The following is a 72,089-nucleotide window of genomic DNA, read 5'->3' on the forward strand; positions in this document are numbered from 1 at the left end:
CAGAGTTGGCACTAGTGGAATCTACATAACAAACTTTGCTAAAAGAACTTCTTCCATTAGTTTCCTCATATATTTGAGACAGGAAGGAAGTGGGCCAGGCACAGCTGTTAAAAGAATGGGAGGTGGCAGCATTTGAGAAAAACATGATACAACAAAAACTGGCCCAAACCAGCTAGAACCAAGATGGCATAAAGCATGGTTTGAACATAGTATGGTCATAGTGTCTTCATTAGAATCCTAAAGAAACACCCCCATTCACACCATGACAGTTCCAGGGCTGACCATAAAAGGCCAAAAAGTGGACAGTGATCTAAACCCTAGAAGTCCCTTCACCTCAGCAAAAATATTCCTCCCACTCATTAGCATATGAAATGACCCAGTCCATAGAAATCAACAACCCCACACCCCAGGTCTGCTCTTGCCTTCTGAGATGAACTATGTTCTGTCTATGGAGTGTATGCCTCCCTGAGTAAACCTGCTCTCACTCTACTTCTGCTCACTCTTGAATTCCTACCTCTGTGAAGCCAGGGACCCTCAAATAGCCATTCATCCTATGGACTCTGGTGTGTCTGAGGATGTTATATTTCCTTCTCCTGCATTATCTTTACCTTCCTACAACTTCAACCTTAAAGCTCAAAGTCCTTTTCCATTGTCTTATCAATACTTCACAAATTTATTATTCTTTGCTATTGCCGGGAGAAATATCAATAACCTCAGATATGCAGATAACACCACCCTTATGGCAGAAAGTGAAGAGGAACTAAAAAGCCTCTTGATGAAAGTGAAAGAGGAGAGTGAAAAAGTTGGCTTAAAGCTCAACATTCAGAAAACTAAGATCATGGCATCTGGTCCCATCACCTCATGGGAAATAGATGGGGAAACAGTGGAAACAGTGGCAGACTATTTTTTTGGGCTCCAAAATCACTGCAGATGGTGATTGCAGCCATGAAATTAAAAGATGCTTATTCCTTGGAAGGAAATTTATGACAAACCTAGATAGCATATTAAAAAGCAGAGACATTACTTTGCCAACAAAGGTCCATCTAGTCAAGGCTATGGTTTTTCCAGTGGTCTTGTATGGATGTAAGAGTTGGACTGTGAAGAAAGCTGAGCGCCGAAAAAATGATGCTTTTGAACTATGGTGTTGGAGAAGACTCTTGAGAGTCCCTTGGACTGCAAGGAGATCCAACCAGTCCATCTTAAAGGAGATCAGTCCTGGGTGTTCATTGGAAGGGCTGGTGTTGAAACTGAAACTCCAATACTTTGGCCACCTCATGGGAAGAGTTGACTCATTGGAAAAGACCCTGATGCTGGGAAGGATTGGGGGCAGGAGGAGAAGAGGACGACAGAGGATGAGATGGCTGGATGGAATCACCAACTCGATGGACATGAGTTTGAGTAAACTCTGGGAGTTTGTGATGGACAGGGAGGCATGGTGTGCTGTGATTCATGGGGTCGCAAAGAGTCGGACACGACTGAGCGACTGAACTGAACTGAATTGAACTGAAGATATCGTATAAGTTATAATCACTTTGAGTTCCTCATCACTGAGTTCTCCCATATGTATGTGCCATGCAGGTGTTAATTTCTGTTTATTTTTCTCTTGCTAATTCTCGTTTTGTTCATCCAATTTATAAGCCCCAAACCAGAGGAAAAATTCTTTTTTCCTCCCACATAACCCCAACGCAGGACTGAGACTAGACTTCATACACAAGTGGTTTATTTGAATGATTCATAGAAACCATGGCAAGGGGAGGAGTGAGGCAGGAAGAGCAGGAGACCAACAATGGTGTATTCATGGGGCAGGTAAGCATGGGGACAACTGGGCTCAGTCCCTGCCACTTTGTTTGAGAATCCTCCAACAAACACTCTGGAGAACTCAGTCCTCGCAAAGTTCAAGAGTCCAGGAAACCTTACCCCATGTTAGCTGAATGGTGGCTCTTGGGGACATCAACATCCTGGCACTTCCTGCTACTACTTGTGAGTCAGGCATCCTTCTAGAACCAAAGGCAGCCTTCAGGCAGAGAGAAGCAAGCATTTAATGGAAGACAAAAACACTGGCATGTATGGGAATTGTTTGATTTCAAGGAGCTCTAGAGGGTCGAGGAACATGGGATATGAGGCAATTAGTAATATCTTTCCTATCCAGTAGTATTTGAAAGTCAACAGAGAAATTTTCTTTTCATCAGCTATTTGTACTTGTAGAAATACTTCGTGGCTAGAGAAGGAAATAACTGAAAGTTATGTGTGAATATTCAGAAGGAAACTTCTATATCATTCTCTATATAAATTCTATATCGATACTGTTTTCCAAAGTAATAAAAATAGATGTGGGAATTTTTTTGCATCAATCTGCTTCTGCAAACCTTCTTTTTGCTTTCCATTAGTTTAATAATATTCCTGTAAAATGTTAATTAATTAAGAATTAGGAAATGTTTCAATTGTACAAAAAAATATCAGGACAAATAATAAATATGTTATTGTCACTCAGATTTGATGTTTTGTAATGTTTCCAAAGACCCTAATGCTGGGAAGGATTGAAGGCAGGAGGAGAAGGGGATGACAGAGGATGAGATGGTTGAATGGCATCACTGACTCAGTGAACATGAGTTTGAGCAAACTGCAGGAGATGGTGAAGAACAGGGAAGCCTGGCATGCTGCAGTCCATGGGATTGCAAAGAGTTGGACACGGCTGAGCGACTGAACAATGTTTCCAAAGATACCTGATAACAACATGTGGAATATTGCATTATTGCATAGGGTAACAATATGTGGAGAATCTGAAACTTCTATACATTGCTTGTAAGAAAGTGAATTTGTAATTTTTAGAGAAAACTTTGTAAAGATCTAGAGAAGTGGAACATGCCTATGAAACTACTACCCAGAAAATTCATCTCCAGCTGTCTACCTTAGAGAAACTTGTACAAATGACTTTATGGAAACATTTGTAACCACTATTTGCAACAGCAATAAAGTAAAAAAACAATACAGCTGTCTCTTTATTGGTTAATCGATAATAAGTAATCTTATTCATATAGTGGAAGTTAAATAGCACTTAAAAAGGCTTCCTGTAGCATGTGGTGTTCTTTTCAAATTTTTTCTGTCCCTTTGTGTAGGAGGATCAAACTTCCTTATCTGGTAGCTGATGCTAGTATCTACTTGAGGCCTATTATTTTGAGGTACATTTTCCCGTGGGGAGATTTCAAGGGCCCGTCCCACCAAAGTCGGGTTTGGTAACAAGACTTGCTTTGACCAATGAAATGAGGGCAAAAATTATTATACTACACTGAAAGAGGGGTAAGGAGTCATTTGTGTGTCTGTTATATGTACCCTTGACCATGAGCATGACAATGTCCTGGATAGAAGCTGATCTTTCTTTCTAGGTCTAAGATAATGAGAAATGAAAGATCCAGAGCTCATATGGCCCATGAGTAAGACTTAAACTCATTAATTTGGGAGAACTGAGATCCTCCAATTGTTTGAAGCATAATTCAAGGAATAATGGTTTCAAAAAAAAAAAAAAACTGGATACTTAGCATTACTGTTCTTGTTGTTCAGTTGCTAAATCATGTCTGACTTTGCAACCCCAAGGACTGCAGCACGCCAGGCTCCTTTATTCTCCACTGTCTTCTAGAGTTTGCTCAAATTCATGTTCATTGAGTCAGTGATGCTATTTAACCATCTCATCCTCTGTTGTCCCCGTCTCCTGTCCCCTCCTGTTGCTCTCAATCTTTCCTAGCATCAGGGTCTTTTCCAATCATCTGACTCACCACATCATGTAGCCAAAGGACTGGAGCTTCAACTTCAGTAGCAGTCCTTCCAATGAATATTCAGGGCTGATTTCCTTTAGGAATGATTGATTTGATCTCCTTGCAGTCTAAGGGACTCTCAAGAGTCTTCTCCAGCACCACAATTCAAAACCATCAATTCTTTGGGCTCATTCTACTTTATGGTCCAACTCTCACAACAGTACATGACTACTGGAAAAACCATAGCTTTGACTTTACAGACCTTTGTTGGCAAAGTAACGTCTCTGCTTTTTAATATACTGTCTAGGTTGGTCAGAGCTTTTTTTCCAAAGAGTAAGCATCTGTTAATTTCATGGCTACAGTCACTGTTTGCAGTAATTTTGGAGCCCAAGGGAATAAAATCTGTCACTGCTTCAAATGTTTACCTTTCTATTTGTCATGAAGTGATGGGACTAAATGCCATGATCTTAGTGTTTTGGGTTTTTTTTTTTTTTTTTTTTTAATGCTGAATTTTAAACCAGTTCTTTCACTCTCCTCTTTCACTTTCATCAAGAGGCTCTTTAGTTTCTCTTCACTTACTTGCATTAGGGTAATATCACCTGCATATCTGAGGTTGATATTTCTCCCGGAAAGCTTGACTGCAGCTTGTGATTCATCCAGGCTGACATTTCATATGATATACTCTGCATATACGTTAAATAAGTTAAATAAGACAATGTACAACTTTGTACTCCTTCCCCAACTTGGAACCAGTCAGTTAGTAATAAGGAGGAAAAAGATATATTTTAAATTTTGTCAGAGGCTAATTGAGATATCAGCAACTATAGTAATGCTGGTCACCTCCAGTTGTTGGAAAATTAAATATCTTCATAAACAAGAAAAAACTGTTTCTTCTAGAAAATCAATGTAGGTGATCTATAGAAGTTGTTTCGTATGATATGGGCCTTGGAATCAGATCTAGGTGTGGATGTTAGGCCTGCTATTCAAGGCTCTTTATCCTTTGACTTAATCTCACTGATTCTGAAGTAGTCCTTACATAGAGGATGCTCTTAGTGCTCTGTAGCTGTCATTAGACAAAAGATATAAAACCATCAAGTCCTTGGTGTGTGTGTTAATTTACTGAGCTTAAAAAAATAAAAATATGTTGTTGTACAATGTGTGTAATACTAAGAACCACAGATATATATGATCTTAAACTAGGTTCTGGATTATATAAGTGTGCATCCCTCCATAGGTACACTTTATGCTTTTCACTGCATTAGGATGTACATACAGTAAAGAATATACTTGAGTTTGATGATTTTTTTTTAAAAAACTGAACCAGTATCTATAGCAGAAAAACAAAACATTACCAAATACTAGAAGTCCTCCTTGTGCATCCAACTGACAGTATGCTTGACCCAAGTTCAATAATTATCTGGACTTCAATCACTTAAATTAGTTTTGTCCATTCTTGTTCAGTTTGGTTCAGTTCAGTCACTCAGTCCTGTCTGACTCTTTGTGATCCTGTGGACTGCAGGAAGCCAGTCTTCCCTGTCCATCACCAACTGCCGGAGCCTGCTCAAACTCATGTCCAACAAGCCGGTGCTGCCATCCAACCATCTGATACTCTGTCATCCCCCTCTCCTCCTGCCTTCAATCTTTCCCAGCATCAGGGTCTTTTCTAGTTAGTCAGTTCTTTGCATCAGGTGGCCAGAGTATTGGAGTTTCAGCTTCAGTATCAGTACTTCCAATGAATATTCAGGACTGATTTCCCTTAGGATTGACTGATTTCATCTCCTTGCAGTCCAAGGGACTCACAAGAGTCTTCAACAACACAGTTCTAAAGCATCAATTCTTTGGTGCTCAGCTTTCTTTACAGTCCTCTCTCACATCTATGCATGACTACTGGAAAACCATAGTTTTGACTAGACAGACTTTTATTGGCAAAGTAATGTCTCTGATTTTTAACAGACTGTCTAGGTTTGTCATAAATTTTCTTCCAAGGAGCAAGAATCTTTGAAATTCATGGCTGCAGTCACTATCTTCAGTGATGGTAGAGCTCAAGAAAATAAAGTCTGTTACTGTTTTGCACTGTCTCCCAATCTATTTGCCATGAAGTGATGGGACTGGATACCATGATCTTCATTTCTTAAATGTTGAGTTTTAAGTCAGCTTTTTCACTCTCCTCTTTCACTTTCATCAAGAGGCTCTTTAGATTCTCTTCATTTTATTCCATAAGGGTGGTGTCATCTACATATCTGAGGTTATTTATGTTTCTCCCAGCAATCTTGATTCCAGCTTGTGCTTTGTCCAGCCCGGCATGTCACATATTGTATGCTGCATATAAGTTAAATAAGCAGGTTGACAATATACAGCCTTTACTTACTCCTTTCCCAATTTGGAACCAGTCTGTTATTCCATGTGCAGTTTTAACTGTTGCTTCTTGACCTGCATACAGATTTCTCAGGAGGCAGGTGAGGTGGTATGTTATTCTCATCTCTTAAAGCATTTTCCACAGTTGTTGTGATCCACACAGTCAAAGGCTTCAGTGTAGTCAATGAAGCAGAAGCAGATGTTTTTCTGGAATTCTCTTGCTTTTTATATGATCCAACAGATGTTGGCAATTTGATCTCTGGTTCCTCTGCCTTTTCTAAATCCAGCTTGAACATCTGGGAGTTCTTGGTTAATGGACTGTTGAAGCCTAGCTTGGAGAATTTTGAGGGTTATTTTGCTAGCATGTGAGATGAGTGCAATTGTATGGTAATTTGAACATACCTTGCCATTGCCTTTCTTTGTGATTGGAAAGAAAACTGACCTTTTCCAGTCCTGTGTCCAGTGCTGAATTTTCCAAATTTGCTGGCATATTGAGTGCAGCATTCTAACAGCATCATCTTTTAGGATTTGAAATTGCTCAACTGGAATTCAATCACCTCCTCTAGCTTTTTTCGTCGTGACGCTTCCTAAGGACCACTTGACTTCATATTCCAAGATGTCTCGAGGTGAGTGATCACACCATTGTGGCTATCTGGGTTATTAAGACCTTTTTTGTATAGTTCTTTTTTGTACTTTTGTCACCTCTTAATATCTTTGGCTTCAATGAGGTCCATAACCTTTCTGTCCTTTATTGTGCCCATCTTTGCATGAAATGTTCCCTTGGTATCTCTAATTTTCTTGAAGAGATCTCTAGTTGTTCCCATTCTATTGTTTTTCTCTATTTCTTTGCATTGTTCACTTAGGAAGGCTTTCTTATCTCTCCTTGATATTCTTTGGAACTCTGCATTCAAATGGATATATCTTTGCTTTTCTCCTTTGCCTTTTGTTTTTCTTCTTTTCTCAGCTATTTGTAAGGCCTCCTCAGACAATCTTTTTGAATTTCTTTTTCTTGAGGATGGTTTTGATCACTGCCTCCTGACAATGTCACAAACTTATGCCCATAGTTCTTCAGGCACTCTATCAGATCTAATCCCTTGAATATCTTTGTAACTTCCACTGTATAACCATAAGGGATTTGATTTAGGTCAAACCTGAATGCTTAAACTACCACACAATTGCACTCATCAGACACGCTAGTAAGGTAATGCTCAAAATTCTCCAAGCCAGGCTTCAGCAATATGTGAATCGTGAACTTCCAGACATTCAAGCTGGTTTTAGAAAAGACAGAGGAACTAGAAATCAAATTGCCAACATCCGCTGGATCATCAAAAAAGCAAGAGAATTCCAGAAAAACATCTATTTCTGCTTTATTGACTATGCCAAAGCCTTTGACTGTATGGATCACAACAAACTGTGGAAAATTCTGAAAGAGATGGGAATACCAGGCCACCTGACCTCTCTCCTGAGAAATCTGTTTGCAGATCAGGAAGCAACAGTTAGAAGTGGACATGTAACAACCAACTGGTTCCAAGTAGGAAAAGGAGTACATCAAGGCTGTATATTTTCACCCTGCTTAATTAACTTATATGGAGAGAAACATGAGAAATGCTGGGCTGAATGAAGCACAGATTGTAATTAATATTGCTGGGAGAAATATCAATAAATTCAGATATGCAAATGATACCACCATTATGGCAGAAAATGGAAAAGAACTAAAGAGCCTCTTGATGAAGGTGAAAGAGGAGAGTGAAAAGTTGGCTTAAAGCTCGACATTCAGAAAACTAAGATCATGGCATCTGGTCCCATCACTTCATGACAAATAGATGGAGAAACAGTGGAAACAGTGGTTGACTTTATTTTTCTGGGCTCCAAAATCAGCCTTCTTTATGGTCCAACTCTCACAATCCATACATGACTATTGGAAAAACCATAGCTTAGACTGTAAGGACCTTTGTTGTCAAAGTAATGTCTCTGCTTTTTAACAGACTGCCTAGATTGGTCATAACTTTCCTTTCAAGGAGCAAGCATCTTTTAATTTCATGGCTAGAGTCACCATCTGCAGTGATTTTGGAGCCCAGGGGAAAAAGTCTATCACTGTTTCCTTTGTTATCCTATCTATTTGCCATGAAGTGATGGGACCACATGCCATGATCTTCATTTTTTTGAATGTTGAATTTTAAACCAGCTTTTTTATTCTCCTCTTTCACCTTCATCAAGAGGCTCTTTAGTTCCTCTTTGCTTTCTGCCATAAGAGTGGTATTATCTGCATATCTGAGATTATTTGATAAACTCAGAGTATAGTTAACAGATAAAGTGTTAAAAAAAAAAAACCACATAATTCAACTAAGTAAACTTTAAAGGTCTTATTGGCTTTATTCAGTGATTCATGAATCAGGTTTCATCCAATCTAGCAGGTAGAAAGGAGTACCCAGGAGCTGTACAAAGTGCAACCTTATTGGTAGAAGGGAATGTGAAGAAAGAGATTTTTTAAAAGTGGATCAAAAAATTGGATTGGTCATAGCAGGGTCAATATTTTCGGGGATTGTACAGATCTATCAGGCAGAGCACCCCACTAGTGCTGATCAGGTTTGACTCATTTAAGATTGTATTTCTGATTAACTTGTTTAAGATTGTATTTCTGGGAAAGCAGAAACAGAAATTAGATCTTGGATATGTGACATGAGGCTTTTCATAAGTAACTCCATTTTAAGCCTGTGGTATTGGATTTTAACACAAGCGAAGCTTAACCAAGTGCCTTAGTCAGTTGGGGTTGCTATAACAAAGAGGCATAGACTGAGTGGTTAAACAACACACATTTATGACCTACAGTTCTCGAGGATGGGAAGTTCAAGATCAAGGTGATGGTTAATACCATCTGGTGCAAGCCCTCATCTGGGTTTGCAGATGGTTGTCTTCTCTTCTTATTCTGTCACAGCAGAGAGTAGAGAGAGTGGAACAAGAACTCTCATGTCTCATAAGGACACAAATCTCATCATGAGGACTTCACACTCATGACCTAATTACTCCCTCAAAAGCCCCATCTCCAAATGCCACCATACTAGAGATGAGATTTTAGCCTCCCCATCTCCAAATACCATTAAATTGAAGATTAGATTTCAGCTGATGAATTTGAAGGGGGTACTAATATTCAGTCCATAGCACCAAACAAGGGTAAATGCTAAAATAAAATTATTTAAGTGTTCTCTAAGAGCACTCAGAAGGAACTTTTTATCAGACACCAATGGATAAAAAGCCATTCTGAATGCTGAAACAGGAGTATAATTTCCTATGCAGAAAATTGCAGGTAATTCCACCCCCCCCCCCCCCCCAGGAAGAACAAACAGTACATACACCAAGAATAGGCTAGAAAAGAGGGAAATTTCTCAGGAGTAAATAGTTTGGCTTTGCTAGAGCACAAGGTGTCCATGTGGGAATCATAGAAAATGTAACTATGGAAACAGCATTTTTGTTGTTCAGTCACTAAGTCACATCCAACTATTTGCAACCCCATGGACTGCAACATGTAAGGCTTCCCTGTCCCTCACTATCTCCCAGAGTTTGCTCAAATTCATGTCCACTGAGTCAGTGATATTATCTAACCATCTTATCCTCTGCTGCCCTCTTCTTTTGACCTCAGTCTTTCCCAGTATCAGAGTCTTTACCAATGAGTTGTCTCTTAGCATCAAGTGGTCAAATGATTTGGGTTTCAGATTCAGCATCAGTCCTCCCAATGAATATTCAGGATTGGATATCCATCCGTTAGGATTGACTGGTCTGATCTACTTCTTGTCCAAGGTACTGTCAAGAGTCCTCTCAAATTACCACAGTTCAAAACCATCAGTTCTTCAGTGCTCAGCTTTCTTTATGATCTAAATCTGACAACCATACATGACTATTGGAAAAACCATAGCTTTGACTATATGGATCTTTGTTGGCAAAGTGATGGCTCTGCTTTTTAATATACTGTCTAGGTTTGTTAAAGCTTTCCTTTCAAGGAATAAGCGTCTTTTAATTTCATGGCTGCAGTCACCATCCACAGTGATTTTGGAGCACAAGAAAATAAGATCTGTCACAATATCAAGGTTTCCCCCCTCTATTTGCCATGAAGTGATAAGACTGGATGCCAGGATCTTAGTTTTTTTAATGTTAAGTTTTGAGCCAGCTTTTTCACTCTCCTCTTTCACTTTCATCAACAGGTGCTTTAGTTTCTCTTCACTTTCTGCCATTAGAGTGGTACCATCTATATATCTGAGATTAATATTTCTCCCAGGAAACTTGATTCTAGCTTGTGATTCATCCAGCCCAGCATTTCACATGATGTACTCTGAATATAAGTTAAATAAACAGGGTGACAATATACAGCCTTTTTTAATTCTTTTCCCAATTTTGGACATCAGTTGTTCTATGTTTTGTTTTAACTGTTACCCCATGTGTGTTTTAACTGTTGCTTCTTGACCTGCATACAGGTTTCTCAGGAGATAGGTGAGGTGGTGTAATATTTCCATCCTTTTAAGAATTTTCCACAGTTTGTTGTGATCTACACAGTTAAAGTCTTTAGTATAGTCAATGAAGCAGAAGTAGATGTTTTTCTGGAATTTCTTTGCGTTCCCTATGATCCAGTATGTGTTGGCAATTTGATATCTGGTTTCTCTGCCTTTTCTAAACTCAGCTTGTACATCTGTAAATTCTCAGTTCATGTACTATTGAAGCCTAGCTTGAAGGATTTTGAGCATAAACTTACTAGGATGGGAAATGAGTACAATTGTTGGGTATCTTGAACATTCTTTGGTTCTGCCCTTTTTGGGGATTGGAATGAAAGCTAACCTTTTCCAGTTCCGTGGCCACTGCTGAGTTTTCCAAATTTGCTGACATATTGAGTGCAGCACTTTAACTGCCTCTTTTGGGGGGAATTTTAAATAGCTCAGACATTTCTCTAAAATGAGTGATGTTGAGCATCTTTTCATGTGTTTGTTAGCCATCTGTATGTCTTCTCACCATGCCTGTCAAGAGGATTTTCAAGTTATAGGGTAGACACACTGAACCACACAGGAAACAATGGCCTTTAAGAAAATCTTTTACTCAAAACCCATAACTGTATTATCAGGCCATTATTTACATCTCAAAAAAAGAAAGCAATCCATTCAACATAGATTTGTCACAGATTCCATTAAAAAGTAAACCTCTTAATGCCCTTAAGGTGAGAATTTTTCATGTAATTTATCAGGAAATTCTATTTTACATTACTATTACTTTTGAAACATATGTCTACAGGTTAAAAAGTATCTCTCCCTTTATATCTCAGATTGGATAATATTTAATTCAATTACAGAGTTACAGTAACATGTGCAACTGGTAAAATTGGGTTTGGGAACAGACTTTACAGCCTTTTTGTAAGACTGAGTCCAACTGGTGGGGCTCAGTCAATGGTGGAAAATGGTAGAATGTTAGTCTAACAACTTGATGAGTCAATGCAAGAAGAAGCTCACTTTAAGAAAACTTCAAATGTGCTACCTTTTCTTGGTTTATCTACTATACCCTTTAGCTGTAGTTTCTCCCCAGTAAAGTGTCATGATTTCATTTACATATCTTTTCTCTCCCAACTCTTTCTCCTAACTTTTTGTTTGCTTTTTAAAAATTGTTGGTTATCAGGTCTAAGAATTACTGCACCTGGCGGGGGAGGGGGGGGGGAAACACAGATGAGCAGCTTTACCTTTATGGTCAATTTATTTTTCCAAATCTCTTTAGTAATTTTTGAAAATTTTAATTGGAGGATAGTTGCTTTACAATATTCTGTTAGCTTCTGTTATACATCAATATGAATCAGCCATAGGTATACATATGTCCCCTTCCTCTTGAACATTCCTCTCCACTCGCACTCGCCCCCCACCCCAATAGTTTGTCAATGAGCACTGGGTTGGGTTTGAGCTTCCTGTATCAAACGCAGATTCCCACTGGCTGTCTATTTTGCATATGGTAATGTATATATTTCAATGTCAATTGAAATATACTCCAGTACTTTTGCCTGGAAAAATCCCATGGACTGAGAAGCCTGGTAGACTACAGTCCATGGGGTTGCAAGGAGTCAGACATGACTGAGCGACTTCACTTTCTCCTTCCCCAACTGTATCTACAACCCTGATCTCTATATCTATATCTCCATTACTGTCCTGCAAATAAATAGATTCACCACTACCATCTTTCTAGATTCCATATATATGCTTTAATTAATATGATATTTATTTTTCTCTCTTGCTTCACTCTGTATAATAGGCTCTAGGTTCATCCACCTCATTAGAATGAACTCAAACGCACTCTTCTTATGGCTGAGCAACATTCCATTATATACATGTACCGCAACTTCTTTATCCATTCATCTGTCGATGGACATGTAGGTGGCTTCCATGTCCTAGCTATTGTAAATAGTGCTGCATGGAACATTGGGGTACATATGTCTTGTCCAATTCTGGTTTCCTCAGAGTATATGCCCAGTAGTGGGATTGCTGAGTCATACTGTTCTCCATAGTGGCTGTATCAATTTACATTCCCTCCAACAGTGTAAGTGGTTTACCTTTTCTCCACACCCTCTGCAGTATTTATTGTTTGCAGATTTTTTGATGATGGCCATTCTGACTGGTGTGAGGTAATACCTCACTGTAGTTTTGGTTTGCATTTCTCTAATAATGAGTGATGTTGAGCATTGTTTCATGTGTTTATTAGCAATCTGTATGTCTTCTTTGGATAAATGTCTGGTTAGGCTGCCTGCCCACTTTTTTATTTTTTATTTTTTTCCAGTATTGAGCTGCTTTTATATTTTGGAGATCAATCCTTTGTCAATTGTTTCATTTGCTACTATTTTCTTCCATTCTGAGGGTTGTCTTTTCAGCTCACTTATAGTTTCTTTTGCTGTGCAGAAGCTTTTAAGTTGAATTAGGCCCCACTTGTTTATTTTTGTTTTTATTTATATTATTCTAGGATGTCGCTCAAAGACAATCTCACTCTGATTTATGTTAAGGAGGGTGCTGCCTATGTTTTCCTCTAGGGTTTTATAGTTTCTGTCCTTACGTTTAAGTCTTTAAAACATTTTGAGTTTGCTTGTATGGTGTTAAGAATTGTTCTAGTTTCACTCTTTTACATGTACCTGTCTTTTCTCCATTTCTTTGTCAAAGGTAAAGTGCCCATAGGTGCATGGGTTTATCTCTGGGCTTTCTATCTTGTTCCATTGGTCTATATTTCTGTTTTGGGGCCAGTACTATACTGACACATACTATAGTACAAAACTATACTTACTGTACTATACTGTACTGTAGTACTATATAGTACTACACTGTAGCTTTGTAAAATAGTCTGAAGTCAGGAAAATTGATTTCTCCAGGTCTGTTTTTCTTTCTCAAGATTGCTTTGGCTACTGGGGATCCTTTGTGTTTCCATACAAATTGTGAATATTTTTTTTTGCTCTAGTTCTATGAAAAAAGCCATTGGTAGTTTGTTAGAGATTGCATTGAATCTGTAGATTACTCTAGGTAGTATAGTTATTTTCACAATTCTGATTTTCCAATCCAAGAATATGGTTTATCTCTCCATCTGCTTGTATAGTCTTTGATTTCTTTCATCAATGTCTTACAGTTTTCTGCATATAGAGCTCTTTGTCTCTTAGGTAGGCTTATTCCTAAGTATTTATTCTTTTTGTCACAATGGTGAATGGTATTGTTTTCTTAATTTCTCTTTCTGATTTTTAATGTTAGTGTGTAGGAATTCAAGGGATTTCTGTGTATTAATTTTATATCCTGCAAATTTACTATATTCATTGATTAGCTCTAGTAATTTTCTGCTAATATCTTTAGGATTTTCTATGTATAGTATCATGTCATCTGCAAACAGTAAGATTTTTGCTTCTTCTTTCCAATCTGGATTCCTTTTACTTCTTTTTCTTCTCTGATTGCTGTGGCTGAGACTTCCAAAACTATGTTGAATAATAATAGTGAGAGTGTGCACTCTTGTCTTGTTCCTGATCTTAGAGGAAATGCTTTCAATTTTTCACCATTGAGAATAATGTTTGCTGTGGGTTTGTCATATATGGCCTTTATTATGTTGAGGTATGATCTTTCTATGCCTACTTTCTGGAGAGTTTTTATCATAAATAAATGTTTCATTTTGTCAAAGACTTTCTCTGCATCTATTAAGATGATCATATGGTTTATATCTTTCAGTTTGTTATTATAGTGTATCACATTTATTGATTTGTATATATTGAAGAATACTTGCATCCCTTGAATAAAGTCCACTTGATCATGATGTATTATCCTTTTAATAATTTGGATTGGGCTATTAATAATAATAATATGTTATTGGATTCTCTTTGCTATCATATTGTTGAGGATTTTGGTATCTATATTCATCACCATGATATTGGCCTCTAATTTTCTTTTTTTGTGACATCTCTGACTCGTTTTGGTATGGTGGCCTCATAGAATGTGTTTGAGAGTTTTCTTTCTCTGCAATTTTCTGGAAGAATTTGAGCAGTAGAAGTGTTAGCTCTTCTCTAAATTTTTGGTAGAATTTTCCTGTGAAGCCATCTGGCCCTGGGTATTTGTTTATTGGAATGGTTTCTGTCCTTGTGATTGCTCTGTTCATATTTTCTATTTCTTCCTGGTTCAGTTTTTAATGTTATACTTTTCTAAGAATTTGTCCATTTCTTCAAGGTTGTCCATTTTATTGGAATATAATTGGTCATAGTAGCCTCTTACAATCCTTTGTATTTTTTATGCATTGTCTATTGTAACTTCTCCTTTTTCACTTCTAATTTTATTGATTTGAGTCTTCTCCCTTTTCTCTTAATGAGTCTAGCTAACAATTTGTCAATTTTGTGTATTTTCTCAAAGAAACAGCTCTTTTTCCAAGTGTTAGTGATGTCTATACAATTTGTTGAGGATATTCCTTTCTATAATTGGTATATTTGAAGTAAATCTTTTCCATTATAAGAAAGTGACCTAGTTTGCTTTATCATTTTCTACTTCACTTCTCAAAGCGTTTCTTATTTATTTTTGTGAAAGGCAAACAATATTTCTTTTTTAAAATAAATTAATGTATTTATTTTAATTGGAGGTTAATTAAAATATTGTGGTGGTTTTTGCCATACATTGATATGAATCAGCCACAGGTGTACATGTGTCCCTCCATCCTGAACACCGCCCCCCCCACCTTCCTCCCCACCTCATCCCAGAGCACTGGCTTTGAGTGCCCTGCTTCATTCATTAAACTTGCACTGGTCATCTATTTTACACATGGTAATATACATGTTTCAATATTATTCTCTCAAATCACCCCACCCTCAGCTTCTCCCACATAGACCAAAAGTCTGTTCTTTACATCTGTGTCTCTTTTGCTGTTTTGCATATAGAGTCATCATCACCATCTTTCTAAATTCCACATGTATGCATTAATTAATATACTATATTGGTACTTCTCTTTCTGACTTACCTCACTCTGTATAATAGGCTCCAGTTTCATCCACATCATTAGAACTGACTCAAAAGCACTCTATCTTTATAGTTGAGTAATTTTCCATTGTGTATATGTACCACAACTTCCTTGTCCATTCGTTTGCTGATGGGCATCTAGGTTGCTTCCATGTCCTAGCTATTATAAACAGTGCTGCAATGTACATTGGGGTACATATATCTCCTTCAATTCAGGTTTACTTGGTGTATATGCCCAGCAGCGGGATTGCTATATCATATGGCAGTTCTATTTTCTGTTTCTTAAGGAATCTCTACACTGTTCTCCATAGTGGCTGTAGCAGTTTGCATTCCTACCAACAGTGTAAGAGGGTTCCCTTTTCTCCACACCCTCTCCAGCATTTATTGTTTGTAGACTTTTTGATGGCAGCCACTCTGACTGGCGTGAGATGGTACCTCATTGTGGTTTTGATTTGCATTTCTCTGATAATGAGTGATGTTGAGCATCTTTTCATGTGTTTGCTAGCCATCTGTATGTCTTCTCTGGAGAAATGTCTGTTTAGGTCTTTTTCCCACTTTTTTATAGGGCTTTTGTTTTTCTGGTATTGAGCTGCACTAGCTGCTTGTATATTTTGGAGATTATTTCTTTCTCAGTTGTTTCATTTGCTATTATTCTCTCCCATTCTGAAGGCTGCCTTTTTACCTCACTTATAGTTTCCTTAGTTGTGCAAAACATTTTAAGTTTAATTAAGTCCCATTTGTTATTTTTGTTTTTACTTCCATTACTCTGAGGTAAGTCATAGGAGATCTTGTTGTGATTTATGTCAGAGAGTGTTCTGCCTATGTTTTCCTCTTAGAGTTTTATAGTTTCTGGTCTTACATTTAGGTCTTTAACCCATTTTGAGTTTATTTTTGTGTATGGTGTTAGAAAGTTTTATTATTTTATAAGTGATTGACCAGTTTTCATGATCTTACCCATTGTGTATTTTTGCCTCCTTTATCAAAGATAAAGTTATATTTCTTCTTAAAGTTGTTCATCATATATCATAGAATAATGAAAACTACTCTATTTTCCATTTCACTCGACTAATAAATTTGTTAACCACTTACAGTGAAATATGCAAAAAATACTGTAATAAATTAAGCTTTTAAAAACACAACTATAGCCTATTTTGATATAGTGACAATGCCCTAAGTACAAAGAAAAATTCAAGAATGAGGATGTTATGTGAATCAGAAGAATATGTGAAGAATTTTTCTAAAGAACAAAGTCAAGAAGTCAAGCGTTCACAAAAAGGTTAGCTTTTGTGAACTGTATCATTTGTCAAATAAACTAAGGAGAATGAAGGTAGGTTCTCCCAGGCAGGAAAAGCAGCAAGAGAAATGTAAAGTTTACATATGATTGTAACATAAGGCAATAGTAATGAGCCCAGCACATGATATTCTAAGGGAGCTAGAAAATTCTAGCAGGATGTTGGGAATATGGTCATCATATAAAGGCATTCATTATTGGACCTCTAAGAAATTAATGCCTCTTATTATAGGCAAAGAGAAATTCTTAAAGATTTTAAACAAGGGATTTGTAATAGAAAAATATCTATTTTAGAATGATAGCTTTGGTCACTATATAAGGGATAGAAAGCATACAGGAAAAATTGCAGGTTTTCCCTCCTATATAGAAGTAAACCCAGGTCTCCTATGCTGTTTTTCTTTCACCTGAGTGTCTCCTTTATTACTCACACAAAATACTTACACACTTTTGACACTTCTGGTCACCACATGTGAGGATTTTTTCCCCTACAACAAGCAATTCTTTGAGACACCATTTGGACATCCCATAACTTAATTTTAACACTATCTACCTGGAGGCATTGTCAAATCCCATAGGTGAAGGGCTCAGTCCCACAACACTACTCCCTACCCTATCACTCAAAAAACCATTCCAGATTGTCACTGTACTTCTGACTAACCGGCTATAAGTCAGATATTTCAACAACCCCCCACCCCCCTCCTTGTATTTTATTTATTTGCTACAGCAGCTCACAGAACCCAAGGAAATACTTACATTTATGATTATTACTAAAGGATATGATAGAGGATACAATGAACAACCAGAAAAAGAGATATGTAAGGCAAGTCCTATGAGGGTCCTGAGCACATGAACTTCTGTCCATGTGGAGATTGCCAACTAAAAATTTTCACTTGCCATTTGCCTCTACATGAATTAGGTCACTAGCTACTGAAGCCACTGACCTTCAACACATTCTGAAAGGAGCTCAGGGTATAGATCATGAATGAGACACTGTGCCCTGGAAAATACTGGCATAACAAGCCTTCAGAAAGGAAGATATTTTCAGAAGACAATTTTAAGAGCCCAATTTCTGGATCTTCTCATATCTAGAAAGGCACTACACTATAATTATTAACAGTGACATCTGCTCCTCATGACTAGCAGCAAATCTCTGTCAAAATGTGTGCTTGACTGCATGTATCTCCCTTCACTAAAATCATATGTACTAATGATCTCCTCCTACCTCTTTGGAGCAGTTTCTCAGAGTTGTCTGAAAGTTGTCTCCCAGGCTATAGTCCTCATTTTGCCTCAGACAAAACTTAACTCACAATTTCATGTTATGTTTTATTTTCAGTTGACAAGGTGGGGTGCATCACCCTCCTAGTTTGAACATGCTCACCAACGTGGAAGCTCTCTGAAACCCATACTATTGGAATTTTATGGAGGCTTCATCACATGGGGATGATCAACTCTACTCTTTATTCCCAACCCCTCTCCTCTCTCTAGAAGATGGAGGTATGGAGCTAAAAATTCCATGCCTCTAATCATTACTTGTTTTTTGTTATTGTTGTTGAAAAGCCCTCATTTAGGAGCCATCCAGGAGCCCAACCAGAGTGACCTCATTAGAACAAAAGATGATCCTAATACTCTTACCACTCAGGAAACTACCAGGGTTTTAGAAACTCTGTGCCAGGAACCAGAGACAGCACCAACATATATGTGTGGGTAAAAGTATATAATATATATATATATATATATATATATCACATATATCACATATGTGTAATCTCACAGAAAGGAAGATAAGGGTTAACTACAAGAGTGAAAGCAATTATAGTCGAAGATCTGTAAAAAGGACATTGTGAAATGTGAGGGAAATCTAAATGTGAGGGAAATCTTAGTATCCTAAAGTAGCACTCACCACTCATGATTTCTTTCTTTTTTGTCCTATTGGGTATGCAGGTAGAAAGTCACAACTAACTCCCATTATGCATTTATGAAGAAACAATAAAGATGAAAGTAATTATTAAGGATAAGCATAAAGATGACAGAAACTGAGACATTTGTGTTATAACAGAATTACTCATCTCTGGACTCCCAAGAAAATTTAACTATGATAGCTGATGCTTGTTCTGTGTAGCCAAATGCAGTCCCTAAGGATTACAACATGAAAGCCTCTTTTCAAGAAATCTTGCTTTAAAAAATGACAAAAGAATTACATCAAGGTCCAGACACAACAAATGGGACATGAGACTGAATCAAATCAGCAAATTAAGAGAGCAGTTGAATGCAGTCAAGTGATAAAGGTAACTTGCAGCAACCTGAGAGATAAAAAAGTGAGTTAAGGTGTACAATTAAATATATGCAAGTCATGAGGGTCAAATACAATCCCAGTGGAGGCACATGGACCCTTGAACCATTTTCATGGTAGCAAAAGGAAGTTAACCAGAAGAAAGGGGACTGTGTGTGTTTGTCTGTGACTCTTATTGATTCATTCTGAGAGTGTGTGATTCCTGGGTCCTATCCTGGTCTGCAATCTCTTCAATTAGCTATTATCTCACCATTCAAGTATTTTAATCAGAAAACTCAAAAATGGTAAAATTATGCTCCTTAATTATTTGAGTAAGTCACTTTATAATTATCTGAATTGTTTAAAATTAAATAATGAGATGATGAAATTAATCAGATGCTTATATTAATTTTTTTAAATTTAGGGATGACCTAGGTGTTCATCATAAAGGGGTTTGCAATTTTAAGAGAATCCAGCATATTAGAACATCTATCAAGTTAACTTTATGATTTCAATTCAAAATGAATAATTGATACTAGGACTGTGAATTTTATCTAAGGGTATAGTAAAATGTAATTGTTTTTAAACAATAATAGAATCCTTAAAAGAACTTAATTTACTGTATTTATAAGTTTGAGCTCATAAACTTCAAAGAACTACTTCATAAATAAATTTACTGTAGGGCTGATTATAGCTTAAAATGTTTAGGGGTTTTTAATTTTGAAAATTTTTTTAATAATGATAGTAACATTTATTGAGAGTTTGCTATCTGCATGACACTGCTACTATTTTACAGATATTATTTCATTTAATCCTCACAGCAGTGTTGTGAGGTAAATATTCTTTTTAAAAAATTTTATTGGAGTATAGTTGATTTACAATACAGTGTTACTTTAGAGTGTACAGTAAATTAATTATACATACACATATATCCATACTTTTTTAGATTATTTTCCCATATAGGCGATCATAAATACTAAGTAGAAATAGTAAGTCTTTGTTAGTTATCTATTTTATATAGCAGTGTGAATATGGCAATCTGAATATCCCAATCAATTAATCGCTCCTTCCTTATCCCCTTCTAAGGATAGATTTGTTTTCTATATCTGCACTTCTTTTCCTGTTTTGTAGATAAGATCATTTGTACCCTTTTCTTAGATTCCACAAATAATTGATATCATATGATATTTGTCTTTGTCTGACTTACTTCACTCAGTATGACAATCTTTAGATCCATCCATGTTGGTAAAAATGGCATTATTTTATTCATTTTTATGGCTGAGTAATATTCCATTGTATATATGTACCACATTTTTCCAACCCATTTCTCTTAGGTTGCTTCCATGTCCTGGCTATAGTAAATAGTGCTGCAATTTACACTGGTGTTCGTGTATCTTTCAAATTATGATGTTCTCCAGATTTATGTCCAAGATTGGAATTGCTGGATCATATGCTAGCTCTAGTTTCAGGTTTCTTTAAGTAACATTCATAGTGTTCTGCATAATTGCTGTAACAATTTAAATTCTCACCAAGAGTGTAGGAGTGTTCTTTTTTCTCCACACCTTCTCTAACATTGATTATAGATTTTTTAGATGAAGATCATTCTGACTGGTGTGAAGAATGGCCTTCAATAACTACATTGCTGTAGTTTTTATTTACATTTCTCTAATAATTAGTGATGCTGAGCATCTTTTCATGTGCTTTTTAGCCATCTATGGGCATTTAATTAAATTACTAATTTATTAAGAAAATTTATCAGTCAATTTACTAATTATATTAATTACAATGATAATTATAAAAATTAAATTACTTAAAGAGTTATAATAAATTAATAAATTATTAATTTATTTAAGGGTATTAAATTAAATTATTTTAAATATTTATTATGATAAACTTTAGTTAATTGAATATTTGTGAATTAACAAGTGCAGGTGATTAAATTTTTCACAAAAAAGCTTTATTGAGTTAAAAGCAAGCTTTCAAAGTTGAAGTTGACAGTTTGAAAATAATGCAGCTTGTAAATCTGCAACATTAATTACTGGAATGTTATTTAGAATCAAAAAATTATAAGATGCTATTTCCGCACAAAGGGCTTCCTTCTTCAAACTTAAAATAACTTGAAGACTTTTCAATGAAGATGCAGAGACAGATGTCTCAGAACAGAGTTCAAGAGAGAAAAATCTTATTTTATCTCATTCTATCTTATTTTAATAGAGTAAAGGCAGCATAAATATGTTTAAAGGAAGAAAGGAAAGACAGGGATGACAGAGTAAAAGATACTGAATGCAAAAACACAGCTGTTTTTCTTGCCTATATGGTAAGAACATAAATATTTTGAACTAAAAGTCGTGAGTGAAAGTCTCTCAGTCATATGCATCTCTTGGGACCTCATGGACTATACAGTCCATGGATTTCTCCAGGCCAGAATACTGGAGTGGGTAGCTCTTCCCTTTCCCAGGGCATCTTCCCAATCCAGGGATTGAACCCAGGTCTCCTGCATTGCAGGCAGATTCTTTTATCAACTGAGCTATCAGGGAAGCCCATAAGTCATTGCACCAACTTTGAAAAAAGTATTGACATATTTTTAACAGAAACTGGCAACTTACAAGTGCAAATTCTGTTTATTGTACTTTTAATAGCTGTAGCTTACTATTTTGGATGCTGAAATAGTTGTGATCCTCAAAGTTGTAGTAACTCAGTTTGATCATTCTTAGAGTCATTTATATTCTTATATATCCTAGAAGTATAGAAGCACTCAGACAAGTGATTTGTCATTTCTAGACCAAGAATATAACTCCTAACAAAAATAAAAGAAAATCTCTAGTATCATCTTAATTATCAATATCTCCTATACAGAATATGCACAAAGCAAAGCAAAATTTATTTTACTCATTTTTGCCTATGTAAAGCTATATGACTCCCTACATGATATAACCGTTAAAAATAAAAAGATATTAAATTAGATAGGCTATACAATCTAATATTATCCTAAGACACGTTCAGGCCATATCTAAAAGTTTTTTGCTTTCTATACTTCTTCTTTATTGACGTTTCTCCCCTTCTTAGTCAGATGAAACCACATTATCTAAAAGGAAATTAGGATTGTTAAAAAACTGAACAAAGAGAATGACTCAATTGTTCTTACTTCCAATCTTGGATTTTAAGTTTAGGACTGAGTATGCCAGACACAGAGAAAGAAAAGCTGATGAACCTGCTCCTAGTACACTCATGTGTGTTCAGTCACATCCTACTCTTTGTGACTCCACAGACTGTAGCTTGCCAGGCTCCTCTGTCCATGGGATTATGCTGGCAAGAATACTGAAGTGAGTTGCATTTCCTCCTCCAGGGAATCTTCCCAACCCAGAAATCAACCTGCATCTCCCAAGGCCCCTGCATTTCAGGTGGGTTCTTTATTACTGAGCCACCAGGGAAGCCCACCTGCCCCTAGTCTGTCCCCTAAAACCAATCCATGAGTTACCTGGGCTGGTGTAAGGTCACGCATGACCTTAAGATGGTGATACTTTAAAATGTGCTAGAATTGCTTGGATGACTTGTTAAACATAGACTACTTGAGCCCACCCATAGGGTTTCTGAGGTAAATCTCAGATAAGGCTTGTCAAGAATTTGCATTTCTAATTTCCAGCTACTGATCTGCAGAACGAGTGAATAAGGAGACAGGGAAATGGCCTAGAGACAATAATTTCAGTAAATCAGCTTCTAGATAAAATGTTTCTTCTGGATAGTTCTGGAAAATCAGAAATGCAGCTAATGCATGCAGATAACCCCATAGCCAATCAAATAAGAATTGACTTCATTGGCCAGTGAAGATAGGTCCCTGGAGGGTAGGGTCAATCTAAGTTGCCAACTGCTTGCCTATACTTTTTTTTTAGCAAAAATACTTGGACCTGTTCTAAAATTTTGCTGAATCCTATGCAAACAGCTTCCTGAAGCCCACTGTTTTTAAGAGCCCAGGTATCTGCAAATACTGCAAAGCAGAGCATCTTAAAGAAAAAAAGAGCTGATAGGTATGTAAAAACAAAGTCTTAGCACCATACCTTGGATGGGTCCACATGTAGCAAATCCTTTCCCATTATAGTCCCAGACACCTTCCATATTTAGTTATTATGATTCTATGGGACACTTATAAATGCTTCAATTTTCCTCTTTGCCTTATTTATGTTCTTCCTTAAAGTTTCACCTGGTGCTTTTATGAGAACCACTCCCCTCTGACATTAGTCAGAACCATCCAAATGTCTAGAACCATCCAAATTTTAGCAGTGAATTTTGAAACACTATTACCATTGTTTCTCAAACACATTTATAAGTTTCTCTGTATCCTACTGCATCTTCTTCATCGATGATTGTGTTAGCCCAGAGAAGATGCCCCTAAACAATTTTTCAAGGTTTCCAAAATAGTCCTTTGATTTTTATCCAGACATCTTCGCCAGCCTCGATCTCTGGGGAAGAGATAATCTGTGCACTGCTGCCCCACAGATGTGAAAAAACAAGTCCTGCCAGAGAAATCTCCATGCTGATCTATAAGGAGCTAAATGTAAACACAAAAATCAATGTTTTATAATAGCTCCTTCCAATCACACGACAATTTGGGTCTGTCTATAACATGTGAACATCAGGCATTGAATAAATACTGATGGCCTATTTGGCAGTCGTTCTCCTGGATAAAGACTATGAGGGAAAACAGGCCATGAAGACACTGTACTCTAACAGAGCTTAGCCCACCCACCCCTTAGCCAAGGCCATGTCTACATTCACAGAGAGAAAGTCTGGTTCTGCTTGGAATCTGAAATATCTTGATTTGTAAATGCATTCAATCTGTACTGGTAGCTTATTATCAGTAAAACCACATCGGAGGTGAGATAAATCCTAAGATTCATGGTTGTCAAACAGCTTTTGGGGGCCTCTGACTGCAGTAACTGTGTTATCTGATCAGACTACACAATTAATAGTCAAAAAATGAGGTAACATATCATCTCTGAACTACTAATAGTCCCAGAAAGAATGAAGTGACTGGGCCAAAGCAGAAATGATGCTGAATTGCAGATATGTCTGGTGATGAAAATAAAATCCAATGCTGCAAAGAATAGTATTGCATAGGAACATGGAATGTTAGGTCCATGAATCGAAGTAAGTTGGATGTGGAGCAGGAGATGTAAGAATAAATATTGGCATCTTAGGAATCCATGAACCAAAATGGATGGGAATGGGCAAATTTAATTCATATGACCACTGTATCTACTACCATGGGCAAGAATCCCAGAGAAGAAATGGAATAGCCCTCATAATCAACAAAAGAGTCCAAAGTGCAGTAGTTGAGTGCAACCTCAAAAATGACAGAATGATCTTAGTTCATTTCCAAGACAATCCATTCAACATCACAGTAATCCAAATCTATGTTCCAACCACTGAAGAAGCTGAAGTTGATCAGTCCTTTGAAGACCTCAAAGACCTCCTAGAGCTAACCCCAAGAGAAGATGTTCTATTCATCACTGGGGATTGGGATGTAAAAGTAGAAATTAAAGAGAAACCTGGAGTGACAGGCAAGTTTGGCTTTGTAGAACAAAATGAAGCAGGGAAAAAGCTAAATGAATTCTGCCAAGAGAATGCATTGGTCATAGCAAATACCCTTTTCAACAACACAAGAGACAACTTTACACATGGACATCACCAAATGACCAATACTGAAATCAAATTGATTACATTCTTTGTAGCAGAAGATGGAGAAACTGTATACAGTCAGTAAAACAAGACTTGGAGCTGACTGTGGCCCAGATCATCAGCTTCTCACAGCAAAAGTCAGGCTTAAACTAAAGAAAGTGGGGAAAATCACTAGACCAGCCAGGTATGACTTCAATCAAATCCTCTATGAATATGAAGTGGAGGTAATGAATAGATTCAAGGGGTTGGAACTTGTAAACAGTTTATGTGAAGAACTATGGATGGAGTTCCATAGTATTGTACAGAAGGCAGTGAACAAAAGTATCCCAAAGGCAGGGAAAAAAAGCAAGAATACAAAGTGGTTGTCTGAGGAGGTCTTACAAATAGCTAAAGAAAGAAGAGAAGAAAAAAGCAAGGGAGAAAGGGAAAGCTATATCCAACTAAATGCAGATTTCAAAAAAACAGCATGGAGAGACAAAAAGGCCTTCTCCAATGGAACAGTGTATAAAACTAGAAGAAAACAACAGAAGGGGAAAGACTAGAGATCACTTCAGGAAAATTGGAGATATCAATGGAACTTTTTGCCCAAAGATGGGCACAATAAAGGACATAAATGCTAGAAACCTAGTAGAATCTGAAGAGATCAAGAAGAGATGGAAAAAATACATGGAAGAACTGAATTTAAAAGATTCAGATAAACTGGAAAACTATGATGGTGTGGTCTGCCACCCAGAGTCAGACATTCTGGAGGGCAAAGTCAAATGGGCCTTAGGAAGCACTACTGTTAATAAAGCTAGTGGATGTGATGGAATTCCAGTAGAACCATTCAAAATCCTGAAGGATGATGTTGTCAAGGTGATGCATTCAATATGTCAGCAAATCTGGAAGATCCAGCAGTGGCCACAGGACTGGAAAAGATCAACCTTCATGCCAATTCCCAAGAAGGGTACTACTAAAGAATGTGTTAACCATCAAACAATTGCACTCTTCTCCCATATTAGTAAGGTTATGCTTAACATCTTGCATGCTAGGCATCAGCATTATGCAAACCAAGAGCTTTCAGATGTCAAAGCTAGATTTAACAAAGGAAGAGAAACCAGAGATCAAAATTACCAACATTTGCTGGGTCATACAGAAAGCTAGGAAATTTAAAAAAACAAACAAACAAACAAAAAAAGAAAAACATCTACTTCTGTTTTACAGAAGTACACCAAAGCTGTGTGGATCATAACAAACTGTGGAAAACTCTTAAAGAGATGGGAATGCCAGGCCATCTTACCTGTCTCATCTCCTGAGAAACCTGCATGCAGGTCAAGAAGCAATAGTTAGAACTTTGCATGAAACAATTCAAGATTGAGAAAGGAGTACGATATGGCTGTCTGCTGTCACCCTATTTAATCTATACACTGAGCACATCATGAGAATTGTTAGGCTGGATGAGTTACTAGCTGAAATCAAGATTGGGGGGAGAAACATCAACAACTTAAGATATGCAGATGGTACATATCTTTCTATAATGGCAGAAAGCAAAGAGGAACTAAAGATTCTCTTGATGAGTGTGAAGGAGGAGAGTGAAAGAGCTGGATTAAAACTAAATATTAAAAAAACAACAACAACAACTAAGATCATGGCAACTAGCCCCATTACTTCACAGCAAATAGAGGGGGGAAAGGTGGAAATAGTGACAGATTTCCTCTTCTTGGGCTCTAAAATCACTGTGGATGGTAACTGCAGCCATGAAATCAGAAGACATTTGCTTTTTTGCAGGAAGGAAAGCTATGAGAAACCTAGACAGTGTGCTGAAAATCAGAGACATTACTTTGCCAACAAAGTCAAGGCTATGGTCTTCCCAATGTTCAATATGGTTATGAGAGTTGGACCATAAGAAGGCAGAGCACCAAAGAATTAATGCCTTCGAACTATGGTGTTAGAAAAGACTCCTGAGGGTCTCTTGGACATCAAGGAGATCAAACCAGTCAATGTTAAGGGAAATCAACCCTGAATACTTATTCAAAGGACTGATGTTGAAGCTGAAACTCCAGTATTTTGGTCATTTGAACTGAACAGTTGACTCATTGGAAAGTTCCCTGAGTCTGGGAAAGACTGAGGGCAGAAAGAGAAGAGGGCATCAGAAGCTGGATGGCCTCACCGATGCAGTGGACATGAACTTGGGCAAACTTTGGGAGATGATGAAGGACAGAGAGGCCTGGCTTGTTGCATTCCATGGGTTGCAAAAAGTCAGACACCACTGGGTGACTGAACAATGATCTTTGATTTAATTTTCTTTAGTCAAAGTATAAGAAATGTTGTAAAGAAATAGAAAAGCTTCTACATGGTAAATGTCAACCATCTCCCTGCAAATACATTCTGTCTATATAGGGGTATGCTTTACAGAAAATGACTTTTCCAGTTAGCATTGTCATATGATAGACCACTCAATATAAAGCAATATATCATTATGCTCAACTATTATGTGAGTCAGGAATTTGGAAAGAGCATAATGGTGTTGTGTTTCTGTTCTGTGATGTCTGAGACCTCAACGGGGAACCTTCAAAGGTTGGGAATGACTTGTTGGCTAGAGGCTTGATCATTAGAAGGCCACTTATTCACATGTCAGCCTGAGCACTTATACTCTTCTTGTGGCTGCTTGGGTTTTCTCAGAGCATGACAGCTATGTTCCAAGAACATTTGCCCCAAAAGAATCAGGCAGAAATTATATCACCTGTCATTAGAAGTCACCTGGCTTCATTTCATCTTGCATCACAAGCTACCCATTTCAAGGAGAGGGTCCACATAATTCCACTTCCCAGTAGGAAGAGGCATCAAAGTCACACTGTGAAAGTGTGTGAGGTGGGAAAGGGATTCCATGATCATTGGAAAATACAATCTGCTGTGAGGAACATTTCACTACTCTGAATCAGAATTTTTGCCATTTGGCTGATTTATTTCTCTTACCTCAGAAGATGGGACTTAGGAATTATTGTAGCAGACCACTTACCACTCTAAAGATAAAGTCCTTATTTCTATAGGTAAAATTGCTTTGAATACACAGTTAAGATGATTCCAGTAAATAAATACACATTAGATGTGGAGGATGGATCTTAATAGAAGAAAATTTTATTTTGAGTAGAAGCAAAGGAGAAATTGGCTTACTTCTATGGGTCAAAAATGGAAAACTTTTAAGGTTTTTCTGGACATGTGACCCATCCATTTTATCTTAGACTAATTAGAAAAACATAGTTAAGATGAAAAGGTCAGGTTGGAATTGTATTGACTGACTACTTCTAATAGTTCTTGGAGGATATTTTATGATCGAAGCAGTTACAAAAGTAGAAATGGATCTATTGATTTTCAAGTCTGTATCATTATCTGGTAAGTCTGGATTTCTCATAGAAATTGGCCAAATTGTCCATCAGAGGTTGCCTACTGCCTCTGGGTAAATTTGCAGCTATTCTCTATCTGAAAATTAGCCCTCAAAACTTCAAAGTTCTAAAGACTTTGAAGCTGGGATTCCTGGATACGGACTTTGGGCTCATTTGCATCTCTTCCCCAACTCTGCTGATGATTCTGAATCTCCTCACCTTTCTGTGAACTTTACTAAAATGAATGTGCAGGAGTGAACTGGGCCCCTTTCCTGAGTTGCCCTCTCCTCTTTCAACAATCTTGGAGATAAGACAATGGGTTAATTGAGGTAGCTACCTGCATTCAGGCCCTGCATGAACCTATCTCTCTGTTGTTTTTGGACTGTATGTAGTCTAAGTAAACTGCCTGCAAATATTTTTTCAGAAACTTCTGCCAATATTGCAATTTTCCACTAAGGCTTTTGAGGAAAAAGAAACCCTCAGTGATTTGCCCATAAAAAAGTAAAACTAATGTATCAGACCTTTTATATATTGTATTTATAATATATTTATGACATGTTATATATATGGTGTTTATAAATATATACATGATATTTATAAATATACTTTTTATTTTCTTCCATTAAGGTACACCCTCTAACACCAGATGTGTATGTTGTAGAATATTCATTTTGTGCTTCAAAGCAATTTAACCTTAAGAAGTAAGGGTCCTGTCTTCCCAGTGGAATGTGTCATCTACCATAAGGCAATCCAAGTCTTTATATATCTATATCTATAAGCCATGAGGTCAGGAGAATAACACCCTTCTCTATGATGAGATTAAAGTCACTTTAAGAAGGAGCTTTTCAGTGAGGTAAATTGGCTTTTTCCATGCTCTGCAAAGCAACTGTTTCAGGAGAACATTGACATTAGATTTTATGTCTTTGTTTTTTTTTTTTTTTTTTCACTTTTAATGAATTGTGAACATTTTGATTGGGATACTGAAGGCTTCTACCATCTAGAGCAGAGGTTATCAAACCTGATTGCATCAGAGTCACTCCAGAGCTAATTAAAATGCATATTTCTTTGGGGATCCCTCTTCAGAATTACTGCTCTTTAGCTTTCCTACTCAAAGTGTGGTCTGTGTATCAGTTGTACTGGTAATCACCTGGGAACTTCCTGAAACATAGAATTTCAGCCTGCAACCTAGAAATAGAGAATAAATTCTGCACTTTAACAAGATCCCTAGGTGATCTATATGCACATTTAAGACTGAGAAGCAGAAGTACTTTTCCAGAATAGTAGTTTCCTGCTGTGGCTATTTACAAGTGAAATATATGCCCCTCATCATACCTAATGTTATAAGAAATTTCCAGGTAATTTCAACTGCACCTCTCTTTAAAAGATAAATAAAGTATATCTGACAGCTAAGGGTTTAGTAACATTGTTAGAAGGATTTGTTGTTGCTGTTCAGTCACTCAGTTGTGTCCAACTCTTTGTGACCTCATGGACTGTAGCAAACCAGGCTTCCCTGTCCTTCACCATTTCCCAGAGTTTGCTTAAACTCATGTCCATTGAGTCAATGATGCCATCCAACCATCTCATCCTCTGTTACCCGCTTCTCCTCCTGCTTTCAATTTTTCCCAGCATAAGAGTCTTTTCCAGTGAGTCAACTCTTTCCATCAGGTGGCCAAAGTATTGGAGCTATAGCTTTAGCATCAGTCCTTCCAATGAATATTCAGGGTTGATTTCCTTTAGGGCTGACTGATTTGATCTCCTTGCAGTCCAAAGGACTCTCAAAAGTTTTCTCCAGCATGTATATTATCTATAGTGAAACAGATCACCAGCCCAGGTGGGATGCATGAGAGAAGTGCTCAGGCCTGGTGCACTGGGAAGACCCAGAGGAATCGGGTAGAGAGGGAGGTGGGAGGAGGGATCGGGATGGGGAATACATGTAACTCCATGGCTGATTCATGTCAATGTATGACAAAACCCACTGCAATGTTGTGAAGTAATTAGCCTCCAACTAATAAAAATAAATGGAAAAAAAAAAAAAAAAAGAGTTTTCTCTAGCACCACAGTTTGAAGACATCAATTCTTTGGCCCTCAGCCTTTTTTTGTTTTCCTGTTCTCATATCTGTACATGACTACTGGAAAAGCCATAGCTTTGACTATACGAATTTTGTCAGTAAATAACGTCTCTGCTTTTCATATGTTGCCTAGGTTTGTAACAGCTTTTCTTCCAAAGAGCAAATGTCTTTTAATTTCATAAGGACTGATTGCCTTTAGGATGGACTGATTGGATCTCCTTGCAGTCCAAGGGACTCTCAAGAGTCTTCTCCAACACCGCATTCAAAAGCATCAATTTTTCGGCGCTCAGCTTTCTTCACAGTCCAACTCTCACACCCATACATGACCACTGGAAAAACCATTGCCTTGACTAGACGGACCCTTGTTGGCAAAGTAATGTCTCTGTTATTTGATATGCTATCTAGGTTGGTCATAACTTTCCTTCCAAGGAATAAGCGTCTTTTAATTTCATGGCTGCAATCACCATCTGCAGTGATTTTGGAGCCCAAAAAAATAGTCAGCCACTGTTTCCACTGTTTCCCCATCTATTTGCCATGAAGTGATGGGACCGGATGTCATGATCTTAGTTTTCTGAATATTGAGCTTTAAGCCAACTTTTTCACTCTCCTCTTTCACTTTCATCAAGAAGCTTTTTAGTTCCTCTTCACTTTCTGCCATAAGGGTGGTATCATTTGAATATCTCAGATTATTGATATTTCTCCAGGCAATCTTGATTCCAGCTTGTGCTTCATCCAGCCCAGCATTTCTCATGATGCACTCTGCATATAAGTTAAACAAGCAGAGTGACAATATACAGCCTTGACGTACTCTTTTTCCTATTTGAAACCAGTAATTGTTTACAATGTTTTAAAGAATTATATAGGAGAGTGTCTATTCCATATGATTTCTCAGGTCTCCTGTATAGTGTTTCTTCTTTCCCAAATATCACAATATTATAGGAAAAAAATAATAAAGAAAATGCCTGAGAAACAGAGACACTAAAATATTTAAGAAGTCAAAAAACATATAATACGCATTTAAAACTAGATTAAGAACATAATCTCATAGGACTAAAAAATGTACAATTCCATCGAGATTTAAGAAATGAGTTTCCCAGAAAAAGCTTATAGAAGGTATTCAAGACTAGATCTAAGATAGCAGGGACTAGGAGCAGAGGAGAAAATGCTGTGGGACAACTGGTCCACTCTCCCCATTTTACCACTGAAGGGATTTTTCTCTAAGAGAATAAAGAGAACTCAACTTTCTCTGTACATAGGTTTTTCTACTTTTGTGACTCATCTGAGAATCTTGTTGAAAGACAAATTCCAATTGACTAGGTCTGAAATGATACCAGAGATGGGGACTTTCTAACAATCTTTCAGGTGATACCAATGTTTCTGGGTCCTGAACTGCTTTTTCTGCTGCTTTTGTTATTAAAAGTCATTTACGCTCAATGACTTGAATTACTTTTTGGGTTGAAAAATGCTCTAGTTTGATATATTCTATTAAAATAAAAGAAAGAAATAGAAAATCTTTACTTGACAGTGTCATCAGGTAACATGTAAGCAATAATTTACCCCATAATTATTAATTAGAATAAAACATAGATTATTTGACAGAATTATGTCCTATAAAATTCAACCATATTTATCCAAGTTGTTGCTCTCTTGCTTTCTATTTTTATTGAGACATAATTGACCTATCACATTATATTAAATTTTAGCTTGCTTGAGGCTAATCTTCACAATCAATGGGCATCTCAAGAACACAGACCCTAGTGCTCAGTAGAAAGGAGAAACATGTCAACTGTGGTTCGAAGTGTACATATTTATGAACGGGTTCTGATTCCTCTACTGAGAAACCTGTACACACCTTGCATTGAAGACAGAAAGAATCTACAAGTCCAGAAAGCAGAACAATTTTTTTCTTTTAAGTTTTTAAAAGTTTTCAAACACTAACACAGAATCTGTGACTTAACTTTATTCATTACTAAAGGTTCTCCACTGACAATTTTATTATTTCCATAGAAATGGCAGGGATATACCTTTCAAAGCAGATTCCCAGCTTCTGTTAATTATTTTATGGCATCTGGACAATATCCTGTGAAAGAAAATAATGTACCCTAGGCTTAATGCCAACTGTCACACAAAGTTCTATTCATGTTCCAATGACAATAACAGGTTACTGTGCCTCACACCATCAAATAATACATAATTCTTGTGAGACTAGATGTGTAAATTCCTAATGGGAACCCGAGAACTAAGACATGAGGTATTGTGTAATAACAATACATGGACGAGACACCTTAAGGACAAATTATTGAGGAAAATTATTTTTAGACTATCTAGAGTTAGGTTATATTTTTACATACCATCCATATGTCTTGTTCTTTCCACTAAAACATATTTTGATAGTGGTACTAAGCATGAAGATATATGAAGCATTATCCAATATTTGCAACATTATATATCCAAAATAGTAGATCATCCATGTGGGGAATAGATACAACAAGAAAACTATTTTCTCTTTGGTTTGATGATCAAAATGTTAAAATCACTTTTTCGTTTGTGGGTAATAAAGAAAAAGTTTATAGGACAGCTGGACCAAGTTGTAAAGTCATAAGCTTAATGAGTATATTTGTAAAATATGCAGTTTGGGACATTTTTTTGTGGTAATGAAATCTAGTCAAAATGTGGCACCATGAAAACCTGAAAAACAGTGTAGCTTAGAAACCTGCCCCCATAAATGCTCAGTACAAGCGATAGGAAAAAGCAAAACGATGGCCAGAGAGCATCTTTTATTTCCAGGACTCCACAGGAAACTTCTTTTTGTGTAAGTGAACTGTCTAAAAGTCAGCATACATTTTTTTGTTTGCTTTTTTAAAATATTTAAATCTATTTACTTTTTAATTGAAGGATAATTGCTTTACAGAATTTTGTTGTTTTCTGTCAAACATCAACATGAATCAGCCATAGGTGTATATATGTCCCCTCCCTGTTGAACCTCCCTCCCATCTTCCTCCACATCCCAACCCTCTAGGTTGATACAGAGCCCTTGTTTGAGTTCCTTGAGACATATAGCAAATATCCCTTAGCTATCTATTTTACATATGGCAATGTAAGTTTCCATGTTACTCTCTCCATACATCTCATCCTCTCCTCCCTTCTCCCTGTGATCATAAGTCTGTTCTCTATGTCTGTTTCTCCATTACTGCCTTGTAAATAAATTCATCAGTACTGTCTTTCTAGATTCCATATATACGTGCTGCTGCTGCTGCTGAAGTCGCTTCAGTCGTGTCTGACTCTGTGCGATCCCATAGACAGCAGCCCACCAGGCTCCCCCATCCCTGGGATTCTCCAGGCAAGAACACTGGAGTGGGTTGCCATTTCCTTCTCCAATGCATGAAAGTGAAAAGTGAAAGTGAAGTCGCTCAGTCGTGTCCGACTCTTAGCGACCCCATGGACTGCAGCTTATCAGGCTCCTCCATCCATGGGATTTTCCAGGCAAAAGTACTGGAGTGGGGTACCATTGCCTTCTCCAATATATGCACTGGTATATGATATTTCTCTTTCTCTTTCTGACTTATTTCATTCTGTATAATAGGTTCTAGGTTCATCCACCTCATTAGAACTGACTCAAATGCATTTTTTTTTTTTTTATGGCTGAGAAATGTTACATTGTGTATGTGTACCACAACTTCTTTATCCATTCATCTGTCAGTGAACATCCATGTTCTAGCTATTGAAATAGTGCTGCAATGAACATTGGGGTACATGTGTTTTTAAGTTTTGGTTTCCTCAGGGTATATGCCTAGGAGTGGGATTGTTGGGTCATATGATGGTTTTATTCCTAGGCTTTTAAGGAATCTCCATTCCGTCTTCCATAGTGGCTGTATCAATTTACATTCCCACCAACAGTGCAAGAGGGTTCCCTTTTCTCCACAACCTCTCCAGCATTTACTGATGGTAGAGTTTTTGATGATGGCCATTCTGACCTGTGTGCGGTGATAGCTCACTGTAGTTTTGATTTGCATTTCTCTAATAATGAGTGGTGTTGAATATCTTTTCATCTGTTAGTTAGCCATCTGTATGTCTTCTTCATAGAAATGTCTGCTTAGGTCTTTTTTCCCACTTTTCGACTGTACATTTTTAGCTTTTCTGGTATTGAGTTGTATGAGTTGCTTGTATATTTTGGAAATTAATCCTTTGTAACTTGTTCCATTTGTTATTATTTTCTCCAATTCTGTGAGTTGTCTTTTCACCTTGATTATAGTTTTCTTTGCTTGCAAAAGCTTCTATGTTTAATCAGATCCCACTTGTTTACTTTTCTTTTTATTTCCATTACTCTAGGGGGTAGGTCATAGAGGATCTTGCTTTGATTTATGTCATTGAGTGTTCTGACTGTGTTTTCCTCTAAGAGTTTCATAGTTTCTGGTCCTACATTTAGGACTTTAATCCACTTTGAGTTTATCTTTTTGTATGGTGTTAAGAAATGTTCTAATTTAATTCTTTTACATATAGCTATTCAGTTTTCCCAGCCCTACTTATTGAAGAGGCTGTCTTTGTCCCATTGTATAGTCTTGCCTCCTTTATCAAAAATAGGGTACCCATAGGTGCATGGGTTTATTTCTGGGCTTTCTATCTTTTTCCATTGGTCTTTATTTCTGTTTTTTTTGTGCCAGTACCATACTGTCTTGATGACTGTAGCTTTGTAGTATAATCTGAAGTCAGGAATGTTGACTCCTCCAACTCCATTCTTCTTTTTCAAGATCACTTTGACTATTCAGGGTCTTTGTGTTTCAATATTAATTGTGAAATTTTTCCTAGTTCCATGGGAAAATGCCATTGGTAATTTGATAGGGATCATATTTGAATCTGCAGATTGCATTTGGTAGTATAGTCAATTTCACAATATTGATTCTTCCTACCCAAGAATGTGGAATATCTCTTCATCTGTTTAAGTCACCTTTGATTTCTTTCATCAGTATCATATAATTTTCTGTATACAGTTCTTTCGTCTCCTTAGGTAGGCTCACTTCTAGATATTTAATTATTTTTGTTGCAATGGTGAATGGGATTGATTCCTTAGTTTGATTAATTGATTCCTTAAAAATCTTTCTGATTTTTAATTGTTAGTATATAGGAATACAAGTGATTTCTGTGTATTGATTTTGTATCCTGCAACTTTACTAAACTCACTGATCAGCTCTAGTAATTTTCTGATAGTATCTTTAAGGTTTTCTATGTACAGTATCATGTCATCAGCAAACAGTGAGAGCTTTACTTCTTCTTTTCTGATCTGGATTCCTTTTATTTCTGTTTCTTCTCTGATTTCTGTAGCTAGGACTTCCAGAACTATGTTCAATAATAGTGTGAGAATGCATGCCCTTGTCTTGTTCCTGATCTTAGGGGGAATGCTTTCAGTTTTTCACCATTGAGAATAATGTTTACTGTGGGCTTATCATATATGGCCTTTACTGTGTTGACTCCTATGCCCATTTTTGAAGAGTTTTAATCATAAATGAGTGCTGAATTTTGTCAAAGGCTTTTTATGCATCTATTAAGATTATCATGTGGTTTTATCTTTAAATTTGTTAATATGGTATATCACATGCATTGATTATATATATTGAAGACTCCTTGCATCCCTGAAATAAACCCAACTTGAACATTGTGTATGAGCTTTCTAATGGGTTGTTGAATTCTGTTAGCTAGAATTTTGTTGAAGATATTTGCATCTATGTTCATCAATGATATTGGACGGTAGTTTTCTTTTGTGTGTGTGTGTTGTCTTTGTCTGGTTTTGGTATCAGGTGATGGCAGCCTTGTAGAATGAGTTTGGAAGCTGGGAAGTTCCTTCCCCTGCAATTTTTTAGGAGGCTAGGCATTAGCTCTTCTCTAAATGTTTGATAAAATTCACCTGCAAAGCCATCTGGTCCTGGGTTTCTTTTTTTTTGGTGGGGGGAGGAGGGGGAGATTTTTGATCACAGTTCCCATTTCAGTGCTTGCAATTGAAGTGAAAGTAAAAGCCGCTCAGTTGTATCCAACTGTTTCAACCCCATGGATTATATAGCCCATGAAATTCTCCAGGGCAGAATACTGGAGTGGGTAGTCTTTCCCTTCTCCAGGAGATCTTCTCAACCCAGGGACTGAACCCAGGTCTTGTTCATAATTTCTATTTCTTCCTGGTTCAGCCTTGGAAAATTGAACTATTCTAAGAATCTGTCCATTTCTTCCAGGTTAACTATTTTATTGCCATATAGTTGCTCATAATAATCTCTTATACTCCTTTGTATTTCTGCATTATCTGTTGTAACCTCTCCTTTTCCATTTCTAATTTTATTTATTTGATTCTTCTCTCTTTTTTTCATGATAGTTCTGGCTAAATGTTTGTCAATTTTGTTTATCTTCTCGAAGAGTCAGCATTTGGTTTTATTAATCTTTAATATTGTTTCTTTCATTTATTTCTTCTCTGATCTTTATGGTTTCTTTCATTCTACTAATTTATTTGTTCTTCTTTTTCCAGCTGTTTTAGGTGTAAAGTTAGGTTGTATATTCAATATTTTTCTTCTTTCTTGAGGTAGGATTGTATTGCTATAAACTTTCCTCTTAGAACTGCTTTTGCTGCATCCCATAAGTTTTGAGTTGTCTTGTTTTCATTGTCATTTGTTTTTAGACTTTTTTTGATTTCCCTTTTGATTTCCTCAGTAACTGTTCATTATTAAGAAACACAGTATTTAATCTATATGTGTTTGTGTTTTTTACAGGCTTTTTTTTTTTTTTTCTTTTTCTTGTAATTGATATCTACTCTCATAGCATTGTGGTCAGAAAAGATGCTTGATTACAATTTCAATTTTCTTAAATTTACTGATTTGTGGTCTATTCTGGAGAATGTTCCATGTGCACCTGAGAAGAAGATGTACTCTTCTGCATTTGGATAGAAAGTCCTGAAGATATCAATGAGACCCATCTGGTCTAATGTATCATTTAAGATGTGTTTCCTTATCAATGTTCTGTTTTGATGACCTGTTAATTGGTGTAAATGTGGTGTTAAACTCTCCTACTGTTATTGTGTTACTGTTAATTTCTCCTTTCATGTCTGTTAGTATTTGTCTTATGTGTTGAGGTACTCCTATATTGGCTGCATAGATATTTACAACTGTTATGTCTTCCTCTTGGATTGATCCTTTGATCATTATGTATAGTCCTTCCTTATCTCTTGTAATTTTTTTTTTTTTTATTTTAAGGTCTATTTTGTCTGACATGAGGATTGCTACTCCAGCTTTCTTTTGCTTTCCATTTGCATGGAATATATTTTTCCATCCTCTCACTTTCAGTCTATATGCGTCTTTCAGTCTGAAGTGGATTTCTTGTAGACAGAATATATATGGTTCTTGTTTTTGTATCCACTCAGCCAGTCTGTATCTTTTGTGTGGAGCATTTAATCCATATACATTTAAAGTAATTATATATATATATATATTGATATATATGTTTCTATTGCCATTTTCTTAGTTGTTTTTGTAGATCTTTTTCTTCTCTTGTATTTCCTGACTATATAACTCCCTTTAACAATTGTTGTAAAGCTGGTTGGGTGGTATTGAATTCTCTTAACTTCTGCTTGTCTGTAAAACTTTTGATTTCTCCATCAATTTTTGAGTGAGATCCTTGCCAGGTAGAGTAATCTGGTTGTTGATTTTTCCCTTTCAGTACTTTAAATTTACCCTGCCATTCCCTTCTGGCCTGCAGAGTTTCTGCTGGAAAATCAGCTGATAAAAGTGTGGGTTTCCCTTCTATGTTACTTATTGCTTTTCTCTTGCTGTGTTTAATAGTCTTTCTTCGTGTTTACTCTTTGTTAGTTTGATTAGCAAGTGTCTTGGCATGTTTCTCTTTGGGTTTACCCTACACGGGGCTCTTTGTACCTCTTGGACTTGATTGACTATTTCCTTTTCATGCTGGGGAAATTTTCAACTATAATCTCTTCAAAAATTTTTTTCATACCCTTTCTTTTTCTCTTCTTCTTCTGGGACCCCCATATTTCAAATATTGGTGTTGTTAATATTGTTCCAGAGGACTTTGAGTCTATCCTCAGTTCTTTTCATTATTTTTTTCTTTATTCTGCTCTTCAGCAGCTATTTCCACCACTTTACCTTCCATTTCACTGATTTGTTCTTCTGCTTGAGAAATTCTAGTGATTTCCTCTAGAGTATTTTTAAATTCAGTAATTGTGCTGTTTGCCTCTGTATGTTTATTCTTTCACTCTTCTAGGTCTTTTTAATTAATTCTTGCATTTTCTACATTTTATTATCAAGGTTTTGGATCATCCTTACTATCATTATTCTGAGTTCCTTTTCAGGTACTTGCCTAGCTCTTCTTCATTTATTTGGACTTGGGTGTATCTAGTTTGTGCCTTCATTTGTGCAGTATTTCTCTGCCTTTTCATTACTTTTTTTTTTTTTTTTTTTTTACTTACTGTGCTTGAGGTCTCTTTTTTCCAGGCTTCAAGGTTGAATTCTTTCTTTCTTTTGTTTTCTGTCCTTGTAAGTTTGGTCCAGTGGTTTGTGTAAGGTTCCTGTAGGGTGCAACTTTTTCTTGCTTTCTGGTGGGAGGAGGTGAGGTGTCTTTTGTTTTTTGTTTTTCCTCTCTGATGGCCATGGCTGAGTGAGGTGGTTATCCTAATGCTCGTGATTGTGTTTTTATTTCTGTCTTGTTTGGTGTTTGATGAGGCATCCTGCACAGGGTGCTACTGGTAGTTGGGTGATGCCAGGTCTTGTATACAAGTGATTGCTTTTGTGGGAGTTCTCACTATTTGATGCTCCATAGGGTTAGGAGTGGTCTGGTAGTCTAGGATCTTGGAGTCTGCGCTCCTAGTCCAAAGGCCCAGCGGTTGATCTCTGGCCAGAAAAGGAGATTCCACAGGTGGTTTATTATGGTATTAAATGGAATTAAAACAAATACCCCCAAATGAGAACAAAAGAAAAACCGCAAACAATTGGCAATTATAAAATCAGGCAAATAACAATTAAAATAATTGAATATACTCACATACATATACACCCATAAGCAAAATCAAAACAGTCCAACAAAAATAAAGTACAATAGATTGACCTGGTGCATAAAGGAAACCAAACTTTATATCCATGAATTAAGAACAAAACTAACTAGAGCATAAACTGGAAAACAAAAATAAAGCAAGGTACCAACTGGGAAATAAATAAAGCAATGAAAACAAAACTACCAAATATGGTGAGAAAAAGAAAGGAAAGAAAGAAAAAATAAGAAATAATAGAAATGCAAAGATAAATAAAGGTCAATAAAGAAGATTTATGTATATTAAATCTTTTATTTAATATTTAATTAAATATTTTATTTAATCTTTTATTTAATTTATTAATTTAACATTTTAATTAAATATTTAATTAAATCTTTTATTTAATTTATGTATATTAAATGTAGTTAGTATACTAACTGCAAGGGGAAAGAACACTAGGAAAAGCGAACAAAGGAAGAAATGCACAAAAAACAACAATAAGTTTAAAAAACTTAAAAAATTTAAATTAAAAAAGAGGGGGGAAAAGGGAAAACTCTACAGAAGTGCAAAAGACCAATGTAGGAGCAGAAATTTAAAACAGAAATATAAATTGTGATAAAAAAAACTCACAAGCTTAAATAGATTTCATAGTGCTAATAAAATTGACAACTACAACAGAAGAGGGAGGAGAATGGGAAAAACAGACTTTAAAGGAAACAAACAAACAAAATCCAAAAGAGACTGCAGAACAAGTCAAAATATATGAATAATAAATGTTTTTCTTGAGTTTCTGCTGATGGTGCCCTTTCTCTTGCTGGGAGTCACAGTCTACCTTGCCTCCCTAGGATGCCCTCCAAAACTGCACTGGTTTCTGGAACTGTTGTGGGAGCAGCTCAGACTCTAATCTGTTCCTATTCCTGTGTGTTCTTACCTCCAATGTCCACAGTTGTCAAAACTAGTGTGTTTTCTTTTGTGGGAGGTCTTAATGTCCTTTTATATTTTCCATAGACACAGAGTCTGCCTAGTTGATCGTGTGAATTTAATCTCCAACTTCTACAACTGGTGGAAAGGTTTTGCGTCTTCTTCCTTAGTCACATTGCCCCTGGGTTTCAATTGTGGTTTTATCTCCACCTATGCATGTGAGTCATCCACTGGGATTTGCTGAGGCTTCCCTGAAGGAACGCCACAGTGAGTGCGATGGGTGCAGGTGATGCAGTTGCTTGGGTCACAGGGATTCTGGCAGCACCAGGTACTCACGGGAGTTGGCAGCTAGAGCAACAGGAAATATAGTGATCTAGAAGGGTATGGCAACCCACCCCAGCATCCTTGCCTAGTGAACCCCATCCACCCATCCCCCCACCCCCGACAGAGAAGCCTGGCAGGCCACAGTCTACAGGGTTTCAAAGAATTGGACATGATCGAAGCGACTCCTTGTGCATAGATGCAAGGCTTTTTTTGCCTGTGCCAGTTCTGTGCCAGTGAGTGTTGAGCATGAAGGTGGCACAGCTGCTTGGGTCACAGGGACCCTGGAGGCACCAAATGTGCAGGGACATGGACTGCCTCGGTTGCAGGAGTTAGGGCCCTATCAGAGTCTTTTTTCAAGCCTCTGACAGCTGGTGATCAGAAGGCCTCTTTAGCTAGTCTTTCTCCATTGCTCTGCCCATTCAGGCACTTAGAGGGCTCCCTTTCCTGGGGTCCTTCTCTGTTGTTTGGCACACAAGGCACTTAAAGAGGCACCCTGGGTGGGTGTTACTCTGTTGTTACATACCTCAGGCATTTGATGGGCCACCCTCTCTTTTGTTCAGCTGCTGGTGCTGCTGTATGGGGAGAGAGAGGCTACAGTGATGGCTCCACCCCTTCACATGACTAAGCTGTATCGCCTTGCTTCCATGGCTGCCTGGCTTTCTTCCATAGGCATTTCCCACCAAAATGTTTACCCTCATGTCCCCTTGGTCCATCTCCTAGTAGTCAACAGCAGCCCTTACCCTGAGATTACTCTACAATCCCTATACTCCAGCTCCCAATTGTTGCACCTTCTAGGGGACCTGCGTCTCAGTTTGGGGGTAAGTATGGCTGTGGCAAGGATTATCTGATTCTCATTCCATTTAGACTGTCACAGATCAGCTACTTCACTCTTAGTATCAAATGTTTCTCCTTTGAGCCAGACTATTGCCCTGATGTGAGGATTGGACCCTTGCTTCAGTTCCTCCACCCACTGAGGGCAAGGTGTAGTTAGTAGGCAGTCCTACCAACCCTCCTGTTTTTTCCCCCCTAGTTCCTGCATCCTACCAAGTTATTCATGGTTCTATATATTCTTTTCAATTGGTCAGGCACTCCTGCCCACTCTCAGCTGGTGTTTTGCAAGCACATCTGTGTCTGAAGGTGTATTCCTGATGTATCCTTGGAGAGAGATGTAACTCCACATCCACCTAATATTCCACCATCTTGTTCTATCCATTTGCTTTTTTATTTATCCTTTTTCTTTCAGATGACTTGAATGTCAACTTTCCCCTGATTTTATCTCTTTGTTATTAATTGGACCTGTAGGTGAAATCTCTTGAAAACTCCATCTGCTAAAGTGTCACATTTGCTGATTTCAAAACTTACCACAAAGCTACAGTAATGAAAACAGTGTGTGAGTGGCATAAAGATAGATGTACAGATTAGTGGAAGAGAAATTAGAGCTCAGAAATAAGCTGTTACATTTATGGTTAAATATTTCTGACAAGGGTGTCAAAACAAATTTAAAAAAATAGTCTTTTCAACAAATGGTTTGGCTGCAATACACTATATACTGAAAGCCATAGAACTGTATACTGTAAATAGGTGAATTTTGCATGTAATCATATCTCAATAGAGTTGTTTAAATTTTCTTTTAATAATCCATCTGCTGAGCATCACCCTCAATGGTGAAAAATTGAAAGCATTTCCCCTGAAATCAGGAACAAGACAAGGGTGCCCACTCTCACCACTACTATTCAACATAGTGTTGGAAGTTTTGGCCATAGCAATCAGAGCAGAAAAAGAAGTAAAAGGAATTCAGATAGGAAAAGAAGAAGAGAAACTCTCGCTGTTTGCAGATGACATGATCCTCTACATAGAAAACCCTAAAGACTCTACCAGAAAATTACTAGAGCTAATCAATGAATATAGTAAAGTTGCAGGATATAAAATTAACACACAGAAACCCCTTGCATTCCTATACACTAACAATGAGAAAACAGAAAGAGAAATGAAGGAAACAATACCATTCACCATTGCAACAAAAAGAATAAAATACTTAGGAGTGTATCTACCTAAAGAAACAAAAGACCTATACATAGAAAACTATAAAACACTGATGAAAGAAATCAAAGAGGACACAAACAGATGGAGAAACATACCGTGTTCATGGATTGGAAGAATCAATATTGTCAAAATGGCTATTCTACCCAAGGCAATCTATAGATTCAATGCAATCCCTACCAAGCTATCAACGTTATTTTTCACAGAACTAGAACAAATAATTTCACAATTTGTATGGAAATACAAAAAAACCTCGAATAGCCAAAGTAATCTTGAGAAAGAAGAATGGAACTGGAGGAATCAACCTGCCTGACTTCAGACTCTACTACAAAGCCACAGTCATCAAGACAGTATGGTACTGGCACAAAGACAGAAATATAGATCAATGGAACCGAATAGAAAGCCCAGAGATAAATCCACGAACCTATGGACACCTTATCTTTGACAAAGGAGGCAAGGATATACAATGGAAAAAAGACAACCTCTTTAACAAGTGGTGCTGGGAAAACTGGTCAACCACTTGTAAAAGAATGAAGCTAGAACACTTTCTAACACCATACACAAAAATAAACTCAAAATGGATTAAAGATCTAAATGTAAGACTAGAAACTATAAAACTCCTAGAGGAGAACATAGGCAAAACACTCTCTGACATAAATCACAGCAAGATCCTCTATGACCCACCTCCCAGAATATTGGAAATAAAAGCAAAAATAAACAAATGGGACCTAATGAAACTTAAAAGCTTTTGCACTACAAAGGAAACTATAAGCAAGGTGAAAAGACAGCCCTCAGATTGGGAGAAAATAATAGCAAATGAAGCAACAGACAAAGGATTAATCTCAAAAATATACAAGCAACTCCTGCAGCTCAATTCCAGAAAAATAAATGACTCAATCAAAAAGTGGGCCAAAGAACTAAAGAGACATTTCTCCAAAGAAGACATACAGATGGCTAACAAACACATGAAAAGATGCTCAACATCAATCATTATCAGAGAAATGCAAATCAAAACCACAATGAGGTACCATTACACGCCGGTCAGGATGGCTGCTATCCAAAAGTCTACAAGCAATAAATGCTGGAGAGGGTGTGGAGAAAAGGGAACCCTTTTACACTGTTGGTGGGAATGCAAACTAGTACAGCCGCTATGGAGAACAGTGTGGAGATTTCTTAAAAAACTGGAAATAGAACTGCAATATGACCCAGCAATCCCACTTCTGGGCATACACACTGAGGAAACCAGATCTGAAAGAGACATGTGCACCCCAATGTTCATGGCAGCACTGTTTATAATAGCCAGGACATGGAAGCAACCTAGATGCCCATCAGCAGACAAATGGATAAGGAAGCTGTGGTACATATACACCATGGAATATTACTCAGCCATTAAAAAGAATTCATTTGAATCCATTCTAATGAGATGGATAAAACTGGAGCCCATTATACAGAGTGAAGTAAGCCAGAAAGATAAAGAACATTACAGCATACTAACACATATATATGCAATTTAGAAAGATGGTTATGATAACCCTGTATGCAAAACAGAAAAAGAGACACAGATGTACAGAACAGACTTTTGGACTCTGTGGGAGAAGGCGAGGGTGGGATGTTTTGAAAGAACAGCATGTATATTATCTATAGTGAAACAGATCACCAGCCCAGGTTGGATGCATGAGACAAGTGCTCGGGCCTGGTGCCCTGAGAAGACCCAGAGGAATCGGGTGGAGAGGGAGGTGGGAGGAGGGATTGGGATGGGGAATACATGTAAATCCATGGCTGATTCATGTCAATGTATGACAAAACCCACTGCAATGTTGTGAAGTAATTAGCCTCCAACTAATAAAAATAATTTTTTTAAAAAAAAGCAAAAAAAAAAAAAAATCCATCTGCTGTAATCCCACTTTATCAAAAGAATATTATATTTGGGATCAGGCATCTTGTATGAATTGACAATTAATTTGGAAATAACACTTCAGAACTAGTTAGGAAACAATACAAAGGAAACTGAATAGCAGATCTGAGCTGTATATTTGGCAAAACAAGCACCTACATACATCTTCATAGATGAAACTTTGCTCATGCATCAACTAAAAGACTCATGATACATGTCTGAAATGAGGCCAGAGAATGCAGTTACAGGAAAAATAAACAAGAAAATGTCAGTGGATTTGAGGCACCACGTTCCTCATCTAAGGGAGAAAAAAATCAAAATAAAACCTTGAAATTGCATATTAGGCTGTTGTTTGCCAGTGGTAATGTATATAGAGGATCAACAATTCAGTTCAGTCGCTCAGTCGTGTCTGACTCTTTGCGACCCCATGAACCACAGCGTGCCAGGCCTCCATGTCCATCACCAACTTCTGGAGTCCACCCAAGCCCTTGTCCATTGAATCCGTGATGCCATCCAACCATCTCATTATCTGTCATCCCCTTCTTCTCCTGCCCTCATTCTTTCCCAGCATTGGGGTCTTTTCAAATGAGTCAGTTCTCCACATCCGGTGGCCAAAGTATTGAAGCTTCAGCTTCAAACTCAGTCCAACCAGTGAACACTCAGGACTGATCTACTTTAGGATGGACTGGTTGGATCTCCTTGCAGTCCAAGGGATTCTCAAGAGTCTTCTCCAACACCATAGTTCAAAAGCATCAATTCTTCTGTGCTCAATCTTCTTTATAGTCCAACTCTCACATCCATACATGACTATTGAAAAAACCATAGGCTTGACTAGATGGACCTTTGTTGGCAAAGTAATGTCTCTGCTTTTTAGTATGTTGTCTAGATTGGTCATAACTTTCCTTCTAAGGAATAAGCATCTTTTAATTTCATGCTGCAGTCACCATCTGCAGTGATTTTGGAGCCCAGAAAGATAAAGTTGGCCACTGTTTCCCCATCTGTTTGCCATGAAGTTATGGGACTGGGTGCCATGATCGTAGTTTTCTGAATGTTGAGCTTTAAGCCAACTTTTTCACTCTCCTCTTTCACTTTCATCAAGAGGCTCTTTAGTTCTTCTTCACTTTCTGCCATAAGGGTGGTGTCATCTGCATATCTGAGGTTATTGATATTTCTCCCAGCAATTTTGATTCCATTGTGCTTCCTCCAGCCCAGTGTTTTTCATTATGTACTCTGCATATAAATTAAATAAGCAGGGTGACAATATACAGCCTTGACATACTCCTTTTCCTATTTAGAACCAGTTTGTTGTTCCATGTCCAGTTCTAACTGTTGCTTCCTGACCTGCATACAGGTTTCTCAAGAGTCAGGCCAGGTGGTCTGTATTCCCATCTCTTTCAAAATTTTCCACAGTTTACAGTGATCCACACAGTAAAAGGCTTTGGCATAGTCAATAAAGCAGAAATAGATGTTTTTCTAGAGCTCTCTTCCTTTTTTGATGATCCAACGGATGTTGGCAATCTGATCTCTGGTTGCTCTGCCTTTTCTAAAACCAGCTTGAACATCTGGAAGTTCATGGTTCGCATATTGCTGAAGCCGGCTTGGAGAATTTTGAGAATTACTTTATTAGCGTGTGAGATGAGTAAAATTTTGTGGTAGTTTGAGCATTTTTGGCATTGCCTTTCTTTGAGATTGGACTGAAAACTGACATTTTCCAGTCCTGTGGCCACTGCTGAGTTTTCCAAATTTGCTGGCTTATTGAGTGTAGCACTTTCACAGCATCATCTTTTAGGATTTGAAATAGCTCAACTGGAATTCCATCACCTGGAAGTGTTCAAACAGGAGATGGCAAGAGTGAACATCGACGTTCTAGGAATCAGTGAACTAAGATGTACTGGAATGGGTGAATTTAACTCAGATGATCATTATATCTACTACTGTGCACAGGAATCCCTTAGAAGAAATGGAGTAGCCAACATAGTCAAAAAAGAGTCCAAAGTGCAGTACTTGGATACCATCTCAAAAATGACAGGATGATCTCTGTTCATTTTCAAGGCAAACCATTCAATATCATAGTAATCCAAGTCTATGTCCCGACCAGTAACGCTGAAGAAGCTGAAGTTGAACAGTTCTATCAAGACCTACAAGACCTTCTAGAACTAACATCCAAAAAAGTTGTCCTTTTCATTATAGGGGACTTGAATGCAAAAGTAGGAAGTCAAGAAACACCTGGAGTAACAGGCAAATTTGGCCTTGGCGTACAGAATGAAGCAGAGCAAAGGCTAATAGAGTTCTGCCAAGGGAATGCACTGGTCACAACAAACACCCTCTTCCAACAACACAAGAGAAGACTCTACACATGGACATCACCAGATGGTCAACACTAAAATCAGATTGATTATATTCTTTGTAGCCAAAGATGGAGAAGCTCTATACAGTTAGCAAAAACAAGACCGGGAGCTGACTGTGGCTCAGACCTTATTGCCAAATTCAGAATGAAATTGAAGAAAGTGGAGAAAACCACTAGACCATTCAGGTATGACCTAAACCAAATCGCTTATGACTATATAGTGGAAGTGAGAAATGGATTTAAGGGACTAGATCTGATAGACGATCAACAGACATATGTAATTTGCAGTAGTAATAGGGAAAACTAATGGATCTCCAAATTAAAAAGAATAGAACTGTCTCTAATGCAGATTTAATGGATACTGAGATTTCTGATGAACAGAAATAATTCTTAGACTATTAGAATTTCACCAGATAATTTATAGATCTATTAATTCTTTAGATGCCTGTGTGATACTACCTGAAGAACTAACTCAGAGAAAATAATTTTATCAACATATTAATATTTACTCCAATTAATCCATGTTCATGTTTTAGTTATTCTTTTGGAGAGGATATTGGGAGAGGAAATGATGGGTAACTATAGAACCAGCCAACACCTCATGGGGCATTTCCAAGTAACTTGTTCCATAATCACTTGAATTAGATTTTGGGAAGAACGATCTGTGAACAAACCAGTTAGTCTATTAGAAAGTCATTAAGATTTACCTCCTTCTATAATCTAGATGCTCTATGGAGCCACCATCACTTTCTTCCTCACATCATCAAATTATACAAAGAAAAACACAAAAGAATTTTTTCAGAGACCCCAGGGTTAAAGCCCATTGGTTTTACCATGAATATGATTGCTGTAAACCTCTGGAGATCTTGTCAGTTTTCAAGGAACATAAGTCCTTCTGGAGATTTTACCCAACTTTATTATTCTAGGTTATTTACTAGAAATACTCTGGTTTTGCTCTTTGGACAAGTTGGTAAATCTCAGAAAACATCATGGGACTCCGGTTAACTAGTCTGTTTAACACTTTGATTACACAACTTCATGCAAAGGGAGGTATTGCTTCATCTTAGGAATTGTTCCCCTTTCTGTTGCCTCAGGGATTTAATCTGCTTGTAACATCCATCAAAGAACTCCACTGTTCTAAAATTTGGGACAAAGGAACTTAGATTTGGAAAAAAATAATTCTCTTAGATTCTAATTTAATTAAATAAACATTATTGTGTATCCCCTGTATGCCTAAATAATCTGCTAGGTTCTTGAGATTTAAAAGTGATCAATTAGATAATCCTTCATGCATTTTAAAATGTCTATCAAATCAGATATTATTTTCTTCAACATTTTCATTATTTAGAGACAAACGAATTCAGAGAGATTGACTATCTTTTTAAAAGTTCTCTATCAAGTGATTTTACTATTTATCATTAGAAAATAATTGTCCCAAGTAGGAAAGAGTAGAAGAAATCAAAACTAGCCAATCAGAGATCCAGATGTTTTGCATGGTAAGACATGAAACCAGAATCTATTCCCAGTTCTACTACTAGTCATTCCAGTTAGCTTCTATAGGTTCACTTTCTCTTCTAGAAAACTGGTACAATAAAGCTTGTCTCTCTATATCCTTTACAATGGTGTTGAAGGAAAATTACCATAACCTACAGATTATCAAAGCTACTTCACATCTTAGATCAAAGGTGGCATATGTATTTTTAATTTAATTATTTATTTTAATTGAAGGCTAATTACTTTACAATATTGTAATGGTTTTTGCCATACATTCACATGAATCAGCCATGGGTGTACATGTGTCCCCCACTGTGAACCCCCTTCCCACCTCCCTCCCCATCTCATCCCTCAGGGTCATCCCAATGCACCAGCCCTGAGCGTCCTATCTCATGCATCAAGCCTAGACTGGTGATCTATTTCACATATGGTAATATACATGTTTCAATGCTATTCTCTGAAATCATCCCACCCTTACCTTCTCCCACAGAGTCCAAAAGTCTGTTCTTTACATCTGTGTCTCTTTTGCTGTCTCACATATAGGGTCATCATTACCATCTTTCTAAATTCCATATATATGCATTAATATACTGTATTGGTGTTTCCCTTTCTGACTTACTTCACTCTGTATAATAGGCTTCACTTTCATCCACCTCATTAGAACTGACTCAAATGCATTATTTTTAACAGCTGAGTGATATTCCATTGTGTATAAGTACCACAGCATTCTTATCGATTAGTCTGCTGATGGACATCTTGGTTGCTTCCATGTCCTAGCTATTATAAATAGTGCTGCAATGAACATCGAGGTACACGTGTCTCTTTCAATTCTGGTTTCCTCGATGTGTATACCCAGCAATGGGGTTGCTGGGTCGTATGGCAGTTCTATTCCCAGTTTTTTAAGAAATCTCCACACTGTTCGCCATAGTGGCTGTACTAGTTTGCATTCATTCCCACCAACAGTGTAAGAGGGTTCCCTTTTCTCCACACCCTCTCCAGCATTTATTATTTGTAGACTTTTTAATAGCAGTCATTCTGACTGGTGTGAAATGGTACCTCATTGTGGTTTTGATTTGCATTTCTCTGATAATGAGTGATGTTGCGCATCTTTTCATGTGTTTGTTAGCCATCTGTATGCCTTCTTTGGAGAAATATCTGTTTAGTTATTTGGCCCATTTTTTGGTTGGGTCACTTATTTTTCTGGAATTGAGCTATAGGAGCTGCTTGTATATTTTTGAGATTATTTCTTTGTCAGTTGATTCATTTGCTATTATTTTCTCCCATTCTGAGGGCTGTCTTTTCACCTTGTTGATGGTTTCCTCCATTGTGCAAAAACTCTTAAGTTTAATTAAGTCTCATTTTTTTATTTTTGCTTTTATTTCCGTTACTCTGGGAGGTGGGTCATAGAGGATCCTGCTGTGATTTATGTCAGAGAGTGTTTTGCCTATGTTTTCCTCTATGAGTTTTATAGTTTCTGGTCTAACATTTAGATTTTTAATCCATTTTGAGTTTATTTTTGTGTATGGTGTTAGAAAGTGTGACATATATTTTAAAGAAAAAATGTTAGCTGTTATTTCATCGTATTTAGAGAGCACACAATTGCATTATTTTCTATCTAAAATGTGTTAGTGTATAGGATACAGTATACAATGTCTTGTTCTCTCCAAACAGTAAACAAGCAATTATTTGAATGTTATTGAAAGATTTTTTCAGGAGGATGAAATAAATAAAGTGTGTTGTAATGATTCAGTATTTTATTCTTAATAGTGACATAATTCTTGCAGTTTACTTTCAAAAGGAAAATAGGTAGGGGAAAGAAGGGGAAGCAGTACTACCCACATGTGTGGACAAACCATCTAGATGTGATTTGACTATGATAATAGATAATAGAATAATATTCTATTCTAGATATTCTAGATAATAGAATCCTCTAGCCACCAAGCACAGATACAGGTGCCCTGATATATGGTCCATGTGGTTCTAGACCTAAAGTTACTAGGAAAGGCCTAATGATATTTGGTTCCTCAATAAAGTGTTTCCAAATAAAGTGTCCTTAGATCCAGAAGGAAAAAATCCATGCACACATTTTTTGTAAAACTTTTGTTCTGTCAAAGGTTGGTTTTTACTGTACCTGAGGTCATCAATTAGGCTGCTAATTGATGTGGACCTTGAGTGTGTCCTCTTATTCACTCATATTTGGTCATAATAGAAAAGGAAGCAAGCATCTGCTATTTCTTCTAGGCCAGATCAGTTCTGTCCTCTGCCAAATGTCTTCATCATCCTTCATAGAGTGTGAAGGGATCTTCTTCTTTATTAGTAGTAGTAATGTCTTTCTGCTGTAGGGTGGCATGACAAACATCCTTTAACTTCTACTATAAACCTATGAGGCAGGTTAGACAATTAATTGACCTCACTCTTTATGGATATTGAAATAAAATTCAGAAAGATTACCTGGCATATTCAAGGTTACTCCATAATGCAGTGGTAAAACACACTGTTCTTATCAGTGTGTATCAATCAGTGGTTTCCAAACCAGCATCACATGGAAACTTGCTAGATTTCCCCCACAGATGCCTATAGCTTATTCCCGTCAGCCTGTAAATGTTACCTTATCTGGCAAAAGGGATTTTGCAAATGTGGTTAAGTTAATGATATTGTGCTAGTTATATCTGAGTTGTCCTAATGTAATCACAAGAGTCCAAACCAGAGGGAGGCAGAAAGGTCAAGGTACAGGGAGATATAACAACAGCAGCAAAGGTCAGAGTGTGCTCTAGAAGGTGGAAAAATTAAGGAAATAGATTCTTCCCAGGAACTGGGGAGAAAGAATATAGTCCTGCTGACCTATTTTTGGATTTCTCAGCTCCATAATGATAAGATAATGCATTTATGTTGCTGTAAGTCACTGCATTTGTGGCAATTTCTTATAGAAGCAGTAGGAAATTAATACTGAGGGTGGGATGCCATATCCTATGCTTTAAAAACCTTAAAGGTAATTCTGATGGTAAAATTAGAGTAACACTGTTCAAATCATCTGGTAAAAATTTAAACATACTAATAAGATTCATAACCAATTAGGAAGAATTTCTCAATAGAATTAATGCATAGAAAAAAGTGTAAAGAGAATGGGGCTAAGGCCAGTGGGAAGAAACTGAGAACCCATTTAGCAAATAGAGACTAAACAGATGAAAAACCCCTATATGTGTGAAGACTAAAGAAAAGCTTATCCATGTCAATGCAGGAGTGAGATGCTTGAGAAATGAACTGAGGGAGGACGACTGTGTACTTAGTCATTTTATAATTTGAAAAATAAATAAATAAATCAAGCTCATGGCCTCTAAGTCATCCATCAGTCAAATCACTATTCTTTCTTAACTTAGAATCCATGAAAAGAGGTCTGGAGACAAAGATGAAAAAAACTTTATTTTTACTAAATTCTAATTGAAGTATAGCATTTCCTTCAATTGTGAATGTAACTAATAAACCACATAGTAACAGCAGAAATTGTTACTTAGTCATCAATAGAAACCACGAATACTTTTCTCTTACAATTGTTGCAGATGTCTGTAATATCATTTATACTCTTTACTACTCTAAAGTTATGACACAGCTGAGCTGCACTACTAAATCCTTGTTAAACAATGTGGTCAATGTGGTGAAACAGAAACATGTATTATTTTATCACAAATTTATCTTTTTATATTTAAAAGATAGCTGTCTTCAAAAAACCTGTTTTTAAAAATTATATATATGCATATATATATGTATATATATATATATATATAATATTCAAAATCTTATTCTGAGAAAGGTTTCATAGGATACTTCAGACCATCCAAAGGATTAATGGCAATAATTAATTAATTATTATGAGACATAATGTGTGTGATATAAATAAGTATCATTGTAGCATATTTATAAGTAATGAAAAAGAAACTAAAATCTTGTTTAATACCACATAAATCAGACTAAATGTATAAGGCCAGGGCCCTTTTCTTTGTTTTCTCAGGTGTCCATCTGAGCATCTCCAATACTTTCAGATGCCAAATTGGTGTGATTTCCACCTAATCACAGAGCTTTAAAGTCCCACCTTACTTTTGAATTATACTGATTGATGCATCTCAAAAACTTGAGGGAAATAGTCTAAATACCCTGAGAACTAGGCTATGCCTAATTTCTGTTTTCCCTCAGTTGCACTGGCTTCCAAATCAGTTAATTGTTGACATGCCTCCCACAGAATGACCTCAACTCTCTGCTAAGGACCTGGGAAAGAGTGAAAAAGCAAAACCTGACATAGACAATAAAGCTGCTGAAAATATGGCTTTGAAATAAGGTATGGTCCACTGAACAGCTTCCTAGAGTGTATTTTGTTCATACCTACTATATGACTTAAAGGGACTTTGAAGTTCACTTTCAAAACTGCAACTGTTTGAATGCGGTGCATCAAGATATTCTATGATATGAGGATACGTGGATATCTTAGCCTCATGGGTACTCAATGCTAGATGAACCATGAATATTTGGGAATTCAGGGTCAATTCAAATGATCCTCCAAAATGTTATTTGTTCATCCAGAGTTTATCCAAATGATCTGAATAGTTTCACCATCCAAAATCAGCTGACACTTAAGTGAGAATTAATTTTCCTGTGAGATTTCTCTTTCTCCTTTCTGCCAGAAATATTCCATGTATTTTCTCAAGGTTATGCAGCTGACAGGTCCCAAAAGCTCTAGGAAGTAAAAACAAACAAAAAAGTAAATAGCAATTGATTCAATGTGAAACCTAGGTACAGAGAATTAACTTCCTAAGTAAATACTGCAGGTCTTTACCCATTGCACTCTGTTAGCATCTAAAAAAGATACTATAGACAATAAAAAAAACCTGCCTGCAGTGTAGGAGACCCAGGTTTGACCTCTGAATTGGGAAGATCCCCTAGAGAAGGGAATTGTTACCCACTCCAGTATTCTTGTCTGGGGAATTCCATGGACAGAAGAGCCTGGCGAGCTACAGTCCATGGAGTCACAAAGAGTTGGACACAACTGATTGACTAACACTTTCACACTTTTCACTTCATAGATATAGTTACTTACATGTACTAGTACAGGAAAATAATAAAGCCTTATTCATTCTCACTGCATTGCCCAAAATCTAGATTCTACCATGAAGTAGCAAATATGGAGAGTTGCAAAGATTAGAATAAAGAGCTGTAAAGATGATTAAGGCTTGAGGATTCAAATCTAGAAGGAAAGTCTCAAAAAAAAAAAAAAAAAAAAAAACTATTTATCATGGAAGAAAAAGCTGAAGGCAGCAGACTAACACAATACATAAGAATAAATGCAATAAAGAAAGATTGAAAATATAGCTTAGATAAAGATAGAGATCAACTGTGGTTCCTTTACTCTGAGATCAAAACCAAAGGAAAACATTGTAAGCTGCTCTGAGAGATAGGCTGATCCTTCAACTTGTTCAATTTCAAGGTGAATTACCATTGGAAACTCTATAATCACCACTCTCAAAAATCTTGATTGAAATAATATTTTCTCTTGCATCATTTAAATTTGGTCTATCTTGAATTGGACTTCCCTGGTGGCTCAGATGGTAAAGTGTCTGCCTACAATGTGGGAGACCTGGGTTCAATCCCTGGGTCAGGAAGATCTCCTGGAGAAAGAAATGGCAACCCACGGTATTCTTGCCTGGAAAATCCCATGGACAGAGGAGTCTGGTAGGCTACAGTCCATGGGGTTGGAAAGAGTAGGACACGACTGTGACTTCACTCACTCACTCATCTTGAATTAAGAGAATGGACAAGAACAAATGAGATCACCAAGAAGGCTTGCTTATAGAAACTTCCATGTACAAAGAAATAATTTACTGAAAAAAAATCAAGACATATTATGGGTATCCCAGTTAGCAATGGCTGGAGGAAATTCTGCACCAAGAAAGAGGCATAGTGGCCCCCAAATAATTCCTCAGTCCCACCTACCAACTGCTGGAAGTCTGCATAACATTTGGTTTTAAAATGAGTTATATACCATCCTTTAATGAAGTTTAATGTAATTCACTGATAGAGTTTAAAATGACATTGGATATGATGTTGTATAGTTTCCTAGATGTCCATGAGGTTTCTCATACTTTGTAGCCAACTTGCTTTTCCATAGGAGCATGTAGCTGATTCTGGCCAATTAACTGTAAGAGAAAGAAACATGTCTCACTTTCAGGTCAAAATATAGAACATGAGGAGCAGTTTCTTCATGTGTCTCTTAAACAAGGCTTTGCTTCACATGTGGCCCATGTGTTGAGAAGATAGCATCATAAGAAGGATGCTGATTGCATCTCTGGATTGCCAGACCTGCACTGTTCTTGGCATGAACAATAAATAGAATTTGAAGAGGGAATGCATTATCAATCTGCCTTGACTGATAGTTATGGTAATTCTTAAAATACCAATTGAGATAAAAATATTTCTACTGTACTTTCAATTCTCATTATAGACACCTTTAAAAGTAATAGTGTCACTGTGTTTTGGCTAAGGACAAGGAGCTGCAGTTTTATCCCTATTGATTCATGATAATATGAAATCATCTGTCAGTTATAGTTCTACATACTAATTACATTTACAACAGAGATATTTTTTAAAATTATGAACATCATATAATGTATTTAAATATTATTTTAAAATGAGTCCATATAAAAACATGCTGCAAACGTTGCTGTTCAGTCACTAAATCGTGTCCAACTTTTTGAGACCTCATGGACAGTAGTGCACCAGGCTCCTGTGTTCTCCACTATCTCCCAGAATTTGCTCAAATTCATGTCCATTAAGTCATTGATGCTATCTAATCATCATCCTCTGCCACCCCCTTCTCCTTTTAACTTCAATCTTTCCCAACAACAGGGTCTTTTCTAATGGGTTGGCTCTTCTCATTAGGTGACCAAAATATTAGAGCTTCAACCTCAGCATCAGTCCTTCCAATGAATATTCAGGGTTGATTTCCTTTAGGGTTGATGGTTTGATTTCCTTGCAGCCCAATATACCGTCTAGGTTTTTCACAGTTTTCCTTGCAAGGAGCAAGCATGTTTTAACTTCAAGGCTGCAGTTACCATCACAGTAATTTTGGAGCTCAAGAAAACAAAATCTGCTTCCACTTTCCCCCCCTTCTATTTGCCATGAAGTGATGGGACTGGATCCCATGATCTTGGTTTTTGAAATGCTGAGTTTCAGGCCAGCTTTTTCATGCTCCTCTTTCACCCTCATCAAGAGGCTCCTTAGTCCCTCTTCACTTTATGCCATTAGAGTGGTACAATCTACATATCTGAGGTTGTTGATATTTCTCCTGGCAAGCTTGATTCATCCAACCTGACATTTGGCATGATATACTCTGCATATAAGTTAAGTAAGCAGGGTGACAAAATACAGTGCTGCCATATTCCTTTTCCAATTTTGAATCAGTCAATTATTCCATGTCCGGTTCTAACTGGAGAAGGAAACGGCAACTCACTCCAGTGTTCTTGCCTGGAGAATCCCAGGGACTGGGGATCCTGGTGGGCTGCTGCCTATGGGGTCACACAGAGTCGGACATGACTGAAGCGACTTAGTAGCAGCAGCAGCAGCAGTCTGTTCTATCTGTTGCTTCTTGACCTGCATACAGGTTTCTCAAGAGACAATAAGGTGGTCTGGTACTCCCATCTCTTTAAGAATTTTCCACAGTTTGCTGTGATCTACATAGTCAATGACTTTAGCATAGGCAATGATGCAGAAGTAAATGTTTTTGTGGAATTCCCTTGCTTTCTCCATGATCCAACAAATATCAGCAATTTGATCTCTTGTTCCTCTGCCTTTTCTAAACCCAGATTGTACATCTGGAAGTTCTGAGTTCATATATTATTGAAATCTAGCATGAAGAAAATTGAATACAACCTCACTAGCATGTGAAATGAGTGCTATTAAACAGTAGTTTGAGCATTATTTGGCATCGCCCTTCTTTGGGATTGGAATGAAAAATGACCCTTTCCAGTCCTGTGGCCACTGCTGAGTTTTCCAAATTTGCTAGCATGTTAAATGCAGCACTTTAACAACATCATCTTTTAGGATTTTAAATAGCTCAGCTGAAATTCTGTCACCTCCACTAGCTTCACTCATAGTAATGCTTCATAAGGACCACTTGACTTCACATTCCAGGATGTCTGGCTCCATGCGAATGACCACACATTTGTGGTTATCCAGGTCATTAAGCTCTTTTTTTTTGTGTACTTCTTCTGTGTATTCTTATCACCTCTTCTTAATCTCTTATGCTTCTGTTAGGTCCTTACACATTTCACATACACACACACACAAAAATGGATTCCTAAACTTACCTAGTATTAAGGAAATGGTGATGTTATTTTGACATTTCCAGCATTTTTCCTATGTACATGTTGCATAAACCCAGTTAGCCACAGAATCAGTGTGTCTGTTCACAAAGAAACATTAGTTTAGGATTTCATCATTATAATAAACACTTATACAGAATTTATTACAGAATTAAAGAAATTTAGTTTTTTGGCTATAGTGGAAAAAATTATTTAAGTTCTGTAAGTCTCAGTTTTCTGGAATATATAATACTCAGGCAATTGTGAAAGTCTAAGATTCTGGTTGAATATAATTAGCACACACAGAGTTTCATAGAATAACCAAAGTATTCCCCACTACCATCATTTTATCTCTATAACTCTTACAATTCCTTGAAGTGAAGATGTTTATCCTCATTTTATATCAGATGAAATAAAGCTTGCAGAACAAGAAAAAGATGAAGGTAGAACTCATTATACTATGGACTAAAGTGGTTCCCTACTGAGTGGTCAGAGTTTTGGCAAAAGCTATGGCATCCTCAAATAGAGATAAGTGAATGAAGCTTGATAAATGTTCTATTTGAAGATATATAAATATGATTAAGGGAAACCACAGGGATGATGAAGTGTCCAGGAGCTTGAAATATCAGGTTAGTCCTGAGAACCATGACTCCAGAAGGGACAGAAGGAAAAAAGCAATCATATGCATGTGTGCTTAGTCTTGTCCAACTCTGTGATCCCATGGACTGTAGGCCCCAGGCTCCTCTGTTCATGGGAGTATCCTGGCAAGAATACTGATGTGGGTTGTCATTTCCTCCTCCAGGAGATCTTCCTGACCCAGGAATAGAAACTGCATCTCTCAAGGCTCCTGCATTGCAGGCAAATTCTGTACCTGTGAGCCCCCAATGAAGCCCAAAAGCCGTCATAAGGACCCAGGAAAAGCCTTTAGTTATAAAGAGAACCATCTTATATCACTTGAAATCTTGAATAAGAGAATGACCACCACCAGCCTATATTCTGCCCTCCCCCTTGAGGACTGCTTGCTTATGGCTTCCAGACCAAACCCAGCTGATATCAAAGGGCAAAGGAGCCTAGTTTAAGCTGTCCATTTCAGGGAAGCCTTCTGGGGTACAGAGTAGGGTGGAGAAGTGGAAAGTTAGTGGATATGAAAAGACAAAAAGGGATTATCTAGCCCATGTACCATCACTTTCATAGACAGAAAGGCCACTTAACCAAATCTGTATTAGGAAGAAATTCATCATATTGAAAGGCAGCCTTGAAGTGCAATTAAAATAAAATTTGAGGGGAAAGAACCAGATGGCAGATGAGTAGGTGGAGGTGGAGTACATCTCTCTTCACGGATACATCAGGAATACAACTTCAGACACAGAAGTGCTTGCAAAATACCAGCTGAGAGCAGACAGGAGTACCTGACCAGTGGAAAAGAATATATAGAACCATGCAAAACTCGGTAGGATGGAGGAACTAGAGGGAAAAACAGGAGTGTTAGTAGAATTGGACCTGCCCTCAGCAGGTAGGGGAATTGAAGCAGGGGTCTGATCCCTACATCGGGGCAATTGTCTGAGGCAGAGGAGAAACATTTAAGGCTGAGAGTGAAACAGCTGATCTGTAGCAGCCTAAATGGAATGAGAATCAGACAGTCCTTGCCACAGACATTTGCACCCCCGACAGAGATGCAGGTTCCCTGGAAGGCACAGCAGCTGGGAGCTGGAGTTTAGGGATTGTGGAGCAATCCCAGGGCAAGGACTGCTGCTGACTGCAGAGACAGATCGAGGGAATGTGAGGGAGGAGACTGTGGTGGGTAATGGCTGTAGAGGAAAGCAGGGCAACCATGGAAGCAAGGCGATACCGCTGAGTCAACTGTAGGGGGTGGAGCCATCACGATAGCTTCTCTCTCCCCACACACCAGCACCGGCAGCCAAACAATAGAGACGCTGGCCCATCAAACTCCTGATGCACTGAACTACGGAGTAGAACCCTACCCAGGGTGCTCCTTTAAGTGACTGACGTGCTGATCTACAGAGTAGGGCCCCAACCAGGGGGATCCGTTTATGTGCCTGAAAGGGCAGAACTATGGAGAAAGACTGGCCAAAGAGGTCTTCTGATCTCCAGCTACAAAAGGCTCAAAAAAAAGAAATACTCTGAGAGGGCCATAACTCCTGCAATGGAGTCAGTCCATGAGCCTGCACACTTTGCACTACCGGGGTCCCCACAAGCCAAACAGCTGCACCACCTTCATGTTCAACTCTCACTGGGGCAGAACTGCCACAGGCAAAAAAGTCTTGCACCTATGCACACAGAGTCGCTTCAGTCATGTCCAGCTCTTTGAAACCCTGTGGACTGTGGCTTGCCAGGCTTCTCTGTCAGATGGGTTTTCCAAGTAAGAATACTAGAGCATATTGGCCAGTGCGTGTTGCCATACTCTTCTAGAGCACTGCATTTCCTGCTGCCCTAGCCTCCAATACCCCTGAGTACCTGGTGCTGCCAGAACCCCTGCGACCCAAGCACCTGCACCACCTCCACACCTGACCCTCGCAGAGGCAACCCCGAGTCCTCCAGAGCAGCCTCAGGAACAAACCCCAGTGGAAGACCCACATGCAAAGGTGGAAATAAAACCACAATTGAAACCCAGGGGCAGTGGATTTCAAAGAAGACCGAAAACCTTCCCACCAGCTGTACAAGCTGCAGATTAAATCCACATGATCAACTAGGCAGACTCTGTGTCTATGGAATATATAAGACATTGAGAGCTCCCACAAAAGAAAATGCACTAACTCTGATAGCTGTGGACATTGGAGGCAAGGATGCACAGGTGTAGGACCAGATTAGAATCTGAGCTGCCCCCACAACAAGTCCACAGATCAGCACAGTGTTGGAGGAATCCCAGGGAGGTGAGGTGGACTGTGACTTCCAGAGAGGGAAAGGACTCTGGCAGCAGTGACTCAAGAAAAACTTTTCTTTTTCTTATGTTTTGACTTCTTCTGTGGTTTCTTTCGGATACTTTTTTTTCTTTTTCCTTTATCCCCCCCCCCCCCCCCCCGTTGTATTTGTCAGTTTTATTGGTGTTATGAAATCTAATTAAGCTTTTGAGTTGTTTTTTTTTTCCCCCCTCACTGACATTTTTTATTGTTGTTATAAACCTCTGCCTCTACATCGGGCTTTTGTAGTTGTGGAGTTTTCCTTATTTTTGTCTTTTCTCTCTTTTTTTTTAATTTTAATTTTTAAACCTATTATTATTTTTTCTACATTTATTCCTTTCTTTGCTTTTCCTAGTGCTCTTTTACCGTTGCCATTAATCTTTAATGTATATAAATCTTCTCTGTCTACCTCTGTTTAACTTTGCGTATCTATTCTTTCTTTCTTTCCTTTCCTCTCAACATATTTGTTAGTTTTATTTTCATTGCTTTATTCCCCAATTGGTACCTTGCTCTGGTTTTGTTTTCCACTTTGTGCTTTAGTTAGTTTTGATCTTAACTCGTATATATAATTTTTTGATTCCTTTGTTCACCAGGTCAAACTATTGTACTTTATTTTAGTTGAACTGCTTTGACTTTGCTTATGGGTGTATATGTGTATATTCAGTCACACTTTTAATTGTTGTTATAAACCTCTGTCTCTGTGTTGGGCTTTTGCAGTTCTGTAGAGTTTTCCTTTTTTTTTTTTTCTCTCTCTTTTTTAAATTTTAATTTTTAAACCTATTATATTTTTTCTACATTTATTCCTTTGTTTGCTTTTCCTAGTGCTCTTTTCTCTTTGCAGTTAACCTTTAATGTATATAACTCTTCTCTATCTACCTCTATTTAACTGCACATCTATTCTTTATTTCTTTTCTTTCTTTCCTTTCCTCTCAATATATTTGTTAGCTTTATTTTAATTGTTTTATTCCCCAATTGGCACCTTGCTTTAGTTTTGTTTCCCAGTTTGTGCTTTAGTTAATTTTGTTCTTAACTGGTAGATATAATTATTGGTTTCCTTTGTTTGCCAGGTCAATATACTGTACTTTATTTTTCTTGGACTGTTTTGATTTTGCTTATGGATGTATATGTATATGTGTATATTCAGACGCAGTTTTTATTATTGTTATAAACCTCTACCTCTATGTTGGGCTTTTGTAGTTTTGTCAAATTTTCTTCTTTTTTTTTTCTTTTTTCTTTCTTCTTCATTATTTCCTTTCTGTTTCTTATAATTTGAATTTTTAATCTTTTTAAACCTATTACATTTTTCTACATTTATTCCTTTACCTTCCCTACTGTTCTTTTCCCCTTTAATATTTAATGTGTATAAATCTTCTTCATCTACCTCTATTTAACTTTGCATATCTATTCTTTTCTTTTTCTTTCTTTCTTTCCTCTAAATCTATTTGTTAGCTTTGTTTTCATTGCTTTATTCCCCACTTGGCACTTGGCTTTCATTTTGTTTTCTGGTTTGTGCTTTAGTTAATTTTGTTCTTAACTGGTAAATATAATATTTTATTTCTTTTGTTCACTGGGTCAATCTACTGTACTTTATTTTAATGGGACTGTTTTGACTTTGCTTATGGGTATATATGCATATGTGTATATTCCATTATTAAAACTATTATTTGCCTGATTTTGTAACTGCCATTTTTCTGGGGTTCATCTTTGGTTTCTTGTTTTGGGGTATTTGTTTTAATCTCACTCAATACACTTTCACTTTTCACTTTTATGCATTGGAGAAGGAAATGGCAACCCACTCCAGTGTTCTTGCCTGGAGAATCCCAGGGATGGGGTCGCACAGAGTCACACAAGACTGAAGTGATTTAGCAGTAGCAGTAGCAATGTCATAACAAACCACTTGTGGAATCTTCATTCCTGACCAGAGATCAAGCCTTTGGAGTGGGAGCACTGACTCCAAGATCCTAGACTACCAGAGAACTAACCATCAGTCAGTCAGTTCAGTAGCTCAGTCATGTCCGACTCTTTGCAACCCCATGAATCGCAGCACGCCAGGCCTCCCTGTCCATCACCAACGGCCGGAGATTACAGAAACTCACATCCATTGAGTCAGTGATGCCATCCAGCCATCTCATCCTCTGTCATTCTTTTCTCCTCCTGCCCCCAATCCCTCCCAGCATCAGGGTCTTTTCCAGCGAGTCAACTCTTTGCATGAGGTGGCCAAATAATTGGAGTTTCAGCTTCAGCATCAGTCCTTCCAATGAACACCCAGGACTGTTCTCCTTTAGGATGGACTGATTGGACCTCTTTGCAGTCCAAGGGACTCTCAAGAGTCTTCTCCAACACCACAGTTCAAAAGTATCAATTCTTTGGCCCTCAGCTTTCTTCACAGTCCAGCTCTCACATCCATACATGACCACTGGAAAAACCATAGCCTTGACTAAACGGACCTTTGTTGGCAAAGTAATGTTTCTGCTTTTTAATGTGCTATCTAGGTTGGTCATAACTTTCCTTCCAAGGAGTAAGCATCTTTTAATTTCATGGCTGCAATCACCATCTGCAGTGATTTTGGAGCCCCCAAAATTAAAGTCAGCCATTGTTTCCAGTGTTTTTACCCATCTATTTCCTGTGAAGTGATGGGGCCAGAGGCCATGATCTTAGTTTTCTGAATGTTCAGCTTTAAGCCAACTTTTTCACTCTCCTCTTTCACTTTCATCAAGAGACTTTTTAGTTCCTCTTCAGTTTCTGCCATAAGGGTGGTGTCATCTGCATATCTCAGATTATTGATATTTCTCCCAGCAATCTTGATTCCAGCTTGTGCTTACTCCAGCCCAGCATTTCTCATGATGTACTCTGCATATAAGTTAAATAAGCAGAGTGACCATATACAGCCTTGACATACTCCTTTTCCTATTTGGAACCAGTCTGTTGTTCCATGTCCAGTTCTAACTGTTGTTTCCTGACATGCATATAGGTTTCTCAAGAGGCAGGTCAGGTGGTCTGGTATTCCCATCTCTTTCAGAATTTTCCACAGTTTATTGTGATCCACACAGTCAAAGGCTTTGGCATAGTCAAAACTAACCTTAGAGAGTAACAAATAGTGAAAACTCACACAAAGGAAACCAGTTGAATGCAAGACCCAGCATCACCAAACCACCAGTAGCACCCTATGCAGAATGCCTCATATAAGCAACCAACAAAATAAAAATACAAACCCAATCATCAGCATACAGGATTACCACCTCATTGAGCCTTGACCATAAGAGAAAAAACAAACAAACAAACACTCAGCACAAATCTCACCCTATGCAAAGTTTCCACAAACCACTGGACCAAACTTAGGAGGGCAGAAATCAAAAGGAAGAAAGAATGCAACCTTGAAGCCTTGAAAAGAACAAAAAGAACTGAGGATAGCCTCAGAGACCTCTGGGACAATATCAAGCACACCAACATTTGAATATACAGGTCCCATAAGAAGAGAAAAAGAAAGGGTATGAGAAATTTTTTGAAGAGATTATAGTTGGAAATTTCCCCAACATGGAAAAGAAAGAGCCAATCAAGTCCAAAAGTCACAAAGAGTCCCATACAGGATAAACCCAGGGAGAAACACTCCAAGATACATACTAATCAAACTAACAAAGAGTAAACACAAAGAAAGAATATTAAAAGCAGCAAGGGAAAAGCAACAGCTAACAAACAAGGGAAACCCCATGCATTTAACAGCTGATCTTTCAGCAGAAACTCTGCAGGCCAGAAGGGAATGGCAGGATATATTTAAAGTACTGAAAGGGAAATATCTACAATCAAGATGACTATACCCAGCAAGGATCTCATTCAAAATTGATGGAGAAATCAAAAGCTTTTCAGACAAGCAAAAGTTAAGAGAATTCAGTACCTCCAAATCAGTCTTACAACAAATGTTAAAAGGACTTATATAGCCAAGAAATACAGGAGAAGAAAAAAGATCTACAAAATCAATCCCAAACAATTAAGAAAATGGCAATAGGAGCATATTGATCAATAATTACTTTAAATGTAAATAGATTAAATGCTTCAACCAAAAGACTCAGACTGACTGAATGAATACAAAAATAAGACCCATATATATGCTGCCTACAAGAAACCCACTTCAGATCTAAAGATACCTATAGACTGAAAATGAAAGGGTGGAAAAATATATTCCATGCAAACAGGAAACAAAAGAAAGCTGAAGTAGCAATCCTCATATCAGACAAAATAGATTTTAAAATAAAGAAGATTACAAGAGATAAGGAAGAACACTACATAATGATCAAGGGATCTATCCAAGAGAAAGATATAACAACTATAAATATCTATGCACCCAACATAGGAGCACCTCAGTACATAAGGAAAACACTAACAGATATAAAAGAACAAATTGACAGTAACACAATAGTAGTAGGAGACTTTAACACCCCACTCACACCAATGGACAGATCATCAAAACAGAAAATTAATAAGGAAATACAAGTCTTAAATGATACATTAGATGAGATGGATCTCATTGATATCTTCAGAACGTTCCATCCAAATGAAGAAGGATATACATTCTTCTCAAGTGCACATGGAACATTCTTAAGGATAAACTACATCTTCTCCAACCACAATGCTATGAGACTAGATATTGATTACAAGAAAGAAAAGAAAAAAAAAAAAAACTGTAAGAATCTGAAACACATGGAGGTTAAACAATACATTTCTAAAGAACCAACAAGTTACTGAAGAAGTCAGAAAGGAAATTAAAAAAATTTCTAGAAAGAAATTGCAATGAAATATGACAACTTGAAGCCTACCGTATTCAGCGAAAGCAGTTCTAAGAGGGAAGTTTATAGCAATACAATCTCACCTCAAGAAACAATAAAAACATTGAATAGGCAACCTGACTTTACATATAAAGCAACTGGAAAAAGAACAACAACAAAAAAAAAGTTAAAATTAGTAGAAGAAAAGAAATCATAAAGTACAGAGCAGAAATAAGTGAAAAAGAAATGAAAGAAACAATAGTAAATATTAGTAAAACCAAATGCTGACTCTTTGAGAAGATAAACAAAATTGACAAAACTTTGGCCAGACTCATCAAGAAAAAAAGAGAAAATAATAAAATCAACAAAATTAGAAATGAAAAAGGAGAGGTTACAACAGACAATGCAGAAATACCAAAGAGTATGAGAGACTATTATGAACAACTATATGGCAATAAAAAAGATAACCCGAAAGAAATGGAGAAATTCTTAGAAAAGTTCAATCTTCCAAGATTGAACCAGGAAGAAATAGAAATTATGAACAATTACAAGCACTGAAATGGAAACTGCGATAAAAAGTCTCCCAAAAAAACAAAAGCCCAGGACCAGATGGCTTCACAGGAGAATGCTATCAAACATTTAAAGAAGAGCTAATGTCTATCCTTCTAAAATTCTTTCAAAAAACTGCAGAGGGAGGAACACTTCCAAACTCATTCTACAAGGCTGTCATCACCCTGATACCAAAACCAGACAAAGACAACACAAAAAAGAAACCTATAGGCCACTGTCACTGATGAATATAGATGTAAAAATACTCAACAAAATTTTAGCAAACAGAATTCAGCAACACATCAAAAAGTTCATACACCATGATCAAGTTGGGTTTATTCCAGGGATGCAAGGATTCTTCAATATATGCAAATCAATGAATGTGATACACCATATTAACAAATTGAAAGATAAAACATATATGATCATCTCAATAGATGCAGAAAAATCTTTTGACAAACTTCAGCACTCATTTATGATTAAAACTTCAAAAATGGGCAAAGGAGTCAACATAGTAAAGGCCATATATGGTAAGCCCACAGTAAACATTATTCTCAATGGTGAAAAACTGAAAGCATTTCCCCTAAGATCAGGAACAAGACAAGGGTATCCACTTTCTCCATTATTATTCAACATAGTTCTGGAAGACCTAGCTACAGCAATCAGAGAAGAAAAAGAAAGAAAGGAATCCAGATCAGAAAAGAAGTAAAGTTCTCACTGTTTGCAGATGACATGATACTGTACATAGAAAACCCTAAAGATACTATCAGAAAATTACTAGATATAATCAGTGAGTTTAGCAAAGTTGCAGGATGCAAAATCAATACACAGAAATTACTTGCCAAAAAAAAAAAGAAAGAAAGAAATCACTTGCATTTCTATATACTAACAATCATAAGTCAGAAGGAGAAATTAAGGAATCAATCCCATTCACCATTGCAACAAAAAGAATTAAATATCTAGGAATAAACTTACCTAAGGAGATAAAAGAACTGTACACAGAAAATTATAAGACACTGTTGAAAGAAATCAAAGATGACATAAACAGATAAAGAGATATTCCACATTCCTGGGTAGGAAGAATCAATGTTGTGAAAATGACTCTACGGCCAAATGCAATCTACAGATTCAGTGTGATCCCTATCAAATTACCAATGTCATATTTCACAGAACTAGAACAAAAAATTTCATAATTCATATGGAAACACAAAAGACCCCAAATAGCCAAAGCAGTCTTGAGAAAGAAGATTGGAGCTGGAAGAATCAAGCTTCCTGACTTCAGGTTATACTACAAAGCCACAGTGATCAAAACAGTATGGCACTGGCACAAAAACAGAAATAAAGACCAATGGAACAAGATAGAAAGCCCAGAAATAATCCCTTGCACCTATGGGGATCTTATTTTTGATGAAAGAGGCAAGAGGATACAATGGGACAAAGACAACCTCTTCAATATATGGTGCTGGGAAAATGGAACATGAAACATGGACATGGAACAACAAACTGGTTCCAAATAGGAAAAGGAGTATGTCAAGGCTGTATATTGTCACTCTGCTTATTCAAATTATATGCAGAGTACATCATGAGAAACGCTGGGCTGGAGTAAGCACAAGCTAGAATCAAGATTGCCGGGAGAAATATCAATAACCTCAGACATGCAGATGACACCACCCTTATGGCAGAAAGTGAAGAGGAACTAAAAAGTCTCTTGATGAAAGTGAAAGAGGAGAGTGAAAAAGTTGGCTTAAAGCTCAACATTCAGAAAACTAAGATCATGGCCTCTAGCCCTATCACTTCATGGGAAATAGATGGGGAAACACTGGAAACAGTGGCTGACTTTATTTTTTGGGGCTCCAAAATCACTACAGATGGTGATTGTAGCCATGAAATTAAAAGATGCTTACTCCTTGGAAGGAAAGTTATGACCAACCTAGATAGCATATTAAAAAGCAGAGCCATTACTTTGCAAACAAATGTCTGTTTAGTCAAGGCTATGGTTTTTCCAGTGGTCATATATGGATGTGAGAGTTGGACTGTGAAGAAAGCTGAGCACCGAAATACTGATGCTTTTGAACTGTAGTGTTGGAGAAGACTCTTGAGAGTCCCTTGGACTGCAAGGAGGTCCAATCAGTCCATCCTAAAGGAGATCAGTCCCGGATGTTCATTGGAAGGACTGATGCTGAAACTGAAACTCCAATTATTTGGCCACCTCATGCAAAGAGTTGACTCGTTGGAAAAGACCCTGATGCTAGGAGGGGTTGGGGGCAAGAGGAGAAGGAGATGACAGAGGATGAGATGGCTGGATGGCATCACCAACTCAATGAACTTGATTTTGAGTAAACTCTGGGAGTTTGTGATGGACAGGGAGGCCTGGCATGCTGCGATTCATGGGGTTGCAAAGAGTCGGACATGACTGAGCGACTGAACTGAACTGAACATATAAAATAATGAAATTAGAACACTTCCTAACACCATACAAAAAGATAAACCCAAAATGGATTAAAAACTTAAATGTAAGACCAGAAACTACAAAACTCTTAGAGGTAAACATAGGCAGAACACTCAATGACATAAATCAAAGCAAGATCCTCAATAACCCACCTCCCAGAATAATGGAAATAAAAAGAAAAGTAAACAAGTGGGACCTGATTAAGCTTAAAACCTTTTGCAAGCAAAGGAAACTATAAGCAAGGTGAAAAGACAACCCTCAGAATGGAAGAAAATAATAACAAATGAAATAACTGACAAAGTATTAACTTCCAAAATATGTAAGCAGTACTTGCAACTCAATACCAGAAAAACAAACAACCTAATCGAAAAATGGGGGAAAGACCTAAATGGACATCCAAAGAAGACATACAGATGGCTAACAAACACGTGAAAAGATGCTCAACATCACTCATTATTAGAAAAATGCAAATCAAAACTACAATGAGAATATTACCTCACAGCAGTCAGGTTGGCCATCATCAAAAAGTCTGCAAAAATAAATGCTGGAGAGGGTGTAGAGAAAAGGGAACACTCTTGCACTGTTGGTGGAAACGTAAAATGATACAGCCACTGTGGAAGATGGTATGGAGATTCCTTAAAACACTAGGAATAAAACCACCATATGACCCAGCAATTCCACTCCTGGGCATATACCCTGAGAAAACCAAAACTGAAAGAGACACATGTATCCCATTGTTCATTGCAGCACAATTTACAATAACTAGAACATAGAAGCAATCTAGATGTCAATCAACAGATGAATGGATAAAGAAATAGTGGTACATTTACACAATGGAATATTACTCAGCCATAAAAAGCAACACCTTTGTGTCAGTTCTAATGAGGTGGATGAGCCTAGAATCTATTATATAGAACGAAGCAAGTCAGAAAGGAAATATAAATATTGCATTCTAATGCATATATACAGAATTTGGAAAAATGGTACTGAAGAATTTACTTACAGGGCAGCAGTGGAGAAACAGACATAGAGAATAGACCTGTGGACATGGGTAGTGGAGAGGAGAAGTTTAGATGCATGGAAAGAATAACATGGAAACTATGTAAAATAGATAGCCAACAGGAATTTGCTGTATGGCTAAGGAAACTCAAACAGGGGCTCTGATCAACCTAGAGAGATGGGATGGGAAAGGAGATGGGAGGGAAGTTCAAAAGGGAGGGGATGTATGTATAGCTATGGCTGATTCATGTTGAGGTTTGAAAGAAAACAACAAAATTCTGTAAAGTCATTATCCTTCAATAAAAAAATAAATAAATTTTAAAAATTGAAAAATAAAATCTGAGTTAGAGATAAGCCATTTATTAGGCAAAGAATGGGTTTTCCTGTGCTAGTCAGAGACAAAGCTGGATGTAAAAGAGAATGGAATATAAGCAGGAATATGATTCTGGTAAGTTAGAATTATGAATCAAGAAAAACAACTGAAAGAAAAAGAAATGCAAAAATAGGAGAGAAAAGAAATTGAGGCAGAGTTTGTTTACATGATTTTGAAAATATGGGCAGGTGGCTGCCATGAGCATGATGGAAGGACAGCCAGATATAAGACCTAGTCAGTAAGAACTGTACCTACAAGTTTTTTCTGTAATTGTTGTTTACAGCTTTGTGGAAATGTAAGTCTATTTCTATTAACCTAGTGGGCATGCTGGATTTTTAAATGATAATGAATTCCTAGTGAAGTAACTGAACAAAGTTAAGTTGGAGATCAGCAAAAATTCTATATAATGTTCATTCTCTCTTTTCTCTATCCATGTTTGATGCAGTCCAATTGCAATTGGATGAGGATATAATGAGATCAAGAGACCTTGTTAAAAAAGAAAGAGAGTGAGAGAGTCACACAGACAGACATGGATAGAGACAAAGACAGATCCATTGGCAAAACCCTTGGACTATGAAGATGAATTCAAGGTCTTGACTGAGTTGCATGAAACCAAGCTACAAGCTAAAAAGTTGACAATAACTACTAAATAAAGCACTTAAGTACTTTCTGAACAGAACCAATTTGAATTAAACCAATATTTTAATCAGGCTAGGTCCATTTCAGCTGCCAGACCTTAGCCTTCTTACTTCCTTTTCACACATGCAAAGAAATCCTCACCATATCTGTTTCCAAGTTTTAGGTTAGTTCAAACAATCCTCCAAAATTTTACCTGTTTATCCAATCATATTCCAATGATCTGAAATTCATCAGCCATCCAAAATCCCACAAATTAACTACACACCTTCTCAGCAGCACTGCTAAGTATTCTCCCAACAAGTGATCCTAGTGGCTTTTCTTGTTATGCCCTTCTTCCTCCTTCTCTCTCTCATCCTCTTTCCTTTTTTTTTTTTTTTCTTTCAGTTGGTTTGTTTGTTTTTAAAGTAAAATTCTGGATAGCTTCAATTTTCAAGAATTTAGTTTACCCAAATATTTTTTGTTCTAGTATCAATAGCTTCAGCAACTCCAAAGGAGGAAAGTATCATTTTGAAGAGTTAGGAAAAGAAGTACTAGAAACAAATCCTATTTCCCAAATAGACTAACAGTGTATTGGACAATCTAGCAGCTTCTGCAAGGTGGAGTAATGACCCAGGAGTAAGGGTCAAACTATAGATGGAGTGCTTAATTCACAAAGTCTTTTAAAAGAACTGCAACTTAGTTACTGTTACTTCAGTTCAGTTCAGTCGCTCAGTTATGTCCGACTCTTTGCAACCCCATGAACCGCAGCACGCCAGGCCTCCCTGTCCATGACCAATTCCTGGAGTCCACCCAAACCCATGTCCATTGAATCGGTGATGCCATCCAACCATCTCATCCTCTGTTGTCCCCTTCTCCTCCTGCCCTCAATCTCTGCCAGCATAAGGGTATTTTCAAATGAGTCAGCTCTTCGCATCAGGTGGCCAAAGCATTGGAGTTTCAGCTTCAACACCAGTTCTTCCAATGAACACCCAGGACTGATCTCCTTTAGGATGGACTGTTTGGATCTCCTTGCAGTCCAAGGGACTCTCAAGGGTCTTCTCCAACACCACAGTTCAAAAGCATCAATTATTCGGTGCTCAGCTTTCTTTACAGTCCAACTCTCACATCCATACATGACCACTGGAAAAACCATAGCTTTGACTAGACGGAGCTTTGTTGGCAAAGTAATGTTTCTGCTTTTTAATATGCTAAGTTGGTCATAACTTTCCTTGCAAGGAGTAAGCATCTTTTAATTTCATGGCTGCAATCACCATCTGCAGTGATTTTGGAGCCCAGAAAGATAAAGTCAGCCACTGTTTCCCTATCTATTTGCCATGAAGTTATGGGACCGGATGCCATGATCTTAGTTTTCTGAGTGTTGAGTTTTAAGCCAACTTTTTGACTCTCCTCTTTCACTTTCATCAGGAGGCTCTTTAGTTCTTCTTCCCTTTCTGCCATAAGGGTGGTGTCATCTGCATATCTGAGGTTATTGATATTTCTCCCAGCAGTCTTGATTCAAGCTTGTGCTTCATCTATCCCAGCATTTCTCATGATGTACTCTGCATATAAGTTAAATAAGCAGCATGACAATATACAGCCTTGCCATACTCCTTTCCTAATTTGGAACCAGTCTGTTTTTCCATGTCCAGTTCTAACTGTTGCTTCCTGACCTGCATACAGGTTTCTCAAGAGGCAGGTCAGATGGTCTGGTATTCCCATCTCTTTCAGAATTCTCCACAGTTTATTGTGATCCACACAGTAAAAGGCTTTGGCATGGTCAATAAAGCAGAAATAGATGCTTTTCTGGAACTCTCTTGCTTTTTTGATGATCCAGAGGGTGTTGGCAATTTGATTTCTGGTTCCTCTGCCTTTTCTAAAACCACACTGAACATCTGAAATCTGAAGCCTTAAACATCTATTGTTGAAGCCTGGCTTGAAGAATTTTGAGCATTATTTTACTAGCGTGTGAGATGAGTGCAATTGTGTGGTAGTTTGAGCATTCTTTGGCATGTTTTTCTTTGGGATTGGAATGAAAACTGACCTTTTCCAGTCCTGTGGCTACTGCTAGTTTTCCTAGTTTGCTGGCATATTGAGTGCAGCATTTTCACAGCGTCATCATTTATGATTTGAAATAGCTCAACTGAAATTCCATCACCTCCACTAGCTTTGTTTTTAGCAATGCTTCCTAAGGCCCACTTGCCTTCACACTCCAGGATGTCTGGCTCTAGGTGAGTCATCACACCATCATGATTATCTGGTCGTGAAGATATTTTTTTAACTGTTTTTCTGTATATTCTTGCTACCTCTTCTTAATATCTTCTGCTTCTGTTAGGTCCATACTATTTCTGTCCTTTATTGAGCCCATTTTTGCATGAAATATTCCCTTGGTATCTCTAAGTTTCTTGAAGAACTCTCTAGTCTTTTCCATTCTGTTGTTTTCCTCCATTTATTTGCACTGATAACTGAGGAAGGCTTTCTTTTCTCTCTTTGTCATTCTTTGGAACTCTGCATTCAAATGGGAATATCTTTCCTTTTCTCCTTTACTTTTCACTTCTCTTCTTTTAGAGCTATTTGTAAGGCCTCCTCAGACAGCCATTATGCTTTTTTGCATTTCTTTTTCTTGGGGATGGTCTTGATCCCTGTCTCCTGTACAATGTCACAAACCTCCATCCTCTTTGGTAACCATAGTTTTGTTTTCAAAGTCTAGTCTGTTTTTACATTGTAAATAAATTCATTTGCATGTTTTATTTAGATGCCCACAAAGAAATGATATCATATGATATTAATATTTGTCTTTCACT

Source organism: Dama dama, chromosome 23 (assembly GCF_033118175.1).
Source record: "Dama dama isolate Ldn47 chromosome 23, ASM3311817v1, whole genome shotgun sequence".
NCBI classification, from domain to species: Eukaryota; Metazoa; Chordata; class Mammalia; order Artiodactyla; family Cervidae; genus Dama; species Dama dama.